We start from the raw sequence: 72,089 nt of genomic DNA, 5'->3' as shown, positions 1-72,089 counted from the left end.
GTGTTGAATTAAAAGGAGCTTTTATTGCTGGAATTTGCTTGCAGGATCTGAGTTTATTGTTAATGGCTAGTAGAAAATGGGGGTGTTTGGCCGCAAGCTGATGCCGTCTGGTAATTCACAATGCGGAGACAGGCAGATCTCCAATTTCGCCAACAGGTGTGGTCAAGTGTGATAACGACACATATTTGATTGCTGGCTGAAGTTGTCAGTGCGATAGGGGTGAGGGGCGTGTCAGTGTTGGGCAATACGACTTTGTACTTTTCAAAGGGAGTGAGCTAAGAAACAACCAATTCTACATTTAACGTCACTTACGCAGACCCATCACCAGACCTGAGTCTTAAGGCGGGTGTCAAATGAAATATGTGGGGGGCCCAAGTATTACTGTGGTAATACCGGAAAGGTCATATTTTGCTTTCCTCCATATTTTTTATGATACAATATAATACAATGTATTGTGATTTATGATCCTATATGGTACACTGCCGCCTGCAGTCATTAGTCTTACTGTGTGTGTGCACTGTATTTACATCATACGGTGAGGGCCCAACTGCAGCCGACGACAAATTCTGAATACAGAATTTAATATGGCCTGCACAAGACGTTTGAGTCTGATGCACTTTACATTTCCAACACCAAATGGCGACAGGCAAAACCAATACAGATTCTGAAGCATTACGACTTCTCCACTAAAAAGGAGAAACATGTGTCCGTGGTTACATCTTTGGTGAAAGAGTTCAACCAGCATTTCCAGAAAATTTCTGTCACAGAAAAACAAATCAAGCTGTTCTCGACACCTTCACAGTGGACGCAAAAGAAGTGGAAGCGAATCTGCACTTCGAACTGATTGAAATGCAATGTGATGATTCTCTGAAGAGTAAACGTCGGCTTATCCCCCTCCCTGACTTGCACGAGTGTTTGGATAATGCTAAGTTACCTCTGATGAGATGTCACGCAAAAACAATGATGAGCCTTCTCGACTCAACTCAGCTCCACCGACACATGTGAACAAACATTTTTTTGATTAAGTCAGTACAAAAAAAGACAGATCCATCTCCGTGAGGTCCTTTGTGTCTCAACCACCAAACTTTCTCCTGAAATCTCAGCCAACTTTCAATTAAAAGGAGAGCATCACTGCTCCGACTGATTTCAATGTCACATTATAGCGAGATAGAAATACACAGTAAGAGCATGAGACAGAACAGTCCCCTCCAAACAGATTGTGCAACAAGACAAAAGAAAAGGTGTGTAAAGTTTGCTGTAATTCTTGATCCTTGTGGTGTTTTGATCACAGAATGTCAACGAGCCTGCACTTGTTGGCCAGTTCATCATTCACCTTTTAAATTAAAGTGAGGTTGCACCACTCAAGATTTCACCCGACGATATTTATTTATTGTCAAGGCATGGATAATTTGAAGAAAAGGATGTTAAAACAAGTGGTGTCGATCAATTTAATTTTAATTTTATGCAAATATTCTGTCTTCCTCATTGCAAAAACAAACAAACAAAAAACTTTGTTATCACAGCAACATCGTTTTGGTAGAACTGAGACCAGTTCAGAATGTATTCTGCCTCTCAGCCACAGACAACTGAGTTTCAGCAGCCCGCGACCCTTGTGAGGAGAAGGGGCTCAGAGTAGGAATGAATGAATGAATTCCTCATGGTGGAATTGGGTCATGGGTTGACAGTAAAACTACTGGCATGGAATTGAGTTAAAAGGGAGGCAATGCGAACAGAACATCGAAGTGATGGTCAGTTAGGCACTGAAATTGGATCCATCTATTATGTGGGAGCTGTGTTTGCATGATGATAATCCAGTGTTAGAGCTAAAAATGCGGCTTAGTTTGGAAAAAATCCTGTCTTGATTGCTGCAGGCAAGGGAAATAAAAAGGCCTTGAAGATTATTACTGTATGCTGTACATATCTGCGTGTGAATGCATATTGTATGTACATGCACATTTACTATGGTGTCCATAGTTACTTTAAAAAAAAAGAAAGAAGGGCAGATGTGGTGGTTAATGCATGACTTGCTGTCCCCTTAGCCCTGAATCTTGGCAGCCCATCAGAGACGTACGGATACAAACCTCATGTTTGGTGAGCTGGCAGTGGGCTTTACATTGACAGATGCTCGGGCCCCGCAGGAGGAGTGGACAGTGCCCTCCCCATCTCCTGTCTTTCCCCATTTCCTTTGGCAGGATCCCATTTACACAAGAGCGGCATCTAATTTGTATGAATAATGCATCATTCTCTGGTCCTATAACTGCGGCTCTTCTCTCGATCGCTTATTAAAATACTCGACCAGAAAAGAAGTGAGGCTAAGGTCAGTGGAGTGAAGTCCCCGTTGAGGCAAACATATGAAAATGGATTACTGTGGGTCTCTCGGCCATCAAAAAAAGAGATTCCAATGATTTTATTTTTCACTAATTTGTTGTGGACTTGAGCCAACTGGCCTAAACGTGGGGATTAATTAGTCGGTGAAAGACATACTTCAAGCATCTTCTCTATCCCACACACAGGCCTTCCCTGAAGGGAAGCAGAGTTTAACGACACAAATGTGGACAAGAAAAGATCAAGATTGAACAAGATTCATCCTCCCCAACATTTGAAAAATCTTTGGGATTGCTCTCGTGACATAATTCTTGACGTGGATGTCATGGCATTACTTCTGAATAGCATACTCCAGTGCAAGGGCCCCCTTTTGTTGAGAAGGGTGTGTTCCTACAGTAGTCACCAAACGATTTTGAAACTAAGAGTTCTTTCTTGACTACCGATTAATGTGGAGGGCTACCTGTTTGATAGTTTGCACTTTTGAAATAAATGTGCTCAAACTCCCTTCATGTTATAATTAATGATAAATGATAATCATTTCCGAGAAGACGCTGATCACATTAGCGATTTTTCACAAACATTATCCATCCATCCATCCATGCATTTTCTGATCCGCTTTATCCTCACAAGAGTCGTGGCGGGTGCTGGAGCCAATCCCAGCTGTCATTGTGCAGTCGGTGGCGAATAGCCTGAACTGGTTTCCAGCTAATCGCAGGGCACACATAGACAAAAAAAAACATTCACGCTCACACTCATACCGAGGGACAATTTAGAGTGTTCAGTCAGCCTGCCATGCATGTTTTTGGAACCCTGCACCTCTGCACTGTGAGACTGATGCGCTAACCAGTCGACCACTGGGCTGCCCACAATCATTAAAGAACAGATAAATATCAATTGACCACACTTTATTGTAAATCTAGTGTTCACATTTTGAAATGATCGCTTCTACAATATTCCTGGAGAGTCACAGTGTCTCATCAGTGGTGATCTATTTTTGGAATAGGCCCGCGGGCAACTCATGTAGTCCTCGAGGGCTCCTTGGTGCCCACAGGCACCATGTTGGTGACCCCTGATATAAAAGGATCAAACTGCTCAGCTCCTTAGGAAAGTCTATTTATTCACAAATGGTGAACATGATTTAGCGTTCTATTGTGCATAACAATGTTGTCAGCTAAATTGTGTTTTTAATAAGCTTCAGCTTTATGAATGTTGAACAATTATAATGATAATTAATGCAGGTAATGCACAATGGAACTGTTCAGCTCATCTTTAAGCATCATAAGCTTCAAAATACACCACATATTGTCAATAGTCTAACTCATTTTAGAGACATGTTGGAGAGAAATGACTTGAAATGGAATGTTTACTGGGAGAAAAAAATCGAAGGTAGCCTCTATTAAATCATTCTCTATTAAAATCAGGTAACTCGTTTTAGGCAGTGTTAAATGTATTCCTTGTCCTAGCCAGCTGTTTTTGCTTCCTCTGTGGTTCTTCATTAGTGCCCAATTAGTATTCGAGATTAATTGGCATCTTGTTAAATGCAATCTCTAAATATTATTATAAACCAGCTGAGTCATTAAAAATTCTGCCTTTAGAGGTCATAAACTCTCCAACAGAAAAGCTAAACTGTAATCTTTCCAAAGTGGTGAGGAAAATTTTATCTTTAGGAGATCATGTCTCTGTCTCTATAATGTATGTTTGCTTTGATTAAAATTTAGAGTTGACTATTTTCAGGCTTGCATGTGTTAACGGCGTTGCTGCAAACTCATTACAAAAATGTGGTTCCGATATAGAGGTCATAGCAGGAATGATGTATTTCATTAATTGTACCGGTACATGAAATGTTGAAGATCCATGAGATTTTACTTCCATTCTTGGAGTACAGTAGAATTGCACCTCACTGCTTTTGGCACTTTTCATTCCCTCCCAAATCGACAAGATCATAAAAGGGTATACAGTACAGTGATTAAGCAACTGGATCATGATTAAATCCCATCAGACATGACAACGCTGGAACATGCATCACCATAAACTAGTTTGCATTCGCACAAGTGCTCCAACTGACAGGTATCTCACTATGGCTCTCACTGCATGCCAGTTTTTCTAAATCTCCAAATCCAAACCCTGAAGGTCAGATTTACGAGGCAGCCAGTGAGTAAATCAGGTCAATGGTCTTAATCCAATATAATCCACTCTAATCACAGAGAAACCATAGCAGGAGATTGCATTTGTGATTAAATGTAATTGCAATGCTAAAATCCTGATTTGCTGGCAATTCCTGGGACACTTCTGTTGGATTAGGTAATAACGATCTACATTTATTTTTTTTCCACTCCCCTCCATTTAACAACTACTTTAAACACAGCCCTAATAGTCTAAACCACCACGTTTAATTAGGGTGCTGGTTTGTTGCACTTTCATATGTTTGGTGATATCTTTGTAGAATATCCAATTTAAAAGGATAAAATAAAATAAAACTGAAGTAACGTGTTCATTCTTAAGAGAAAACATACCTAATTACTAATCTTGAACAAACAGAAATCTTGATATTCTCCACACAACCTTTTTTTTCCTTACTAAAACATAAACACTTCATGTACAATTTATTCACACCGTAGTGTCTCAAGACGTTTGCTTTCCAGTGGCAACGAGAAAATGTAATGCTCAACCAACCAATTCAGTGCTTTTGCAAATCTGCACAATCTGATTTTAGAATATACTGTCGTCATTCTTCGAAAAAGATAAAGATGAATGATTTAAGGTCTGTTACGCAGGAGTGATTTTACGCTCCCTTTCATAAAATGTAACCTACTGGTAAATTATACCCAGTACTCCAAATTCTTTGTAAACAAGATAAGACGATGACTTCTGAAATCAGTTACCCATCGCTTATGATGAAGTGGTTAGTGTGTGAAACCCGATCCTAACGACTCGCCACACCTCAGTGGTTTCACCGTATTTGTACTGTTCCCATGAGTACTGAATGTAGGTGCCATACCAAATGGAGCCCTAATTGGGGAATGATCGCTGACAGAAGCTTGAGCCACTAAGTCACTTGATGATTTAGGTGGCACCTGGATCAGAGGGAGTTCCCATCACTGGCCATGAAAGGCATTTAGAGAAGATGACAGCACCACAAGCCTTGTTGTGGGACTGAGGGGTTACAGGCACTTTACTGTTCTGAAGCACGAGCGAGAGATAAAAAGGGAGGGAGGGTGAGTAGAGTCACAAAGAGGCTCCCGCGTTGTTTATGGTGGAAAACACTTTCGCTGTTTTTGAAGTGACATCGAGGCAGGGACATATTTCAAGTGCTAACAACATTCTTTTTTTTGATGCTTGACAGATTTACTTTAAAATAAACTCTGGCTCAGATCTTGTGAACTTGTACTGTGTTTCATTTTCATGAAAATAGGCAAGCTGGAGACCCCAAAGGAAAATAATTTAGAACATGTATGATGTGTCACAGTTTCTGTCAATATCAACAAATGAAATGCTTTCATCTAATTGGCACACTCAGCTATGCAATAAACAATGTTTATATGAAAAAATGTGAACGTACGCCTACCAAGGCTCTATAATTATCTGGAAGACAGGAATGCAAACCACTCCATCTTCTTGGAATCTGTAGTTGGACTCAAGGCAGCCACGTCTAACCATATAAGCTAATTATTGTTGGCGACGACTAAGTAAAATCTTGACACATGTCCTAGTCATCAGAACATTGAGTACAATACAAATGACCAAAGATTGGCCTGTCCTCCTGTCCAGAAGGCCAGGCTAAAATGAATGTTCCTGAGACAGTTCAGTCATTTGTCTTCTGAATCTGACAATGTGACACTCGAATGGTGTGAGTGAATGGTTCCCCTTGGCCACATGGTTTTTGAATGATGATGAGTAATGCTCTGATGGCACATTTTCAGGAGCCAAAGTCATTTGTGTCTGAAAGGAATGTCAGAAGATAAAAAATAAATAAATAACAAGGGGAGGACATATTTTCAAGATCTTGTAACTGACTGGTAGCTAAATAAAAGATGGTTCGCTGCAGAATATCAAATACAGAATACTAAGATGGAGTTGTAGTTGTTTGCAAATGTCAGCCTGGGATCCATAAGCCCCATGTCCTGCTCTCTGTGTAGCATGGATTGCCATCACATGTAATGTTGACAGCTGTCTACCTTTCATCAGTCCATTATTGAACAACTTAACCTCTGCAAAGCACATATATTTGAATTACAAACCCTGTCGCAATGAAGTTGTGACATTGTGTTAAACACAAATAACAACACAAAACATGGATTTGCAAATAATGTTCAACCTATATTTCATGTTCAAACAGATAAACTTTCTTGTTTTTCGCAAATAATTCATGAACTTCGAATTTAGTGTTCCATAAAAGCTGGGACAGGGTCTTGTTACCACTATATTCCATCACCTTTTCTTTGAACAACATTCAATAAACATTTGGGAATTGAGGATACATTCCGTTGTTGCATTTTACAATTCATAATACGTCACACATTTTCAGTGAGAGACCGGTCGGGACTGCAGGCAGGCCAGTCTAGTACACACACTCTTTTACTACAAAGCGGTTTGGCATTGTTTTGTTAAAATAAGCAGGGACATCCATGAAAAAGATGTTGCTTGGATGGCAGCGTATGTTTCTCCAAATCATGTATGTACATTTCAGCATTACTGGTGCCTCACAGATGTGTAAGTTACTCATGCCATTGGTTCTAACACAGCCCTCCTAGATGCTGGCCTTTTAACTTTGCTTCAATAACAAATGGTTCTTTTCTTCTTTCGCCCGGAGGACACGACAGCCACAATTTCCAAAAACAATTTGAAATGTGGACTTGTCAGATCACAGAACACTATTCTACCTTGCATCAGTCCATCTTGATGAGTTTCAGAGAAGCCAGAGGCATTTCTGGGTGTTGTTGATAAATGCCTTTTGCTTTACATAGTTTTACGCAGTTTTAAGTTGCACGTACTGATGTAGCGTCAAACTACATTTACTGACATTGGTTTTCTGAAGTTGTCCTGAAGTGTTGCCAGAGGATTGAAGGTCACGGGCACTCAATATTGGTTTTTGGCCTTGTCGCTTACATGCATTGATTTCTCCAGAGTCGCTGAACCTTTTGATTATATTGTAATCCCTACATTTCTTGCAATTGAACGTTAAACAGTTTGACTATTTTCTCATGCAGTTGTTTACAAAGAGGTTTCGTCCTCGGTTCTTATCTCTGTGTAGTAGAGTTCTTGGTTTCTGTTTTCATATCTTGTTTTGTAAAGCAAACACACTCACACTCTTTTCACCATCTCACTTTCGATGGTGTGACATATAAAAAAGTGACTGCTCCAGGAAGAAACCCAGGCAGAAGAGGGGACATTATAAAGGATGTTTGGACATGAAAAAGTGCATTTACTCTTCTCCAGTTCTTTGTCATGGGACGTTGATTGAATGTTTTTTTTGGGTTTTTTTTGTTTTTTTTCCCGGTGCATCAGTCCATGTTACGTTCTCTTGGGGGTCTGGACAACTAGTCTGATGAGGCTGAGGAGGCTGAGGAGGCTCATCAGACTTTGAAAAGATTCACAGTGACAGAGCATCAGAGCTTGCCCCTTCACCAACATCCTCACTCATTACTGCACTGTCACTTTCTAAATGTACACGCAGGCACACTAGCAAACACAAACAAGAACTTGCGACATGCATAGTTAGTGAATGAGCTTGAAAATGGCCTGTCTTGGGATTGATGTGTTGAAAGATTTATTTCCTCACTGGGCTACTTCGGGTTTAACGGCAGCCTGCCTCAGGGAGCAGAACAGCTCATCACGGACTATAAGGCGCACCTAAACACATTCAATTTTCTCAAAAGCCGCCAGTACCCCTTATAATCAGATACACCTTATATATGGATTGATATTCAGATTTCTTGAACGTAGTATATTCAATGTTTTGTAAAGCTCTTTGTTACAGCTGCTGCGGTTGTGAAAGCTCTATCTTAATACAACTGTATTGTATTGAATTGCATTGTATTCCCTTTAGCGTAGCTCCATCTAGTAGTTGCATAACGCAACCGGAGCTTCTATTCTATGGGCCTTATAATGCAGTGCGCCCTACATGTAAAAACAGTTTTAAAATAGGCCGTTCAATGAAGGTGCACGTTGTACTCCAAAGCGCCTTATAGTGCGGAAAACATGGCACCGGTACTTAAATTACCCATGGTTGTGAGTGTGAAAGGATAACCATATGAGATCCCTGTGATTGACCCGTTCAAGCTCGACAAGTCTCCTGCTCACCATAAGCGGGAGAAAATGGACAGCCAGCTATCAAAATCAAAATTTTATCATACAATTATCATTGTTTATTTGTGGAACTTGTCAGTACATGGATATTTTTTCAGTTTGTTTGGCAGTCAGAGCCCACGTTGCACTGCACACTCGTACCAAGTATTACGACATTTGAGTGGAACATTACTGGAGATAATTCACAATTAATTGAAGGCCGTGTATACACTGAATCACATTTCACATTATGCTTGCAGGAAGTAATCTACCACTATCTGGCAGAACTATCTGACATTGTTGGAAGTCTGCTCTTTCCTGAGAGCATTTTTTTACCGGTTTGTTTTAGCAGAGATTCATGTCTAATAACACTCCATTGATTTCCTCAGAGATCCTCCTGTTCTGTGTCATCAATACCTTTCCAATTCAGACCATATCCTGAAAACAACAGCAATATATTCGATTTTATAACGAACAACATAAATCTTTGATGGCTTTGCCCTAATTAACGGGCAAAGCCAGTCATTTTGTGCCACGGTATACTCTGGAATGCAGTGCGATACAATAACCCAAGCGCCATATTATATTACTTCATTGCGATTGTATACTGTGGTTCTTATTTATAAAATCTGTATTCACATAATGTATTTATTTTCCCCCCTACTTAATAATAATAATAAGAAGAAGACAAAGATATCAAGCACAAAAGAGACAAGTTGTACAAAAAGAGAACCGTAAAATACATTGCCACTTTGGTGTGCAATGTACTAGATGGAGATCATGGGATTTGTATGGCACATTTTAAATTTTGCCTGACAGGTGCAATTAATCCCAATTTTAGAGGAGAGCAGAAGGAAATGCTTTTAGATAAAGCGCAGATGAAAGAAGCCTTTGGAAATATATCATCCATGGCCTATATTCCTCTCTCAACAAAAACAGCAGAGAGCATTCTCAGAAAAGAAATATTGATCCTGTCCCTGTCCTCTCAGGACCAACACTACAAAAAAAGGAATATAGCCATTTACACTAACAGAGATTTGAATACCTCACTGGCTTTTCATACTTGTTTACAGTGATGGAAAAGGTATCAGTAATTCAAAACAACTGGTTTTGGAGGTCTACTGTACAACAATGATAATATGTACAGTATATAATGCAAGAGACAACTTGCAGAGTACAATAAGAAACAAAACTGCAGCAGAATAGAATTAGAGCAACACCGTAGTTCATAGCAGAATGACTGTCCTTCAATTGGAAGGTCTAAAAATAATCCAAATGAAAGCAAACATTCAACGGCCTGGAGTGTCCTTGACAAAACACCGAATCCCAGCAGGAGGGTAGTGAAGCAGAATTATTCCTTTGGGGATTGTAGGGGGTATGACAGGGCTTAAATTAAATACTGTCGAGCACTGAGGCGGTTTGATAGGGAAAAGAGAACAATAAACATCTGGACATAGATTAAGTTGGATGTTGATTAGGAAAGGTCTGCAGGTTAAATCACCCTCCCTCAATGACATGGATTCTAGCTACTAGTATAGTATATAAATCCTTGCAAGTACCGGTAATCATTTTGTTAAAGTATGAATTATGAAAAATGCATATTTTCATGGTATATCTGGTGTTGGTTAGGACTGAATATGAAAGATGTGGGAAATCCAAACAAAATAAATTAATTCCAGCTCTTCATGTGGTAACATGCCAGAAAAGGGTTTACTGAACTAACTCACACTGAATACTCAACACTTCAGAGAGAAAAATACATGTTTTAAAATGATGTCAAAGTTGCATGCACATCAGCATGCAACAATCACGCTTTAATATTTGAAATCAAATGACAAAATGGTAAATGTCACAGTTTTTCTGTGGGGTCCAATTTAAGGCTTGAGGGGAAGATTTTGGTTGAAAGACCGCTGACTTTTTCAGAGGCAACAGCTTACATTTGTTGTTTCTGGAAGTATATTATTTGTCTATTCAATGTTATTACTCCATGGGGAAAATAGCTGAAATAAGCTTTGGGACACTTTGTGTTCAACATTTACTCACCAGCAGTGGCTTATTTTTTGGTTCCAGGCCTGTAACCTTGGGCTCTGATGGATTTGTAGGGTCTATTAAATACCTGTGTCCCTAAGGTTTGGCCTCATAAATTACAGTGGGTCAGAGAAGCAACCTCCTAAGCAAGCATAGGCTATGGACAAGAAGATATAAAAATGAGTAAATGCTCCGTGCAAGGAACAGCTATAGTATGAGTAGTGAGTAGATCGTCCTCAGCCCATCAAAGAATGGGAGGCTATATTCTATTTGGTGTGAGTTTCCTTCGATCAAACTGTCATGCTGCCACAGAAAAACAAACCTTTAAAAACCTTGTTTTGAGATTTGACTTGGTCCGCTGATATTACTTCTGTGATAACTGTGGTTGTACTTACAAAGAGTGGATCCCTTAAATTTATCAAGCACAAATGTCCATGAATGTAATTTGTTGAGTCTTCATCAGATGACTAAAGTACCAAAGAAATTATTTGCCCTCTTGTCAAATTCTTATTTTTTTGCATTGTTTCCCCATTTTAATGTTTCGGAGTGTCAAGCACATCTTAATGTCAGACAAAGGCAACCCAAGTCAGCATTAAAAGCAGTTAGTTTTTAACTGGTGATTTTATTTATAAATGGAAAATTTATAAATACATTTGTATTCCAGGTGCCAAGGGTTTTTATAAAGGTAAACCGTGGCTGCAGAGCGCAGTTCAAGGCGTGGTTCAACATGGAGTGGACCCTTGACTCTGCCCACATGGATTCTTGACCTCTCCCGGCCACGTCACCAGCCTTTGCCCAGTGCCAACACTCCCGAGAGGTTCGTCTTCTTCCACCAAATCGAATCTTACTGGAAGATTCGCGGCTTACCGTCGTTGCTATATATATATACGCTTAGGAAATTTATCACAGAGCAGTCCTCTATATGGACAAGCACACTGACAAACACACACAACCCAGATTACTATCTCGGTTTGTATAACCGGCCAAATCCATTATTTCACCTCCCCGAAAATCCAATTACCAGCCATATGGAGTTTTGCTGATTATGTTTTGCATGGTATAGTTGACAAATGGCAGTTATCAGTGCTCCTGATTGCTTTTCCATTTTGTTTGATAGAATGATTAAATTGTGGCGGAGAGTAATAGTATTAATTAAACTACATTTCCTTGCATCAATGCTCAGATGCAGTGGTCTAACACCTAAACAGTTAATCCCCTGTTTCTTGGCTATTTCTTTCTCAATCCATACATACACCACGTATCTGCACAAATGCTCTGAATATAATATGCCATACCGGCATACAGTATATACATTCATTTCAGGGCCTGTTTATAACCCCAGTCTCTGCCTACTTGTGTGTCCGCACGTAGAGTATTGCACATCATTGGCACTGGCCTCAAACATGAAAAATATTACAAATATTTAATAGGTTTTTTTTGCATTATTTTCCCTTCAAATATGAGAAGGTTTGACTGCAATTTTTCATCTAAAATTCATACAAACGGTACACTGAGGCCAACTCCTTGTAAAGGTACTTTTGCTCCAAAATCTGATAAATGACCCTCAGGTCACTGACAAGTCGGGTGGGTCACACACTGACCACAGCCCCAGGTATGATGGTTTTAAAAATTCAGAATATATTTCACACTCAGTTCCATCTGAATAGATTATTTTTGCAGATGTCTTAAACACCTGTGTGGATTATTGAAGTGAGTAAAAAGAACTGTGAAAATGAGAAGAAAGGGGGTTGCCATTGTTTATGCAGTATATTTAGCATCAGACCATAATCCAAAATGATTTTTTTCAAGAACAATGTGGATAGACTAGCACTGAGCGCCATGTAAGCATCAAATGGCATTCATTGTTCAGAAAAAACAAAATTAATGGTTTCTTTCATGGGTCATGCAACACTATTCTACCAGGAATTGACTCAAATCATTTGGCATAACCCTTCGGTGAAAGAAAGAGCACTAAATACATAACACTTTTGCTGAATGTAAAAATACTACTGCTTAATATTATTCATTCTAACCAGACGAATGCTCTCACACGCATAAAATCAGCTTCATTAAACTGTGCAAAAGACTTTCAATCCCATCACTAATTATCAGTAATATTATGGACTGATATGTTGATTTCTTTTTCTTCACAGTAAGATCAGCTGTCGCAGACAGGGGGTGTGTACTGAGCCCTTGTATTAAATCAGCCCTGGAGCTAAATCATTCAAGACTCCTCTGAGTGATTGACAATGAGGGCAAAGAAATGGCAAACTGAATGCACCATTCTTTTTGCTCTGCACCAGTTTTCTGTTGCACGAAATATTTGTTTCCATAATGTCAACATTGTAATAGTGATTTGTTATTTTTTTTCTGTCAATCATTGGTATGTCAAATCAATTAGTGTTACAATACAATACATGCTGATTTATATCGCGCTTTCACAACAGCGGCAGCTGTAACAAAGCGCTTAACAAAACAGTTAACATAAAGTAAAATAATAAACACAACACATAACATAAAACACGAACAGTCGTGCAGTCCTAACCACTATTCCGTACTTCAGCAGCCATCCATCCAGCCGCACCAATGCCGACTGTCCAACAGCGCCGACATCTCCACTGAACAAAACGGGGTTGTGAAAAATGCTGCCCATTACAGGCGCAAAAAACACAAGCGCCCCAGGTCTGTCACCGACTGTGCACCGACAGTCAATGGCGCCGACATTCCTCCCAATCAAAATCTGTGCTGGTACAGGCGTGCTGCCAAGATAAATGTCGTGGCCAAAAAACGCTGAAAACAGTCCATATCAGGTCCACACGATGAAACAACAAACAACATGTGACAAAACAAAAAGACAAAAACAACAAAAAAGAACAAAAAAGCAAGGCTCTTAAAGAGCACTTGCCAAAGGCTGCCTACTCGGTTTTTTAGTGTTCCACAAATTTCCCTCACCCGAAGTACATGGAGGATAGTTTCATTTGAATCAACAAACGTTTCGGAAATGTCCCCTCCAAATTAGATTATTCCTGATAAACCTTGAAAAAAGTAGATTGATAACCCACAATTCTTTGTGGCGGCAATATTTAAAGAAATAGGACACAGATTTTCCGAAGTTGCGCGAGTTTCATGCTCAAGACCTATATTTAACAAAACACTACTTTAAAAAAATAGTTTCAACGTTTTTCTTTTTGTCACAACCAGATAGTCAATGACGCCCAGAAACGTATGTTCAAATGTTCCCCGTAAACAGAAAATAATTGTAAACACGATAATTTAGTTGAGAATGGGCAATTCCAAAATCAATGCCTAAATATCCTCAGCGATCCTTCACGAATACAATTAGTGTCTGTGTCTTTTACATTTCATTATCAAGCTAATATTTTGCAGGTAAAGGCCACAAAGGAGAGACTTACATCGGCAATGCTCATCGTTGCGCTACGACTTCAGTTAGAATAAGTGGAGCCCAGTTTATTTGAAACAGTGCTCTCCTTTCCTAGGTTGGAAAGAAAGCACCTTTTCATCTCTCCTTGACCAGAGGATATGATCCAACAAAGGTGAAGGAAACGTGGCATAAAAGTTCGGAGATTTGATTTTTCCGCCCCATTTGTGTCTGTGTGCAGGATTGGCGCTCGCTGTCTGCCTTTCTCATTATTTAATTATACAATAACATAATATTAATAAACTGAGCTACAACCTGTCTCAGTCTCATAATTATTGCACACACACACACACACACAAAATGATTAGGTAGTTTTTGTTGATCATGGTTGGATGGAATTCTGAATTTAAATTAAATGCGGACACCCGCAGTGGCTCCTCTTGTTTTATGTTGAGAGGGAAAAAATTTCATCTGTGCTGTATGGTACACATACAGTACATTTGACAATAAAGTTTATCCAATCCAATCCAATCCAAATTGGCGAAGAATCTATGGCACTCACGGTTCAACATTTTATTGTCAACTTTGGGACTCGTATGTTTCTCATTTCCGCTGCTTTGTCTGTCTTTGTCAGGATCTGAGCTTTTCCCTGAACGAAAGTCAAACCCTTCACACTTGTCTGATTGAGTGGATCTAAATCGGTCGAAATTTGGCTTTTTGTGATTTACATCACAACCTGGATCCTTTCATTATCAACTCTCTTTCCCAATATTCTTCTGACATCCCCGGGATTGTCTTGGCATCACACGGAATATCAAATGCCTCTGCTGTAGTGACTGGAGGCATTCCATGCAATGAAGCGGGATTCTTGGATTTGCAAGTGGATTGGATAGTGTCAACATATATTAGAGTGAGGGTAATTGGGATTGAGTGCTAATAGACTCTTGGACAAATTGGAAACACACTCCAGCTGTTGAGGCATCAAGAAGTCCTTCACAGATTAGAACCGAAGACAATGAGAAACCGACCAATGGTTTCGTTCACCCGGAATTCAAATAATGTATCCATTCATTCATTCATTTTCTAAACCACTCATCCTCGCGAGGGTCACGGGCGTGCTGGAGCCTATCCCAGCTGTCTTTGGGCAGTCGGCGGGCTCCATCCTGAAATGGTCGCCAGCCAATTGCAGTCATTGAACCCTCAATCAATTAATTAAGTCAGATCTGACCTTCAGTCTCTGACTTTTGTGATGCTTAGTCTTATCAAGCTCATTAAATGATACAAGCAACCTGACAGGCCTAATGGAACAAATACTCTTTTTTCCCCCATGTAATCTCCGGTCTCTTTTTACTGCCACGATAGTCTAACCAATGTATGCTGCATTTGCATCTTAGTTTTTTATTATATTATATTTTCTTTTTCTTTCAGAGGTTCCTTACATGTTCCTTTTGGCTATTTAACTTGAGGAAAAAGGAATCTTGAAACACAGAGAACATTTCCCATCATCAATCATTACGGGCACTTTCATGTTCGTACAGGTCACAACAGGCTCCAACCCAGCCAAGCCCGGTGGTAAAGGAAGTCCTGAATATGGCACAGGAGGCTCGGTGCACCAATGTACAGCAAGGAGGGTGGAGAAGGAAAGCAGCCGGAGAAAAGGTTACACGGCAAGGCAGAGATTGAATGAAAGCTTGGTTCTAATGCATTTAGTTGGCTGTAATGACACAACGAGGCACAGATGAATGGACCGAACCAAACAAGGGTCGACGACAAACAAATTAAACTAAAGATGAACCTGCGATGCACATGGCAGAACAGTAAATTTGCAACTATACAGAAAATAATAAAACAAATTGAGCGTTTTAAATTGTAGCGCCCTGCTGGGATAACAGATATTTTTAGTTCATACAATGTGTATGCATCAATTACAATGGCACTCTGTGAACAGCAAACAAAGATGGGGGTCTGGTCTACTCTGAAGACAACTTTATTTTTTAAATGCACATGAATGTTTTGTTATCTTATATTGTTATTGTTATTACCCACACATGCAGTTGGAGGACAACAAACACATGCAATCCGTATGAAAATGCTTTTGTTATATCAAAGAAAGCAAGCAAAGCAATTTGAAAGCTGGGAAAAAAAAGTTATTAAGATTATTTTGCCTACCGTATTACATTTAAAGTTGGAATTTGTAATATAAGTCCTACACGGATAATTGCTTGTTTAAAATCATGAATGAATTGATTCATTAATCATTAATAAATGATTTTATTAATACAGCTTTGGTTGCTTTATTTGTTGATTTCCTTGTAAACTTCATTCCTCATTGAATGATCAAAGGGAAGCTTATTTAGTACAGCCCACTTTCGAGTGATGGTTATTGTTTGCACACATTCATGCATAATGTATTACCACCACATTTGAATAAACAGTCATGGAAGTCTAAATTTGTTTGGTGTTTACTCAGGTGGATTTATTTTTCAAAACAAACTTCCCGTTAATGGTTTTTACGAAATGAGAAGATGCGTAACAGTGATATCAAGGGAGTGCTGAAGACATCTGATGTGCAAACCTCCTGGTTTTCAAACGTGAAAACCTCTATGGATGTTTTATTCAGGAGGGTTTGTAATAGCTACGCACTTCAAATATAATAATAATAATATCTAATAATATATCAAACTAAATACTCGCTGAAGGCCTAAGACCCAAACTCATCTCCCACCACTGTTCAAAACAAACATGTTTTAAACTAACCGTAAAGTTATCAAAGTGCAGAGTTTGTTAATTTTTCTGACCAATTTCAACATCTGTCTGCCCTCATGTCCAAATCCGAAATGGCCACAGTTAAAACATTTTTGGCCGGAAGTTTCAAAGACTACATACACACAAAATCACACTCGATCTTAAAATAAATAAATAAATAAATACTTTGGGCAAAATTAAACATTTACATTTGGTAACTTGTTATAAATTTACATTAACATAAAGAAAATGCATTCAACAATAAATACACATTTGAAAGTTCATTTGAAATGAACAAACTCATATTTTAAAACTATTTGAATAAAACGATATATACATAAAAAAAAGACAATTGTTCAGTACTTTTTTCAGTACAAACCAAACTCAAAAACCTAATATTTTGCCCTTGAAAAGTTTAGTTGCTCAAAGACATGAAATGGATTGAAAGGTTCATCGTCGGTTTAATTCATTCAAAAAATGAAAGTGTCAATGCAGAATGCCCAACAGCATCTGTGCACTTTTTTTCCTTAAACCTCTTTCTGCTGCAAACAAGGAGAATGCTTGAGGGAAGGAGTGAGAGACAAAAATCTTTGCATTTTCAGAAGTAATATATTCTCTATCAACTTCTACATAGGCAACAGCGCTGAAAAACACTTTTAAGGTAACCGGGGTAGCTCAAACATATAAAAGATAAGATAAGAAACCCTTTATTAGTCTCGCAATGGAGAAATTCCCAATTCACAGCAGCAAAGTTATGAAAGGAAGAAGTAGAACAACAAAATATAGGAGCTGCTGGAAAGGCAGCCACTCTCGCGGCGCCATTTTGAAGTCAAAATAACAAAAATAACACAACACAACACAACACATAGGACACAGACAGTCATGTAATCTTCACCACTTTTCTGCATACACTTTGTTGTCTGAAGCAGTTCTAGATGAAAGAGGAGAGGATCAAAGTGTCCTTTCACCAGTGGATCAGAGACGTCATGCTGAAAATGTGCACACGTCTGCTACAAGCTAAGTTTTGAAAGCAAACACGAAGCTATGGCGTCCATTGACGAAGAGAGATTAGTTCACTTCTCCTGTCCCACGTAATCCGCTTCAAATTCCAAGCCGCGACTCCCAGTTCCAAATCCGCATCGGCGCTCCGCGCTAACTCTCCTTTCTTCTCATCGTCGGCTCCTCAAGCCTTACATCCATCCAGCCGCAGACCGTTCAACAGCACCGATCTCTCCGCTGAACAAAGCGGGGCTGTGAAAAATGCTGCCCATTACAGGCGCAAGACACAAGCGCCCCGGGACGGTCCAGCAACGACAGTCAAATGGCGCCGACATTCCTCCCAGTCAAAAACAGTGCTGGTATACCCATGCTGCCGAGAAGGCGCAACCACCGAGCACAGAGTCTCCTCCTTGATGAATGTCGTGGCCAAAAAATGCTGAAAAAAGTCCACATCAGGTCCACACGACGTAACAACAAACACAAAGTGACAAAACTAACACAAAAACAACAAAAAAACTAAGGCTCATGAGAGCACTTGCTGACGGCTGCCTACTCGGGCGCCGTCTTGACTTCAAACATGCATTCAAACAAAATAAAACATGCATTGTTTAATAAAACTGATCTAGTTCTGGACAATTATGAAATGTAATTTATTGAAATATCTTCCAACAATGATAACAGCATTAATTCAAGTTCAGGTCACTTAAGAATTAGGATAATCTGTCCTTTACCTCCATGCTCGTGGAGGAGGCAATGCCATTTATAGATTAGACAAGAAAAAAAAATACATGAAACAAGATCACTGTAGGGGCGGCCCGGTGAACCAGTGGTTCGCGCGGTGACCTCACAATGCAGAGGTACCGGGTTCGATTCCAGCTCCGGCCTCCCCCGTGCCTGCATGGGTTTTCTCCCACATGACTGGGCACTTCAAATTATCCCTAGGTGAGAGTGTAGATGGTTGTTCATCTCTGTGTGCCCTGCGATTGGCTGGCAACCGGTTCAGGGTGTCCCCCGCCTACTGCCCGAAGACAGCTGGGATAGGCTCCAGCACCCCCTGCGACCCTTGTGAGGATATAAAAGGATAAGAAAATGGATGGATGGAAGATCAATGTAGCAACTATTATCTTTATCACTCAAGTACAATTATAATAATCCCAAACAAATTCCCAACTCCTGTATTATTTTAAAGATACTCAAACTCAGCTTTGTGTTGTATTGTATTATTTTGTCATTTTATGCTAACTGTTCTTTTGATGGCGGCGCGGACTCCTCTTGTTGTCTGAGACGGAAGAAATTTCATCTGTGCTGTATGTTGCGCATACTGCACATTTGACAATAAAGTTGTACTTGACTTGACGTTTACAAGACTGTACATGTCCGATGCCTGTGACAAACACGCCACTATTAGAATTTCTTTTTTTTGTTTTAATAAATTCACTGGGCTGACTGAGATACCAACGCATACAGTACACGCATGCACGCATGCACGCATGCACACACGCTGGGGTTCTCAGTGTGCTGGAAGTCCTGCATCTGTGTGCTGCTAGCCCATGAAATAAGATGCTCACCCGGTGTTCCACGAAGCGCTTTAATTTAGAGCTCCAGTAGCCAGAACAACATTGTGTGACCTGGTTATCCTAAACTGCACCTCAGATGTGTTTTTAAAATAAAAGAATATCATCTTGTTGATGTATTTATTTCTCACCACAATCTGAATCCGAGTTCACAGAAGTCAACAAAGAATATGCAGAATGAATGCCGCTAGCGAGTGATAATTCTTTGCAAGCAACAAAGCGAAAGTAATTCACCTACTTTGGAAATGTAGGCTCTTTTATATTGCATCTTGTCATTTGTCAAAGTTACCTAACAGTATTTGCTCCACTTCAAAAAAATCATCTGCGCGGATTTGAGCCACAGATCAATTGGAGCTGGAAAATGGTTTTGACAATCTGGAATTTCTCCAGGAACATTAATTAGCTTTGGGCCAAAATGATATTTTGTTGTGATTTGTGCCTCCTTGTGGCTATGGATGGGTTTTGGTTGTTTGCATTTCTTTATTAGGAATATGGTGCTTGGAGAAAATGCATTATTAACCCTAATTTCACAAGTTTCGAGAAATTTTATTTTTTGAGACTACATGAATCCACAATCTTAGGGTGTATTCACACCAGAAAAGTCCTTTGGCCCCCCTTTAGTGAAAAAGCGAGTGTTCTTTTTTTCATTTGGTATGACTCATATTCACACTGTATTTGTTGCAAGTGAACTACAAAGTATATTCTCTTCACACATCCAATGGACAGAAATGATTTGGGCAGCATACGGAGCACCGACAAGGAAATGGGTGAAAACATTGAAGTACATGCGCAAAACTGCACAATTGGCTCAACAGACAGAGATTGTGTCATATATACTGTAGTTATATATAATTTGATATTGCACTTTGCCAGGTGGATTCACCCATATTTATTAGCAGCGTTTCAATTATTTAAAAACACGAGTTCTGCCTATATTCTTTATCTTCAGTGCTATGCTTGAATTGTGGATTGCTTTTTCTCCGTGTTTCTTTTCAATGAACACAACCCTTTCGACAGTGAGAAAAAGAGAGCTCCAACTGATCTGAGCAGGTCGGATGAACTGCAATTTGCATTCATGGGCTGTGGTTGACCTGCTGGTTTTATTCCACAGAGCATTACATCTTGCAAAAGCAGACCGAGTCAGCCTCGAGAATGTTTCTCAATTCCAAGTGCAGTTCTTGAAATATGAGTAGTGGGGACATAGCGGGATGTAACCGAGTAAAAGTAGACCATACACACAACAGTTCATGACGTATTCCCGGTGGAAAGATTCGGAGGCGCACGAGCTTCCGGTTTATATTTATTCCAAGTTACCGTGATGCCATCAGGAGGTAAAATAACCTCATTCTTTAAAATTGTGTGAACATGGGGTTTCATAAAAGTATATTCAATGGCTCGGAGCTGGTGCTTCTCTAGGTGTCATCTGAAGTAGTGATTTTTTAAAATGCAAGACAAAGGAATAGCTCCTCCAGCAAACCCTGTGGTGTGGCAGCTTTTTATTCGAATGTTTCACCAGTGAGCACGGTACGACAAAGGCGATAGAAAGTTTCTACATTTGACGAGGCAGTTTAACTATTGCAACATCAAATCGACAAAGGTAGTCTCTCCGTCTTTCTCTGTGTTTCTCCTTGCTCGGCATCCTGGTGAGTCGTGAAGCTGCGCTCTTTCACGACTATGGCGAGGCGATGAAGTCGGCCGCTCCATCATTGATTTTTCTTTTATGTTTTCATAAACTCGGTGTTGCTGCATCTGCACCACAGAACATAACAGTAAAGGTTTTCTATTCTATTTTGTAGCTGTTTCTGTGATCTTTCAACAAAGTTGAGTGTGTTCATAATTAGCATCTATTCACCCGGACTCATGCGTATTGAGATGCAGTAAATGGCCCATTAAATGAGATTTGATATTTGGGTCGCTTCGCCCACCCTTGGATAACTGGAAGAATTAATAAGGTAACATTTATGCTAACTTGAAGCCATTTCAGCAGACTGCGAGTGTATTTGAAAGATTTTGATGCATACAGCATTAGCCTTGTGACCGAAAGTTAGCACGCCTCTGTACACTCAATGTGGAAATGATGCAAGGAGAGAGTCGATTAGCTCAGCTTCATACCAATACAGTACACGCCCAGTGGCCCGCAATGTTACTACAGTATTTGTTATGGTGTTTTTTTTACCCCCAAGTTCCTAATACAGTCTGTCAATTTTGACTTCAACACGAGTCACTTTGTGGAGGGTCATGCAAGTACCTACATTTTCTTCATTGCTACAATAATGACCTCAATGTGGCAAACAGACAAAGCACTCTGGCAAACAAACACTGTTTGTGCTGCATGCTGAGCAACCATGATAATACATCTCTCAGTTTGTCATTTAAACAAGTTCAGCATATCAATCTATTCATTGGCAAACTAGGACTCTGATAGATAAATTTGAGATGGTGATCTGTGGGATGCCCTTTATCTGCTTTGAAATGAATCAAATCAGTTGTGCACCACATCTTGGCGTTCCCATTTCAAACTCATCTGCTACTAGTAACCAAACTGGAAAACACAGGCCTATTTACACTGGTTCCAAAACAATGGGGGGTGGGGCACTAATCAATTTACAAGTGACCCCTCCACACACACACAACAACAACCAGGGTGTTCCAGGTGTATTATATATTTTTTTGCCTTTGCATATATAAAACAAGGTCAGAGACCTGTTATTAAGTCACTTAAGTACTGTTGTAGATTTGGGGGCTGTGCATAAAATGTCTCATTTCAATGAACAAACATACAAAAAAATGGGTCACGAGTCCTATCACCAAATATGTCATATTTCTATTGCCAATGTCCATCTACAAATGTGGTCTGACGATATAAAACACAGCAGTATTTTTAACAGCCCAACCAACCAAAGGTTATTACACTTTCTGTCACCATAAAGCTCATTTTCTTTGAGGCAGCAAACAAAGTAGTTCACATTTAACAGCCTGTGAACTGCAGTGTTGAAGGGAGATGCCATATGGCTTAGATCAAAACCTCTTCTCAACTGGAAAGAAAAACTCGGCTAATTAAATGCTTCCCAATTAATTCAGCTACTGTAATTAGATGAGAATTTATCCCACATAAATATTTCACTATGTCAGCAGAACATGGTCAGAGCCTGGAGAGAATGGTGAATTGCACTCATTTTTAACATCTCCCACAACTCTGAATACTGCAACGAATAATACACTCTACGCACATCCTGTTCAGCTTGGGAAAAGCTGACCAAGTGTTTAACGCTCCAGAATTTGATCTGTGCCCTCACATCTTGACTGGCATAATAAATATCAACTTGAAGTACCCTAATGTACTTGAGAACACCCTTATCCTCTCTAGAGAAATAACAGAGGTGACAGCCAGAGCATCCCCTCCTCCCCCATGCCGCCCCCCCCCAAAAAAATAAAAACAGCCAGGAAACACTGACAGGGCCAAACACATTTATTTTCCTTTGACTCATTCACGTTTGAGCAGGTGTGTCAACTGTCAGCTTGTCTTGATACAAATTGTGCGAATACAGCCGTTTTTGTGACTTCAGCTTGGCAGATAATCAATCCATTTTATTGGAATTAAAGCAGCATGCTGTGACTGGAAAAGAGCTCTAAATCTGCAATTACGATTCCAGTGATTGATGATGAAAGTCTGTATCAATTTGCATCAATATTTTAGTGGAATTGCCTCGGCAGTATGACTTAAAATAAGTTTTATATAGTCTGTCTTCAGTGAAAAGGCTTCATTTCAAAGGGAGTGGTGCCAGAGCACTTATCCACAAACCATTTAGCACTTCAACAATTCTCCTGCTGAACTATGAAGCATCACTGCCCCCAAGGAAGGCTGGAGTGGTGTGTGACAGCATGCAACAATTAGAAGGAACATGGCAGCTTTTAAGTGGCTGAGACAAAATGGGACCAAATATTGAAGTGGTCTGGGAACAGTAACAGCTCAAATCCTCTTAGCAAGCGTTATGCACTCCACGGTGTGAAAATTATGCTCTGGCCATGTTTCATTTGTCATCCCATAAGCTCGGTTTTAATGTATCCCCTCGTATTTTGCCTGTTGTAAACATCAGATCGCAGTTCAACATTTTCCGGCATAAACGTTCTAATTAAAAGATGGAAAGAGGTCGTGTCGATTCACATTAACTGAGCAAATGGTTAGTCGTGATTGTATCGGCTGCCTTTCCAGCAGCTCCTATATTTTGTTGTTCTACTTCTTCCTTTCATAACTTTGCTGCTGTGAATTGGGAATTTCTCCATTGCGAGACTAATAAAGGTTTTCTTATCTTATCTTATCTTATCCTATGAGGAGTTTTATTACTGCTGAGGCGTTGATGCCTTTCAAGAAGACTCTTATTTTGTCCATCTTATTTGGGATTTTTAAATTTTGAAGTGTGCATATTCCAGAGAATAACTGCCACTTGTACATGACATTTCTATCAAAAGTCACTGCATAGGACGGATGGCTTCAAAGCAAATTGTATGTAATGCATACTGTAGTTTATACAATACAATAAATCTTTATTTATACAGCACTTTCACAACAGCTACAGCTATAACAAGGCACTTTACACAACAGTTACCATAAAAAAAATAATAAAGGGAACCCTTGGAGTTACATTTTGTTGTTTAAGTGTTCCCTTTATTTTCAAATGGCAGCTATTACATTTCTCTGTGAGGAAAGAAAACGAAACGCGTTCTCCGTAAGAACTTGTTAAGCACCAACTAAGCACAGTGCTGGCCCTGGCGCTGAACGAGCAAGTTTTTCTGGGGATAAAAGGGGTAATCGGTCCTTAACTTTGGGGGGAGAATTATGTGAAATCCCCCAAATTATTATTCAGAAATGTGTCATTCTTGACATTAAATATTGAATTGGAATGAAAATAAAGCTTTTTCACACCCTCTTGGAACCGGTAAACATCAACAGAATGTGACATTTTGGAGGGGGGGGGGCTAAACATATACATAATAAAATTGCCAACAATAGAGGTGGCAAGGCATTTATTTGGCGGCAGTGCCAGCCGACACCCCTTGCCACCGTCTAAAACTGCCTATATAGATATGCCAATGAGAAATAACAATGACAAGCTCAGAAATTAAATGAAAAACATTTGACAAAAAACATTGAGTGTGTTTAAAAATGTAAATAATAGACACATAACAGCAGGGATGATGGATGGAATCCCGAAAGATATGAAAAAACTGAAATCATAGCATCAGATGGGGTCAAATAATAAATTTGAGGAAAATGAAGACAAGACAAAAAGTGGATAGTCTCACTGTATTAAGTGAGTTATGGGGGGGGGATCACTTGGTCAATTACTATTGGTTATATAATGTACGAGTTATAATATATTTATGTTTTATGTTGAGAGGGAAGACATTTAATCTGTGCTGTATGTTTCACATACAGTACATTTGACAATAAAGTTTATCCAATCCAATCCAAAATCCAATATTGCACTGCCACTCCGGTTGTGGCCATGTCAAAAATATGCTTCTGTAGTTTGTTATTGCAAGTGTGGACTTTGAGCCAATTTAAAATGCTTCAACTGTGGATGGGCACAGATTGTTTGTTGCCCATGCGGTATGTGAGGGAAAAATGCAGCTGATACAGGTATACCAAGTTCAAGTTTGAGAAAACATGCTGAGGCAGCCAAATGAGTTCAAGGAAATCAGCAATGCAGCAAGCACGGTCATCAAAATCAAAACTATTACAAAGTAAAACAAAGATACCATGATTGTGTGCGAGGAAAATGTACTATATTTTAGTGCTGAGGCAATGACCTTCACAAAAAAAACAACTATTGGGGAGAGAAGTGATGCACAACATCTTATTAAAGACGAGGAACCAAGTACTGTAATGAATAAAGCCTCATCTCAGTTCTCTATCCACCTTATTCCTGCAGGCTCTCATGGAGAAACGATTATGTGCGTGCCTTCCGGTTAGAGACTTCCGGGAAGAATTTTGCCAGTTTGTTTCATGGAGCGGTTTATTTGCATGTTTTTAACGCCCCCCCCCCCCCTTTTTCTAAGTGATCATAAGCCCCCATCACATTGAAAAATGTCGAACACAGCATGAAGACCTGTTGCGCTGTTGGCCGTTGTACTAACAAGGCAGAAGAAGTTGAATCTGTGACTGCAAGAGCAATGTTTTGAAACTGGCACCCCGTGTGAGGAGGAGAAAATGCTGTTGTGATAAACGCTAGTTTCCAAGGCCTTCCTAGGGATGAGGATCACAGAAGCGAGTTTGGGAAGTCATTAAACGTGTGACAGTTGCTTGTCGCTGGCCTCTTTTTTTATGTCAGTCTCCTACCGTGCTACATTAGAAGGAAGCAGGATGGATTGTCTGAAAAGCTGCAAGAACTAGCATTCCCACATTGTTAAAAGTCTGTAACCCTCATAGAAAGTGCACTCGCGCAAACAGTTTCCATGTAAACAAAACGCCGGGCTCGCTACACCAAAATTCGTGCACCTAATTCATGCAAAGGCTCATGTGAATAGCCGTGAAAGGAATGTTAAAGGAAATGGTCAGGGATGTGCTATATTTACTAAACAGGGCTTTCTTTATAGTTTCGGGGCATTTTCTTTTTTTAAATTGAGGGGAAAACAACAGAATTAGAATGCATAGTAGTAAAGATTTTGAGTAATGACATGACTGTTAGAGCCATAAGGAAAATTTGGTTAAATTATAGATGTAGCTTTTTGAATAATTAGAATTTAATAGATGCAAGCAGTTTGGTTTATATTTGATATTTTATTTAGAACAAATTTATTAAGAACATCGAAGTATCTGGGCTCCATTGGTTATCCTGTATTTAGACTTTAAGAGGCTAGATTAATGTAAGCTTCATTAGGAAGACAGTAGGGCATGGAGCAACACCTTTTTTGAACGTACTTCGTGTTTGCTTATTTCGTACTTCATGTGAACTGATTTCGTATTTCGTTTAAGTGTATTGTAGAAGTTTTATTTTTTCATTTTGATAAAGCCTTAATTTGTGTTCAAGAAAATAAAGCGAATCTTTTTTTTTTTGGATCAACGATGGCGGCCTCGTGTTTTCCTTGTCGTCGTCGTGGAAAGGAAAGGCCCGTCGAAAAAAACCACGAGTCAGAAACCTACATGCCCTGCTGACGTAGCGACAAAAGGATACTAAGTTGCCGCTACAATGACTGTAGTCTAATTAACCTACATTTGTATAATTCTTGCTTAAAATTTGAAGTACACAACGGGAATGGCGGGGTAAAAAAGTTTAGTAGCTTAAAGTTCTTTCAAAGATGGATCATAAACGAGAATCGGTCCAACATAACCGTAAAAATTAATTCCAAATTTAAAATTGATGAGGAAAAGTACATCACAAAGTAGGGTGGAAGGTAAATGGGCATAAAACGATTGGCAGTGATCACTATCCACTGTCATACAGCATGTAGGATAGGGGCCACTAAAAACAATGAAATGTCAGATGTGGTACGGTGGATACATTTTAATTCTTAAATGGTAATTAAATCAGAGAAGTTAAAAGAAGAATTTGAAAATCTACACATAAAGAAATAATCCCTCAGGTAATCATTAAAAACAGCGGGGGGACAAGATTAGCTTTGCAATTGTTCAGCACCTTCATTCTAAATTCTAGTGTGCATATTATAGTATTATAAAATAGAGTTGGGGATGAAGGTAAGATATATAGACCAATAGCAATACCATCCCATAAAGGATAAATTAAAAATTAAGGGAAAACAATGACAAAAGAAAGACTCACATTTATTGTGTGTTTTTGTGTACAGTTAACGTTAAAGCGCGAGCAAGAGAGGGAGTTGTACTTTCAAATGCAAAGCAGGTTGATGCCTGTGAAGTGAGCAAAGCAAATGATGTGTTTGACTGCACTAGGTAGCGAGAAGACTACCTCACTGAGTGATTCATTGAATGCAACACTGCAAATGAAGTGGAGTGTTCTGCACGCATGTGATTTCACTCCCCTGCACCGTTGTGAGAGCTTGGTTAATTATCTCTTTTGTTTTGAAATTGTTCTCAAACCAACCTTGAAAGTGCTGTTCAAAGGTGTGAACGGAGAATTTATGCTTGATCATTAAGAGGATTTTAGAAAAGTGGAAGAACGAATTCTCTCTCTCTCTCCCTGTTCTCTCATATTTTCTTTTTTTCTGTTCAATCATCACTGCCGCTTATATTGTGTTCATTCATTTCACTCCATCTCCTCAATTTTTGACTGTTCCTCTATTTACTACAAAAAAATGGTTCTCTGACCTTCAGGTTGAGATTTCTTCCAGAAATGAAATTGAAAATGGGAGTATGGTATACCCCAATATATTTGGTTTCAGCATTCCGAAATTCCCCTATTCAGGCTTTGTTTTTGTTTTTTTGTTTTTTTGGAGGGGTAGGGGGATACCTATCCTCAATTCTAAGCGGGGGGTGGGGGGGGGGGATAGCCTATTCGCATTTTTTCTCAGGTTATCAGGTGGCGTCCGTGTAAATATAAGTATGTTGTGAGTTGAGACATTCATTTGGACTTGAGTAGTGCTTTGTGGCAGCTGGCATCTCTACACACCTTTTTACGATAGGGGATGCAGGGAGGGGTGATTATTCTCTCTGAGAGGTAAGAACTAAAGGAAAGTGCTGAGCCGAAAATACCAACACATGTTTCAAGGTGTTCTAGGAGTATGTTATACTCAACAGTGTCAAAGGCAGTGCAAAGAATGAGTAATAACAGTGTAAATAGGAAAACATTATTAGGTGTAGCAAAGGTCATCTCAATAGAGTGATCAACCCTAAATCTTGACTGAAGAACTTCAAATTGACTGTTGGTGGCCATGTAGTCGTTAAGGAACTCTCCCCTACTGCTAACCTTGAGCAACCAGGGGTCTAGTTAAGCTGTTGCGCTGCAACTTTTTAAGAATTTTTGCAATAAACAGGAGATTTAAAACCGGCCCGTAATTACAGAGACTCTGTAGGTCAAGGTTTTGTCATCTAAGTGGGGGTTGAAGAAAAGCCATCTTAAAAGCTGCTGGAACATTAATAATATTTATGATGGAAGGTCTTAAGATCATAAGTAAATTCATTAACGAGTTTGCCAGGAAGTGGGTCAAGTATTTTTTTTTTGTGGAAGGGTTGTCAGACAATTATGAGCCTTAATGCCCCTATTAACATCAGTAATCGTGGGCCTCGCCAGAGGTTAAGGATTGTTGTTCTTAACCTCATTCCTAATGAGCTGAATCTTCTGAATAAATAATTGCAAGAAATCATGAGCTGAATGAGGGGAGTTATCAAATTGTCTGAAATGCCGCAGGAAGTGGTTCAAATGGGGAATTCATCTGAATATTAAAGTCACGCATAATGAATATATTATCTGCATGAGTCACAAAGTCAGCCACAAATCCAGGAAATGTATCTAAAAAGCCAGAGTATGGTCCAGGGGGACGGCAGATAACGGCAAGATAAAATGCCAATAAGGCTATGGATCATATAAGGACATTTCAAATGTTACTTTTGAAGATGTTGTTTGAAGGGGGGCTACGTTAGAGAGCAGATTCGGAAATAAGGGCAACGCCCAAGCCCTGATTACAAGGACATGCAACATGTGAACTTACAAAGTTTGGAAAAGAGGCTTTATTTAGTTGTTAAAAACTCAATTAGGTTTTAAACAGGTCTTAAGAAGATCGATCACGATAAGATTATGGTCTCTGATAAGGTAATTAACTTGCAAGTCTTTCGAGGAGACTGATCTAATATTTATAAGACAGTTTGTCAATAAAGTTGTCGGATCTCAACTATTCCTCATCACAGGATTTCGAATCGCAATAGTAATAAGATGCATTGCCTGGGTCCCATACTGTACTTCAAGTGGCTCATTCACATTCAGATCATTTCTAATGAAACATTTTCTCTCTACGCTACATGCTTCCATGAACAATGATGGTGGTAAAAGTGGGTCATCAGTGTTGCCTGCAAATGAACTTTATTCACTTCTGCTGTAATGCTGAAGATGGCCTGACTGTCATCTTGAAAATACAGAGCAGGAGTGGAGAGTGATTTCAGTGTTCAGGGATAACAGATGAGACCCCGTTAGATTTGTGTGGAGACAGTCTAGTTTGAAAAGGTCCTGTCTAGAGGAAAGAGGTGAAGTTGTCCCCATAAGGGGTGTAAGACTGCAACAGTGTCCTTTGAGCCAAGTGTGGAGTTGTCTGATGCGGCAAGATTTCTCGTCCCCAAAGCATGGAGGAGCAAACTATGAGACGCTTTTCGAATCCAGTATGGTGTTTAGAAGTGAGATGGAGTCATTTGTAAGTCTTTACGACTGCTGCAATTTGTGGTTGCACGCTCCAACGTGGGCAACCACGGCGCAGAAAGAGGCACGTTCAGACAGCGGCTGGGCAATTACAGTGCATCATTAATATCTTCGATTCTAAGTATCGTTACTCAATATGTTTCGATAAGGTGCATGGTGTTTGTCTCTTACTCGCGACACAACTTTGACCTGCTCTACATGAATGGGAACATTAAAGAAGAGGGATGAATACAAATCTTTGTCAAAGATGATAGCAATACCGTTGCATCCATGTTTCTCCACATAACTGCCACTGCTGACTGTGGGATGAGTCATCTGTTTCAACTTGGTCTCTTATGACAGGGCTTTGCAGCCAACTGAACAAAGGCAGACATCATCAGTGCGACAGTGATAAGTAGGGCACTCACATATATACTGCAACTGTATTTTATGATGCTGAGCTAGAAGAAGACAAAGAATGACCAGCTTGTACCAAATATCTAAAGAGCTCCTCAGTGGCTCCGTGGTGTTATTTATTTCTGAGGATAGTTCATTTATTTTTAATGAACTTCATTCATCTGCATGTCCTCATTTCTTGAATGTTAAAGCCTTGCAGGGTTTGCACTTTAATGTGGCATGATATCTCATATGACAGAAATGACCACTTTACTTTTAAGTTTCTAGTTGATCGTTCACTGCACTGACATGAATCAATGTTCCTTTTTTGGATTTTATACATTAAAGCGATGACAGAATCCTGTTGAATGACAAACGATAGAAACTTTGAAACACTGACGAACTAAGCGCTGACAGAAGTGGTTTTTGGTCCGTCATCTGAATCGTCACTAACCATAGTGGTGGGAAGTCCATCAGTAATGACGGACTGTCACCAATGGACTGCTTCTATTTTAGGTCATCGCAGCCAGTAGAGGAAGCTGGCGGTTTTGTATACCTTTCAGTCCCACAGAACACAATGACATTGCCTCATATTGTTTTTATTTCACCACTCTGTGTCTGTATATTTCTCTGTTTTGTTTTTTTCCCCCAAACTCCTTTGTGTCAGCTTGTGCTGCGCCTCTGTGTGACGTAGTGACCGGGACAGCCTAAAATGATTAATGTAATAAAGCGCGATTTTGGGCAATGTCAGAAAACTACAGACAACTGTTATGAAAATCCACATGCACACCTCTACGTATGCCCACATAAATTTCTGAAAATATCAAAATGATCCCACCAATATTTTGGATTTTATGGACATGAAATGAAGAAAAGGATGAATATACAGTCATCAAAATTCTCCACAGGCACTTATTGCAGTTTAATGTCGCTTGATGAGAAAAAACGCTTGTGTCCATGGACTCCAAAATTTTGAGTCAATGATTTTAATATTTTCTGAGATTTATGCGGGCATGAGTAGAAATGTGTTTGTGAATGTTAGTGATGACTGATAACAGTTTAGAAAAGACTCACAGACATTTCATTTAGACTTCTTTGCTCATCTATTGAAATATAAAAGTACAACGGTAGAATGCTCGTGGTTGCCTGCAGCTGTTTTAATCGTAAAACAACAAAAAGTTTTCATTTAAGTTTAAAATGGCTTACCTGAACCAGAATCCCACTCTGCATTGTGGCCAATGGGTGAAATCCAATTCAAGTCACTTGCTGTCCTACTGCTGTCGTCTCGTCGTCGTCTGTTTCTTCTTCTTCTTCTCCTTGGTTCATTGGTGGATTACATCTCTTTCTTTCAAACTGCCACTTACAGTACAGGAAGCGTAAAGCGTTTCCATCTATACCCTGCTTATAGTCAGCTCGGCCAACAAACACACGAGACAGGAGGGGCGTGTTTCTGTCAGTTACCAGCAAACCGCGAATCCGTCAGTGATGGATTGAGAAGTCCGTCGGTACTTGACCTGGTTGAGGATTACACTGACAGACGATAAAGCCACCTCCATCAGTGCTTCATTCATCAAATTAAGTTTCCCATCAATCTTGAGCAAAATGGGTGTATGTCAGTGACACACTGGCGGACCTTCCGGCAGTACTGACGGAATGCCCACCAGGGAATAATTTTGGACTGGTTAGACCGCATCTGTTGTTGACGAGTCACCATTGCGGTATTTTGATCTTGCTTTCAATCCGTCCACATATTTTGTTGAAGAAGCTGGTTCGGTTCAATCTCAATCCTTTCTTAAGGGGTGCCACTCCTTTTCATCCAAAAGATCATGTGTGAGATTTAACTCTGTACTCTCTGATGTTGTTATGAGTAACACAGAGCCCCCCCTCCATCACTGAGTGAACTCAGTGCACCCTATTTACAAATGACTGTATTAGCTCCCAACCAAATCAGTATGTTGTCAAATTCTCAGATGACACAGCTATTCTTAGTCTGCTCACTCATGACTCTGACATCTGTGCCGGGATTGACACATTTGTTGACTGGTGCAATGAGCAGCACCTGAGCATAAATGTGAAAAAAACCCCGGAGGAAATGGAATATGCCTCTATGTTTTTATGGATTTTGGATGAGCATTGTGTTAGTCTGCACTGTATTTTGTCCACACTGTATTGACCAATGTATGTCGCATCATGAGCTAGTCCTCCAAGACAAGTTTCTCCTGCTGGAGACCAAATAAAGTCAAACTCAAATTCACATGTCATGAAACCTTTTAGAATTTGACTCGCACTCCTCTGTCTGGTCTTTCAAAATACAGCGAAAATTAAGGCCAAAGAGCCATCAGAAGTTCAATTGGAACCTGTCAAAAGAAAGAACGAATACAAACACCTTTAATGTATTCTTTACACTTTTTTAACCCGGAAGAAAGCATTGAGATTGTCTTGGCCAAGACAAATAACGCTAAATAAAGGTGAGCATCTCATCAGTACTCAAATAGCACAAAATGCAATCAGTACTCTAATTTGGAAAAATCCCTCTGACTGAGTCACATTTCTTTCCATTCATTTGTATTTTTTTTAACTGAAATATTTGGTGCCTATTAACTGCAGAGTGAATAGTAACAAAAGACTTCAGTGCTTCAGTGACCCTCGGTGCCACCTGCAGCACATTCTCTCAGTTGTTGTACTTGCTACTAATGAGTGGAAATTGCTCTGGCTGGGAGAGGTCGAGGAACCTGGCCATCAAATGAATATCAAACTCAGCCAAAGTCAAACCACTTCAGTCCAAGTCTCAGAAAAAGAAGTGCAACACCTCTGTATTGCCTGGAGGCAGATGGGATCACCAATCCGCTGCAGTGAGAAACTTGACTTGGAACAGACCAGCTCACCAGCAACGTTCTATATCCCCGTAGCGAGTGTTCTTTAGTAGGAAATGTGACATCAATTGACCCATTTTGAATATATTCTTCAGCGACTGAGATCAAGCGTGGACACTTGAATGAAGGATGATAGCATGAAGAGAGAGGTTGTAAACAAAAATTATACAGAAAATGAATTTTGTTGTTCACATTTAGTACATTGAAATGACATGGCATTTGTCAAGTAAGGGCCAGCTCATTGTATTCATGTGCTATTCCTGCATGAGCATAAAGAAATAGATGACACTTGAATGCTGGGTATATCAGGAGCAAGAATAAGCACAATTATGAACTGTACTTTATCTTCTAAAGTGTACAAGGTAAAAGAAAACCTAATCAGAAGATTTTACATGCCTGCCAATGACCTCAGCTTGGCCTCTTAGCACCTACAACCCCAAAGCAGAGTAAAACAGTCAGTGCCGCCGTGTCATCCTGTTTATGAAGGAAAACGTGATGAAAAAATTGAATTAGTTATTAGCTTACTTGTATCTCATGGTTTGTAGGCAGTTTACAGAAATGGGAAAAGAAGGGCACCAATACAAACAATTGACATTCAAAACATCATTGATTTTGACTTTCGCCTCCTCCCTCCAGGGGGTAGCCACAGCGAATCATTCACGTGATTAGTTTGGACTTTTTTTTATTTTTTATTTTATACCGAATGTCATTCCTGACACAGCCCTCCAGTTTGTCCTACGGCTTTGAGCAGCGCTGGGCTGCTCCATGCAGTGGCTCGGTAACAACAAAATTATATTTGATTGAACATTTTTGCCATGTTGAAGGTGAAGGTTTCCAGTAGCAAAGTGGTGGATGAATAAAAGGGGGTTTGAAGGATGAATCATCTTTTATGTAGAATGTATCAACTTGGAGGAAAATTATAAAGCTGGGATCTGAAATGAAATAGTTAAATACACAACGTATTTGTTAAATTTTATGTAGTTGATTTGTTATTTTCCCACATATTATTTCCTTAAATGGTGGACGCATTGACTTTAATTTGACGTGTTTGGTTAACAACAAAACAGTATTTTCTACTGCAGTCATACCTGGAGGCGACGTGAAAGAGACGTCGATTTTTTACTGCCATCTTGTGTCGTAATATTGCATTACAGCTAATGATTGACCCTGATACTCTGGTCAACCGCATTTAATCAGTAATGGCTTTATGTGTCCCTTCTTTGACGCAAAAAAATATTTTTACAAACATTATATCTGTTCTTGAAAACTTTTCATTTTCGTTTTTAACTTTGCCCTCTAAATGCTCGCACAATATGGGTTTTCACCCTGCGTTTATTTTATAGCGATAACGCGTCATAAAAAAACAAAAAAAAAACACCACCGGTGTTGCTGACCTGAAGCATTAATTCATAAACATGACCAGATATATTACCATATTACAATGATGATGGTGATGATTATACTATTTTGAAAAGCTAATGTGCAGAAGCAAAACATGAGGGCAGATTCAGAATCTGTGAAAAAAATTTGAAAAGTTTATTTGCGTCGCTGATTCTTAAAAAGTGAAAAAAATGTTGACCAATGTGATTAATAACATGTGTTAATGCCTTCAGCATTCTCACAAAAATAAAAATAATACAATAACTACTTGACACAAAGAAGTAGCTTCCCGTGGCCAAGGTTTCTTGACTACTGGTCTTCAGGACAAGCAATTTATCCAAACCCATTGACTCAAAGAAGCTGTGGATTGTATACTGATGGTATTAATACTAACAACGCTTGGCAGTATAAGCAGAGCACAATCATTTTTTTCCTTTTTTTAACGTCAAAATAAATGTTAATTTATTCTTTCGATCATAATCTCATTGGGATAGAGAGAGTACAAGTTGAATACAACAAAACTACACAAAAGAGTGACAAATGAAATATATGGCTCTCATGATATTGTGCTTTCACTTACGCGTGCCACAATGATAACTATGACCACAAACATGCAGTTTGCGCCAATATCAACATTGTTACGCTTCACAGTTTGATGCTAAGACGAGCGCGTTTGGCTCTCACAAGCGCGTCCCCTCCTCTCCATCCACCCTAATGTGCGCACTGCATGTTTGGATTTACGAATGACTTGTAAATATGTAATAAAATACAATACTACTCTCTATGCATTATGTTGAATGCGAAAAACTGTCTTTATGTGGCTAATGTGGCTTTATGTGGCATTTGAGAAAGAGCAACCTATTGAAGTGTAAACCTTCAAACAGTAAGTTGCTTCATCAGTAACCATGAGACAAATAAAGTTTTTTCTGGTATTCAATACTTCCCCCAAATAAAACAGACACTCAGTAAAATGTGTACTGAAACTAAAGTTACCGAAAAATGACACAAACGTGGATTATAACTATTTAACTTTAAATCCTACGTCCTTGATGGGTCTGATGGTACACGCCCATTTTCCTACGTCACCATCAAGGAGCTACAGTACTTCCGCGGACAGTACGTCTACGTCACACTTCCCTCTATGCAAGCTAGCCCGTGGAAGTTCCTCATTGCTCCGTTCTCGCACCTCAGTGTGCGTTAGCTCGAGTAAATGAAGACCTTTCTCTTCAGTCATGAATAGGACGCAGCTGAAGCGGTCCAGTATTTTGAGGATGGCTGGTGTGGAAATGGTGAACCGAGACGGAATCGAGGAGACCTTCCTCCTCCGGGCTGCGAGGATCGCAGCTGTGGTAGCAATGTACTGGTTCATCTCCATAACAATGGTGTTCCTCAATAACCACCTTTTGGACAACCACGACCTGGACGCACCGTTATTTGTGACATTCTACCAGTGCGTTGTGACTGTGATGCTCTGCTGGCTGATGCAGCTGTTGTCTGCCGTGTGCCCGCAACTGATCGATTTCCCGTCGGTCAAATTTGATGTGAAGACGTCCCGCGAAGTTCTGCCCCTGTCGGTGGTCTTTATCGGCATGATAACATTCAACAACCTGTGCCTGAAACATGTCGGAGTGGCCTTCTACACTGTGGGACGTTCCCTCAGCACAGTATTTAATGTGTTGCTGTCGTATGTGGTCCTGAGGCAGACCACTTCCTTCAAAGCCATATTGTGCTGCGGGATCATTCTAGGTACGTCGGTTCGTATTTCACTTAGTCTTTTGAGTAAACACGTTCGGAAATCTGAACTGGTCTTGTGATTGTAAACACACTACCAAAAACAACACACTGAAATGCAACATGCTGCTATTACCACTATCAAACAAATGGCAGTGGAACTGACACTATTTAAAAGTAACCAAATCTTTTTTTTTTTTTTTTTTACTGAGTACCACAACATCAGAAGAACAATACACCATTTCCCAATTTCTGGCCACCACTGTGACCAAAGAAGCAACATCCCTTTGTTAAAAGATATATATTTCAAACATTTACTTTGATAAGACTGGTTAGCACATCCGCCTCACAGTCCAGAGGTCCAGTTTGAATCTGGGCTCCGCCCTTCCTGTGTGGAGTTTGTTTGTTCTCCCGCGTGCCTGTGTGGGTTTTCTCCAGGTAATCTGATGGCTCTTGCCAGTCAACGTGGGGCACGAGTGCCGCGAGCACAGCCGGTGTTAAACGCTGGCAACGGGCACCGCACAATACAGTGTCAGCTTATGAAGTGTTTTTAGCGCCCTTAATTAACGTTTGCACATTATTTTAGGACGCCGGTGTGTCGTTTAAATCAGTACCAACAGTTTGTGACATCAATAAAAACACCTTCAACATAGTCTGGAAGACGAGTCGGGCCAGCCATTATGCTGTGACATGCTGCTGGGAACAACTTCTAAATAAAAGCATTTCAAGGCATTGATGTCCATTTATTATTTGGTGAGGTATTATTTTGAAGTCGGCCTTCTTTGGCGTGTTACTGCCATGGATAGCATGAACAAATGTTGCTGCTTGACTTCTTCCTGACAATGTACATGCAAATAAGCAGGTATGCGAGGCAGAAAAAAATGCCTCGAGGTTTTTTTAACCAAGTTACCAGCGATTACTCAATGAATCGCTTCAGCCCTAATGAAGACACCATCCTGCTTGTGTTGTTTCTCAGGTGGATTCTGGCTTGGCGTGGACCAGGAAGGCATAGCGGGCTCCCTCTCCTGGTCAGGTGTCTTCTTTGGTGTAGTCGCCAGTGCCTGTGTGTCTCTCAATGCCATCTTCACAAAGAAAGTGATGCCTGCAGTGGATGCAAATATATGGAAACTATCCTACTATAACAACATCAATGCATGCATCCTCTTCCTCCCACTCATCCTTGTATTTGGAGAGGTGGGCCGCATTACCAGGTTCAGCCGCCTCACTGATCTGTGGTTTTGGGCCATGATGACACTTGGAGGGGTGTTTGGGTTTGCCATCGGTTATGTCACAGGCTTGCAGATCAAGTATACCAGTCCGCTAACTCACAATGTCTCAGGGACTGCAAAAGCCTGTGCTCAAACTGTTATTGCAGTGTTGTACAACTCCTCCAGTAAAACCGTTCTGTGGTGGACCAGTAACATGTTGGTTCTAGGAGGGTCTTCAGCCTACACGTGGATTAAGAGCCGAGAAATGAAGATGAAACCCTCCGGGCCTCAGGATTTCGCCAAAGAAAAATTGATACTTGGAGAGAAAGCAAACACAGGGGTATAGCCCCCCCCCCCTCAAAAAAAGAAAATAAATCATAAATCTGAAAATTTAATTCAACATTTTGTCTGCTCTTTTTGTATCCATAATGTGAAATGCACTTTTGAAGTCATCTGGGGTTTAATCACACTGGGTTTATACTGTAATTTCAGGTCACTTTGTGTCATGGTGTAAACTGTTTTGTCTTTAAATTTAACATTATTGTGGTTCCTTGACACTTGCAAGCGAAATTCACTTTATACTGAGGTTGTTACTTTATTTATGCTTTAAAATTGGCTCACAGCACAAAGCAACAAAATTGACTGAGCGATGGCATCTATCTAAAAAAAAAACAATTTGAACGTAGGTGTACTGTATGTAAAGGTACCAATGTACAGTACAGTATTTATTTCGGGGGTTATGCTACAATTGCCTTTACAATCACTGACTGATCTAGTCATGTTCATGTTCCCGCCTGGGTGTAAAAACATGGTATTTCGTAAACATGAGTATCATTTTCAAATAACAGTGTTTGTGTTGTTTGTTGAGCACTGACAATGAAATCAACAGTCAGCATATAAATGTCTATTTCAATTGCCCATATTTGTTAGGTTAATATTTGTGCGGTCAAATACCTTTTGCGCCCCCTAGTGTCCACGGTGCCCATAGCGTTTGACTATCTCACCAAATTGGGGAGCAGGACCTGCTGCCATCACACAAAAACGCAAGGGAGCGTTTGTTTGTTTTTGTTTTGGTATATACAGTATATTGTATGAAAGAAATCAAACAAGACGCTGATGGTGTAGTGGTACACTTGCGGGACTTGTGTGTGGCCAGTGTGGGATCGGATCCCAGTCAGTGACAATATGGGTGTGAATGGTCGTTTGTCTCTATATGTGCCCTGCGACTGACTGGCGACCACTTCAGGGTGTAGTTTGTCTTCCGCCCAAAAAGTCAGCTTCAGCAAATCCCCGCGACCCTGTTCAGGATAAACGGTGTGGAAAATGGATGAATGGATGGATAAATCAAATAAAAAGTTGAATCAAATTACTGTGCTTTTGACTGATTGCTGTTTGGAGATTCTTCTATTTAAAAAAAGATCCTCGTAGCAGTGGCCAACAATACAACAATTGCAACAGTGAATCACGTGAGTCATTTTAACCTCGACATGTTTTGACAACGGGCATATGAGCAAATAAAAACAAATGATGAATTAGCTAACACACTCTATGCCACCTTTGCAAAAAGTGCTGAAAATCAGAGAACGCCTGAATTTTAGGCGAGCTCCACCCAGATTGCGTATCTGGCTTGTGTTTTAGTTAAAGGTCAAGAGTTAAGTCAACTTGGCCAAACATCTTTTGACTAATACTTAGAGCTAAAACTATTTCAAGCATAGCTTCGTTATCCATCCATCCATTTCCCGAACCGCTTAATCCTCACTAGGGTCGCGGGGGGTGCTGGAGCCTATCCCAGCCGTCTTCGGGCAGTAGGCGGGGGACACCCCGAACCGGTTGCCAGCCAATCGCAGGGCACACAGAGACAAACAACCAAGCGCGCTCACACTCACACGTAGGGACAATTTAGTGTGTTCAATCAGCCTGCCATGCATGTTTTTGGAATGTGGGAGGAAACCGGAGCACCCGGAGAAAACCCACGCAGGCCCGGGGAGAACATGCAAACTCCACACAGGGAGGCCGGAGCTGGAATTGAATCGCCCTGGCTTCGTTATTATTATTATTATTTTTTTTTAAACATAACCCACCCAGATTGATAGTTAGACCCATTGCAACGCGCTTAACAACGAACATTCTTTTGTTCGGCAACCTCCGGCAAGTGACGTCAATTACAGAAGGCCGAGTACCAGTCAGTCGTTGCAATGCATTGTTGATTCTCCCATTAACTGCTCTCTGCCAATGTTATCGAATTATTCGGCGAAATGCCTCGGCGCTGTGTGGCAATGCGCTGTCCACGTTCAGGCAAACCGTTGTTTGAGTGACCAAAAGAAAAGAATAGGGCACGAAAATGGACCAGAAAATTGGAACGAAAAAGTTTCGTTCTCACAATGCGGATGAATTTCACACTGGTGACGACGAGCATTCTTGTTGCAAACACTTCAAAGTCATCTGTTTTCTCAACCGGATTTGAAAAAAAGGTAGGTGGGGTAATCATTTCGTAACTCTGGCTGTTTATGAAAACATTTGATTCAAAGTATTATACGTGTAAATGGATGTAATCCTGTACAAACATATTTCAAACTATATTAGTGCATGGATGGGATCTTCTGTAATGATTTTGCAACCAACAATGCTGCCGATATAATTTTTGGAGTGGCCAACAATGCAACAGAGCTATTTTAGCAATGACAATGTAAGACACCAACGCACTTAACGTGTGCTCTCAGTGCTAGTGGGAATAGATGGACCAAATAGGTACAGTAATCCCACCGTGCACAATTTACAGCATGGCACAGCATAGAATTGCAAACAATAACTTTAGGCTCATAACTGCTGCCTATATAGTTTACCGTTCTTCTAATCCCGATGGGTGTCATCTCCACTCCACGTCAGGCTGTTCAGACAACATTTTCCGCATCCTGAGCATTTGCGCGTACATGTATGGTCCATCATACAACTTTCCAACTACCTCCTCTTCCTCTAACTCAGGGGTGTCAAACTCATGGGACATTGTGGGCCACATATGGCCTTGGTAGATGTCTAGTGGGCCGGACCAAAATTATACCATACTCTGCTATAAATAACCAAAATAATATATCTTTAATTTGTTTTGGTCTAAAAAAGCACAAGAACAAGAGGAACATTTTGAAATTTAATGAACAGGTCTTTTACAAAACACTTCATGACGCACCTTATATATCCTTAGACAAATGTGCAATTTACTTTGGTCATTCATATATATGCATTGCAACTGTAGGTATTGACATGTCCTTGAAGGCATCTGCTGTGTTGGGTCTGTCTCAGTGACTGACTGAGACTGCTGTCGTCTTCTTCTCTGATCAAAACAGTGTGCCCCTAGCGGATACTCTATGAATTTCACCTTATTAAAAATATTAATTCCGTGTCTTTTTTCACTTTTAAATTATCCTGCGGGCCTGATTGAACCTCCTTGGGGTCCAGTTCCGGTCTGCTGGCCCTATGTTTGACACCCCTGCTCTAACTCTTCAGATAAGTTTAGAATGTCACTTTTTTACGAATCGATTTCCGACTGGCTTTGTACACTTACCATCGTGAACCCCGCTCTTGTTGTTTTAAAGTGACATCACAATACGATTACTTTATCAAATTCATGAAATAGAAAATATTTTTTCATACTTTATTTAATGTATTTTGTTTATTTATTTTACTTGTGACATAAACATATTTCAATTGGGATTTTCTCACATTACTTCCCAGGTGACGTTTAAAAAAAAGAGTAAAATCATGTGTGGTGATACGATGATCGGAAATTTTATTTAAAAATTGTATTGCTAGTCCGATCAGCCGAGATTCAAATCCTAAAACCCAGAACTGTGAGGCAGATGTGCTTACTATGAGTTTATGGCTCAAAAAGCCAGTAGTACTTTTTTTTATAGTGTTTGAAAAATGATTGTTCACTGTCTTTTTACCTGATGGGTAAACAAGAATATTTTAATGAACCTGCAATTGTGTTCTCACTTCTCAGAAAAGAAAATGCAAACGACTGCGTCGCTGCTGTAATTCCACATTTTGACACTTGATAGCAGCAACACTTCACTTCAGTGGATAATACGACTAGAGCTGATTCCTATTGCATTTCATCTTGACTAAACCCTATTTTGCCATGAAAATCACATTTTGCACCCCCCCCCCCAACACATCCAACCAACCACCCAAAATGAACCCCACTAGAGTTCAGTTAAATACAAAGCAAACACAGATGATGAAGTTCAGTTTTTCAATGCATTTCTATTGCTAGAAAAAGCAAAGCTTTTTGTGTTTACCTTTCATTTGCTCTCAGTATTTTTCCAACAACTATTTTTCCCTGGCTCAAGCAGAAATCGCCACTTAGAGTCCCATCTGTCATCTGTCAGGTTGACAAACACAAGGAAACAAATGGATCCCTTTTGCAGTTTTTGCATTGTTGTAGAAAATTATACTTGTCGATAAATTCTGCCTGTATGTGTTTTTGAGCACTGTGTGCCAGAATCCCAATTTTCTTGAAACATGAAACCTTTTTTAAACAAAGCTATCTTGAAATGGCCAGATTGTCATGAATGTCATTCACATCTCTGCCTGTCCACTGTAGCCAAAGTTCATGTCCATGGTTATTAAAGAGGCTGGCTACTGGTTTCTTTTCCACGGCTGCCTGTTCCTTTTGCATTCAAATTGAATCTGCTCAAATGTCTTATTAATAACTCCAACAGGATGTGCAAAGCAATTACGAGCAATTACTATCACACATTCTGTCAAATTCCTACTCCCTTGAACATAATAACTGTGTTGAATGAAGATTGATTTCTTTCTTTTTACTTTTTTTATCTACCTTATTTTCTGTCAAATTATTACTGTATATATGTTTTATGTTCAATAAACAAACAAACAAACAAACAAACAAACAAACAAAAATGTGTGATAGAAATGTGAGTAAGCCTGCAGAGGCTTCATTTAGCCCTCTCAGGGTCACGAAATGGAGAGTAGAAATGGCGAGCACCGACCATGTTTGGCAGAGCTGATTTTTGCTCAGCTTCAGTGGAAAGAATACCATTCAAACTCCAAAACAGACAATGTTGCATTATTATGATTAATTATCTCCATTTGTGTTCTGCTATGCTTGTCTGGCCTTGTTGTTTCAGAGTGTGGGCTTTCTGTTTCTCTCATCATGCATGTGTTTTGTTCTAATGTTTCTGCTCTTACGAGGATGTTTATCTCACCGAAGCTACGCCGTTAATCAAAAAATAATTACAGCATGAATGAAGAACGATAACCTGTTGATGTTACCTAACAGATAGCTCAGCTCCAGTTGACCACCCACCATCAAATGAATTTGAGTTTGATTTCAAATAAAGGGATGATAAATTGGTGGATATGAGATGAGAGTCGGGGCAATATTTGCCCAAGTTAAATTTGATGCTATAAGGGAGAGCTCTAAAATCCAAGCTCTTGAGATACACATTGATATAACTCTTCCAATTTTATTTCCTTTTCTTTTGGGCAAATCATCTACCATTGTCCTACAAACTGTGATGCGTACCTGCACTGCATTATTGGACTATAGTTGGCATTGGACTACTTCAGCTTGAAGCTTATAATTATTTTGTCGCATGTTTGTTTTTTTTTTTTTAAAGTATGGTAATGTAAACCCAAGTACAGAGGTAAAAACAAGTCTTGGCCGCTTGCTGATTTATTTTACAATAACTATATATGACTTACAACATACAACTTTTTTTTTCAAGAAAGAAAGACTCCGATTGTAATTAGAATTAACCCCTGTTGCTTTGCCATTCTGCATTAAATCTGCACAGGTATGAATGTCTACCTTTTGGGCAGTGTCTTAGTTTCTACGGGTAAATACTGCATGTACAATATGAGTGCGTCAAGGCAAATGTGCATGTGAGGTCAGGTGTTCGTGAGTTCCCATGCAGACTGTCCAATGTGCTGTCATTGAGGAACACACTGAGAGGATTTGCTAAACATAGCTCTTACTCCTAAAATGCAGACACCTGCCGCGTCATTTTACAGCTTTGAGCATGACATTAAGCAGAGCAATTTAACAACAACGTGGGCTCGAGCCAAAATGTATGAAAATAGGTGTAAAAGTATGCACACGTTTATTCTTTTGAGACATAACAGGTCTTGCAGCATATGGCTTCAGCACACACCCGCCACTAAACATTACAATCACTATTGCACTGGAGGGATATATTAAAGAAAAATAATACAAATTGATTTCGGATATATATTTTTAATTATATTTGTCATGGTCCTGTACTATTTAAACTCTTCATCTTTCTTGCTCAAACCGGTGGAAACATGAAAAAGCCTTGTGATTTATTGTGAGAGAACAAGCCACCCAGACCGAAGAAGAACTACTGTTCCCACGTTTGAACTCTCCACCCTCTGTCTAAGCATTAGAGTACGCATAGCGCATGTGCTGGTAAAGTGTATACCCATTCGTTGGAGTTTGCAAATGGGGAGGTGCAAGCTTCTCTCTAGCAGACTTTTGCAGAGGAACCTTCTACATGAGAGACAAAATTCCTTGTAAAAAAAATATATATATATCAAATATTAGCCAAACAGCTCAGAAAAGGACAAAGTACATTTGCAGTTATCTTGAGTAGGAACATCTACAAATTTGAAGAGGATAAGACACTCAACAGGTGAGCTCGTTTCATTGGGAGTCATGTTATTGAATACATATTTCTGGACACACACAAGCAGCAAGCCGGTTTCTCCCATGCACACCGTTTTAATCTGGTATTATGCTAGGAGCTTGCATGAATGAAGGGATGGTGTCTGAATGTATCAAATGCAATAGAGTTGCAGTTTTCATGTATTCATGTTCTGTATTAGGTACACTGTATCAACAGCAGCACACTGTCGTCCAGTATTCAATCGTTCCTGTTCCTTTGAACTTTGGGAAAAGGACTTTGAAGGTACTCATGACTGTATTCCACCCCTGAGCGAATGTATAACAGCAGGTTTGTGCTTAACTTTGACACTGAGTCCCCAAAACAATCTGGCTAATACCTCACAAGTGTCACTGATCAATTTAAGAGCTGAGAGGCCAGCAGAGCAAAGATATGGTCATTTTCATTACTTTCTGCATTTGCCAAAAGATAGACGTCATTCGATATTCAAATATCAATGTAATGGACCGGTTATTATCATGAAGTGCTTTTCGTCATATATTTCATCAAAAGTTCAACATGGCAAAGAAAGGTGGAGCAATATCCATATTAGATACACCCTAGAATAACTGGTTTATCCATGAGCAATGTTAGAAATGTGTTATTCAAAATCGATGAGTTTCAAGTAAAACGCACCGTGCAGTACTGTACCACTAGCATGACTTTCTATTTTATCAATTTGAGTTATGATGTACAGCTCTGACATTATATACACTGCACAAACTCATTAGCAAGGAGGAGGGGTGTCAAATTCATTTTTGTCGTGAGCCACTTTGAGTTACGTGTGGGCCGTTATGACAGTGAAACCACAAAAATGTCTAATCAGCCCATCGTATTATTACTGATACAAATTGAAATATTTCTCGTTTTCAAACCAGTTAAGTCAGCTATAATAGTTTGTTCAATTATTGTTTGAGTGGAAAATCTTTTGACATTTCAGTACAGATTTTAGCAACGATAATGCAAATTGACACAATTGATTTGCATTTGCGGACCACATAAAATGACGTGGCAGGCTGCATGTGGCCCCCGGGCCTTGAGTTTGACACCTTTGACGTCGAGTGCAAAACCATAACAGCGATTCAACAAAACGTTTTAATAGATCCATGTTTTTGGACCTTAATGCATGGTTTTATTGACCATGGATGTGACATTGATTCTATTACCGGTACTGTGATTTGACCTCTTTTTTTGGTCTTTTTGGTAACTTGTTGCATTGTTAGTCGTGGTTATTTCATGTCAGAATCCCACTCATCAGCTATCAGCTCAATATACAGTAATTGTTTGTTGTCCAATGTTGTCAGTTAATGTGTGTGAACCTCAGCTCCCGTTTATATTCCTGCCTGCAAAAAAAAAGTATTTTTATTGTTGCCGTTGTTGTTAGTGGAGGTTATGTGTTTCTGCCTTTCCATTGCAGCAATCACGTGATACCCAATGAAATATTAATACTGATATTAAATAATATGCAAATTCTCCTCGTAGGTGCATTGAAAAAAAGATCCTTTGGATTTACTTAATTCGAACACATACATTGGCTGCACATGAAAAAAAAAGTGGTCAGTGTATGTAATTTTCTCATGTTTTCTTCAAAAAGGTATGATATGTATATGAATGATATGTAACACATTTTAATTAAGTGCAACCAAAAAGCAAGTACCGGTACTTGATTTTTTCACTGTGTAAGAAGAATGAAGGAATGAAAGGCAGTGAAACCTTGACATGGGATACTTACTATATGTATGATTATTATTTTTTTCCCCACTTCAGACCGAAGTCAACATGGTATTGGTGGAAATCAAAAGGCTTGCTGGATATTTTGGTTGACAGATACCTTAATTTTAAAATCCACCCGTTCCTGACAAAACTTCACTATGGTAAAATAATGCCTCAACTTTGCATGCGATTATTGGTGTACCTTGAACAGAAAGAGTGGTCGCAATAAATGGCCGCTTTCAACTGCTTATGAAGCCATGTTATAAGCAACTTTCGTCATTGCCACAGTACGCCGCCACGGGTCAGACCTGACACTGCATCAGGTGTCTTCACCTGAAAGATCAACTGACTGTTCACCTTAGTTGAACCTAATGGAAAATGACAGTTCGCAGCTGGCAAGCCCCAAATATGAATGAAATGGAGATCATTGTCCATTAGGAACTGTGACAAAATTCCTTTGGAAATCTGCCAGAAGCAATTGTCATGGAGCACCCAAAGCAGAAGGTCATAACAACAAGATAGTCTTCAACTAACACGAAAAATGTCAGATGCCATAAAGTACAGTATATGGCACGATACTTTCAAAGTGACAGTCCGTGTTAAATTTGGATCAGTCATTTGTTTGTTTTATTGGTTGGTTGTAACTGTAAAATTGAGATAATTCGATTGGTTTATTTGAAAGGGGACAGTGCAATTTCACAAAACGCATGAAAAAAATCATGGTGAAAACAATAATCAATTGGAAAAGAAATCAATTGACAATTGATGCTACATAATTTTGAGCGGATGGTCGCAAGTAAAATAAGTGCGATCACATTTATGTTTTTTGATTCTGCTTGTCTGAGTGTGCAGCACGTGTGCGCTACATGTAATCGCTTTGAGCTCATACTGATTTCTGAATAAACCATTGAAAAATCATCCCGAAGTGTGAATGTGACAGCACAGGTTGTTTGTCTGTATATGCCCCGATTGGCTGTCAGACAGTCCAAGGTGTACTCAGCAACACTATGCATTTTTTACATGAAAGAAATTGTTATTAGAAACACTAAATATACTGTAAAATGTCGTGCAAGCCAGACCCCACAAAAGATGTGTTTGCTCCTGTAATTTGCTTTCTCTGGTCTGAATCAGTTGATAGGTTGTAAACAATGTCAGCGTTCCACCTGGTTTGGTTTGCAATCACAGTAAAAAGTGCCGCGCTTGCTAAAATGTGACACAACAATAAATGCGATTTCATCACAAGAATGTAAACAAGAACACAATTTGCTGGATGGCCTAGCGTTTGCGAAGCGGACAAAGTAGCACGAATCAACACCATACAGAGTGAAACTGAAGTTTGTTGATGAAGTATCTGGACAATCTTGCGAGATACAAACCAAATTGTGATGCAATACATACATGCCACAAACCACAGTCTCGAAAAGTTAATGCACATTGTATATGGGGATTTAGAAGAAAAAGAAAAACTAGCGGCACTCAATTTGTACCATAATTTGACTTTAAAATGTGGTCCTAAAATCATAACGATGGAATTTGAATTACAAGTGTGAGGTGTTTGGGAGTTTTCTTTCATTCAGGGAAGTATGTTGTCAAATACTACACCCGCAGCCCCGTCCTCTAAGTGTGTCTGATCCATCTCTGTGTGTGCTGGATTAGGATGGCTCAGGACGGATTAGTTAATTATAGACACATGCTGTCTAAGCGTGGTGTGTGTTGTCAGGTGTTGCAGCATGAGGTCGGTTTGGTGTTGAGTGCAGAGAGGAAAGGCGGAGTGAGTTGTGAAATTGCGTGGCGAAATGGCTTGCCAGGTGCTCTGAGCGTGTCTGTTTTCTCACTTTCTAATCTCTGACCGCTGGTATGTCATGGCTCGTTCACATATGATTTTGTGAATGCTAAGAGACAAGCATTCATCCTGAGGATATGCTGCTTTAAAAATAAATACATTTATCACATCAGGTACAACATCATGACCACTTAGCTGAATTGGACAGCCGAAAGATATAATCTATCAAGCTGGCTATCTAGCTATCGTGACGCTAAACTATTCAAAATAGTTGTGCTTGAAACTGAGATTTTGCACTGGCAACTTTTTTTTCTCTAGTGCACCAGTGCAAAAGTTTGGTGTACTTTAGTTTACAACTGCATTACACCGTAGTTTTTATGTTTGCCCTTTAATTTCAACAAAATTGCTGCCAGTCTTTTTAGTCAATATTGACTAGTAAATGAACAACTAACAATGTTGTCATCATAAAAGTCTTTATTTGAAGCACAATTCCAGAAGACAGATAACTGACTAGTAAATATTGGTACTTGAAGTCATCTCTGTCAGATTCTTGGTTATAACATTTGAACATAGCAGGCCTTAACATTAAAAAAACTGCGAATCGATCGTATCATCCGCATCTTTTTTCACTCTGATTAATCCTGCTGATATAAATAGTGGATGGATGTGCATGAACGCTTCCAGGTTTTATATATATATTTTGGTATCACTACTTTCTAGAAATGGGAATTTCATCTCCACTTCTTTAGGCTTAGCTCCCTAAAACAAGACGGCAGGCCTCTTGGCTAACGTTTTTATTTGGAGTACAGTTGCCTCTAACTTAAAATTTCAGGGGCATGAGTAGAACATTTCGGGGAGCACACAGTAAATCTACTTGCAGAATAATATCCACATGTCGTCCTATTTCTTCATTGTACTGTATTATTGATAATTTGGAAAAAAACATCCCGAAACAACCTTCATTCGCCATTCCCGTTTACTCACAGAAGAAAAAAATCATTTTCAGGATTTGTCTCCTTTGACATACAAGGTTTAGTGAGGCGAGTTTTACTGTTACTCCTCTTTGCCATAGTCCATATTTACAAGAGGTACATGAAACCTTATAGATTTTGACCTAGCAATACATTTTAAATGATTCACAATGCAACATCAAAAATATTTCCTTTGTAGTTAATATGTAAATCTCAACTATCACTGAACATATCATCTTCCCAGCAAAAGAAGCCAATGTTAATTTTGTGCAACACCGTAGCCGTAATTATAGTGACTGACAGAAAGCTCCACAAATAGCAGAACAATATGAATCGAGTAAGACTTTTAAGACACGATAATTACGGCCACAGCACTGCACAGAATTGCCTGTGAGTTGGTAACTCATGCCAACAATGTAAAGTGATTGACAGGAAATCAATAAATTGGGTTCTTTAAAAAAAAAGGCCTTGAGTACCGTCGGCCTCTGTGCAAGTGAGCCTTTTGGTAAAGGCGAGCCTGTGTACAGTAGTCACAAAGTTTCTTGTCTCTTTGAGTTAGGGTACTTGAGGGCTTTTGAGCATTTTAATTTGAAACCCTAAGGAAAGAAGTTCAACTGACGTCATTTATATATATATATATACCGGTATATATATATATATATATATATATATATATATATATATATATATATATATATATATATATACACACCTGTATATATGTACTGTATATTAGAATTGAAAGTAATTTTCACTCTGTGTACGTCTTGGGGTGGAAACCTCGGTGCGTTGTTCAGGAATTTTCTTGTCATGACATTCGTGGCTTGCATCTCTTCCAGTGGACAGCATATTATGCCCAAGGGGTATCTGCCTGGAATTTATTCTTGCCAGTCGGGTGACTATTCAGGATCTGCCTCACCCTCTCTAAGTATTTGGCCGTGGCTGACCTTTGACTGACTCCTTATGATTGCTATTTGCCTCTGAAAGTCAAAGGTGGTTGTCATTGTCCTGCCTTTAGACAGATGAATCCTTCCGGTGATGATCATCTTCTCGCTTGTTGATCACCCGCCCAAATTTAACCAGCTCGAATTGCATTGCGATGTCATTGCTGTATTACAATATATCCTTGGGAGGTGAATCAGGGAGTCTACATTACGATGGTTCTTGGCATACACCTTAATGTCATCCATGTAGAGGAGGTGGCTGATCGTTGTTCCACTTCTGAACCGCTACCCGAAGCCACACTTCATGATCATCATGCCGAATGGGTTCATGCTTATGCAGATCATCTGAAGGGGATAGATGCCCTTCCAAGCACTGCTCACGTGTCGATCCATATTCCTACTCATTTTGCCAGTTAGGAACTTCCATGTGGTGCTGAGGCAGGTTATAGTCAGTAGTTTGATGGTGTCGTTCCCATTCGGGGGTTCTTCACGATGAGGACATTTTGAGTGTTCAATCAGCCTGCAATGTATGTTTTTGGAATGTGGGAGGAAACCGGAGTACCTGGAGAAAACCCATGCAGGCCCGGGGAGAACATCCAAACTCCACATAGGGAGGCCACAGCTGGAATTGAACCCGGTACCTCTGCACTGTGAGACTGACACGCTAACCACTGGACCACCGGGCCGCCCCAAACCTAAACAAGTCTTCAAAAAGCAGTTTGAAAATATAATACGAATATATATGCAGAGAGAGAGAGAGAGAGAGAGAGGAGAACTTCTTGATGTTTTTTCGGGTTTAGTGAACTTACATGTAGCCCATATATAAAGGTGTTGTCAGGGGTAGAAGGATTATACGACTTGTATTGTCATACATGAGTGCATTTTCTTTTCTAAGTATGCATGTGCGTATAAATATGCATGTGTATGTACTACATCTGTTTAAATGTACATACAGTACTGTATACTGCTGTATTGCACTGTATTGTCTATATACAGCGGCCTCCGTAATTATTGTCAACTCAATTGTTGTCAAATGTTTTCTTTAGATTCTAATAAATTCAGGGGTTTTTTTCAAAATATATGGCCAAAATGTTAAAAGAATAAATAAAAGAGGAAAATCCGATGAATTCAAGTGCATCTATGACGAGCATCCATCCATTTTGCGAGCTGCTTCTCCTCACTAGGGACGCAGGCGTGCTGGAGCCTATCCCAGCTCTCTTCGGGGGACACCATAAACTGGCGCCAGGAACACACAAGTTAAACAACCATTCACACTCATAATCACACCTATGTACAATTTAGAGTGTTTATTTTAACCTACCTTGTGTTACGATCTGGAAGAGTTTGGATAGGGGTGGATCCCACAAACGATAAGATCTTGGTACATATATTAACAAAACACAAGACCGACAAAGTCCAACTCAGGTCTATTGCCCAAATTTAGCTGGGATAGACATCAGCTCAATGAGGGCAAGTAGTATCAAAACTTGATGGATGGATGTAATGGAATTAATTGGATTTTTACAATGAATCTTTTTTCTTGCCATTGTGGTCCTATAGAATACAGTTTGATTCATTATTCATGTATGTAAAAGGATTTCAAAATGATGATTTACTTTTTGGATAATAGGAGCCCGCATCCTGCATAAGCCCATGGTCTTAGCTTGGAAAAAGCGTAGTCATATTTTGTTCAAGGCCCATTTGTGGAAGTAATATTCATAAAGATTCATGGTTTCACATGAAAAAAAAAAACGTAACGATCAACCTTCACGTTACTCATTGCATATTGAGTTGTTAGCCAGACACTTTCCCACCTATTTTTACTACACTGCAATACTTCAAGACATCATCTCATGAAAAATACTTTATCACTAAGGCAAGGTGTTTTGGTTTTATTAATCTATAAATCCGTTTGGAGAAATTCGAAAGAAATAAAGGGGACAGAAAGAGGTGAAATAATAACAGCAGCAAGGACTGTGTTGTATCACTAATCTTGGCAGGTTGACTCCACCCTTTTTGTCTGGTTGTGTTCTGTCAGATGTCCAGGAAAGCCATTTCACCTTTCTGCAAATCTCTGCAGCTGCATACGCAAGCATCTGAGAACCCGGATATATATTTTGCATGCTGAAAATAAGTTTTATGCAACTTTTTCAAGGCTGAATAACCTATTGTGAAGAGATTTTAAAAAATTGTTTTGGGGACTCTAATTGGATTTAATTACAAACAAGCCATGACGTTAATGTTCACCTGACGGATAACAGCGCAGTCACTCTCAGATACAATTGACATTTTCAACGGCTCGCAAATCAACAGGTAGGTGCATTTTGAATCCATGTGCTGCATACATCGATGGAGTCCAGAAACTCGTGTGATGAGATACACAAACATTGTAAATGTGAATCTTTTGTTAAACTATTGTTGAACACTTTAATTTCATTCATGATTTATGTGTTAGGCTGGTGGACCTTTGTTTGCTTTGGCAATGCATTTCAAATGGTTTGTACCTTTCCGGTTATTGAGCTATTCATGCATTGGAAGATGAAATAAACGACAATGTGTTTGTGATTACTTTGAACACTTTTTGCAAGTGTCATTTTTAGGTAATGTATTGATTAATGCTCTGTGTATAGCAAACGCAATCGAACCTGCAAAGGAAAACATTTCTCTCATCTTTTTTTTTTCTTTTTAAAACAACATAATTATCATTTGTTTTAGCATTCTTATTTTCGGAGCAGTACAAGTCCTATAGAAACCGATCCACAAAATGTCAAATTGGTAATCTCCTGCATTACATTCACGGCACACGTTGGTGGCACCTTGACTTTCCCCCGGGAAGCCCCTCTTCAATTACGTAACACAATTAGTTGCGTGCTGGAGGTGCTAATTTCATCCTCTTGAAAAGATTTAAGTCTCATTAACGCTGTAGCGCTGCGTATCAGACAGACGTGATTGCCTTGTCACTTCTCTCTTTAACATAAATGTTCCTTCAAATCATGTTGTACAGAAAATTCTTCAATCTCAAGATTTGATATTTAAGTAAACCTTAACTAGCCAGTACAGTGTTTACGAAGTCCTTATTATGCCTTCCTTTCCAACTTTTGTTTTCCTACTTACGAGAAGCAAATATTTTGTGAGGTGAAATGTTGCCTTCCATTTGACGTTTTTAGATCCAAATAAATAGTGTCCATATTGTCGTCAGAAGTAATAATCCAGGTGTTAAAGTCAAGAAAGTCAAGCATCTCAGTGACACGAGCTTTGTTACATAATCATGAACGTCTGTACTCTACAGTAGATTTAAAGGCCTCACAGGGAAGAGCTGATCTTTAAGTCCAAGAGGCTTTACGAGAAACCATAACAAAGCAACATGTTGCATCAGTGGTGTGATGTAGCGGCATGATGAAAAGCTTGGGTGAGCAGCAATCGGTGAGATTTGGAAGCAACAGAATGACCATAAACAGACACGTGAGAATTTAAAGTGGGCAGAAATAAGAAAACTGTACTTCTCGATGTCTATGAAATAAAGTTTTTATTCCCTCCAGCAGGTTGTTTTTATTCCTTAGTTGGATCGTGGAAACACTGATGAATCCATTTTTACAAAGCTTTTGGGCGAGACTGGTTATGGGTCAAGGAGAGAATAAACCATTGTGATAGAATACAGTCAAAGCAACGTTTTGTTAGAGATAACTTTAACAAACATTCCTTGAAAATACTGTACTACACATTGTATTCAAAATCAATGTAATGTAATGTAACGGGCTGTTGCTTTTACTCGATAAGAAAAAAAAGGTAATTACCGGTAATATATGTGTTGTCTGCCCGAAGATAGCTGGGATTGACTCCAGCATGCCCACGACCGTCATAAGGAGACGGCTCAGATAATAGATGGATGAACACTGCTTCAAGATTTTGATTTTCAGTGAATCACATACTATTTTGCGTAACTGTAGTATCATCGTTCCTAAGAATTGTCGTGAAGTATGGGGTCAACTTAGAATTGTGTTTCGAGCCCAGGATGATTGGATTGCATTCCACAGCTCTTCAACATTTTTGGAAGAGCATGTGAAGCCAAGCTATCGGCAACAAGCTGTCTCAAAGTACACTTAAAAAGAAAACAAGATGCGCTGAAGTGGTTACATTTTGCAACACATTGGCTTGCATTCAGAGAAGGAGCGCAACATTTTGTGCACTGATGAAAGGCAGACTGTTCTTCTGGGGACAGTTAGTCAGACAAATTCAAACACCCAAACCGTGAATTTAAGCCAGAATACACTGTAAACACTGAAGTATGGTGCACACGCACCATGGTATGGGAATGTTTCTGAAACAACAGTATTGGGCTCATTTATCACATACGAATCGTGGATCAGTTAGATTGCACCGCAGTACTTTAAGAAGTCATGTAGCCTTGTACCCAAGACAGCCCACTATAAAATGGGTCTTTCCACAGAACAAAAACCGAAACAAAACAGTGAATTGGCAACATCTCGGTTCCAGACATACAAAATTCACATTATGAAGGAAACTGCCAAATCCCCAGACTTTAATGCAATAGAGAACTTTGAGGAGTGATGTAAAAATGCTATTTCTGAAGCTAAACTAGAAATGCAGAGAAACTGTGGAATGGTTTAGAACCATGCTGGGCTCTAAGTCCAGTTCACAGGTTCCGGGAAATTGGTCAACTACACGGTGCAAGCTTTTAGTTTGAAAAATCAAGACAATGTTATTTTGTTTGCATTGGTGTCTGTGGAAATTCAAGCTATTATAATGATTTTGGAATTTTATCTCTCTAGCAAGCTAGCGGGCGAGATAGATAGCTGGATATCTAACTAACGAGATAGATAGATAGATAGATAGATAGATAGATAGATAGATAGATAGATAGATAGATAGATAGATAGATAGATAGATAGATAGATGGATAGAACTTTAGGTGAAGCTCTGGATGACCGTTCAGATATAGAATCTATTCATGTCTGTTTATATTTAGGAATGACAGCTTTTAAATTAGTATGCAGGTGGTGTTTGGGGAAAAGTGTGTTCATATGTTTTTCATTGATGTTAAATGTGTTTTGCATTTGATGATTTTAGTACAATCAAAAGAGGAATTCAAGGATCTACAGGAAACACCATGTTCTTTTTGCACATCTATTTATAAGAGGAAACTTCTCCTTTTGGCTTGTCCTTTTTCAGGGGCTGCCACAGCGAGTCATTCATTTCCATCTTTCCCTGTTCTCTGCATCCTCAACTCGGACTCCAGCTACCTGCATGTCTTCCCTCACTGCATCCATGAATCTCCTCTTTGGCAGTTATAAGAGGAAACGATTGGCAAAATTATTGTTAACCTTAAATTTCAGCATATGGTGAAACTTAAAATGCTTTCAGTCACGAGTGCATGAACTTCTTTCGCCTCCAAAAAGACAAACAATTTAACTGTAGACCTTGGCGCTCATGAATCGATATTGCTCTTATCCGAGTGCTAACGTCACTGACTGAAAACAATTGTGCATCAGGCGTAGAACCTTAGGAGTGCCAAAGGTAGATAGTCGCCTCTGCAATTTTCTCACTTTTGGACAAGGCCACGAAAAAGGGATTCATTTTTTTTGTGCTAATTCTATTTACATGTATTGAAATATGTTGACTTAATACGCCAAATTTGAAAGTAAATGTCAAACCGTTGATATCTGCTTTCACCATGCTGTGAGAATTTTTTTCCCTTGTTTTCTTCTGTCACAGTGCCAACAAGATGCAGAAGCAAGTGGAGGTCAGGATAGACGAGGGCCACTTGGAGCCCACAGTGGACGCAACTGAGAGTACATGTAGCACTGTATGTGATAAAGTCATGAAGAACATGGTTCTAACGCTGACAATTCTTGGTGAGTTTAAGGTCATATTATCATTGATTGTCTCCTAGCTGAGAAACAAAACCCAGAAGAAGATTGTTTTAATGGCACTTGCAGTGCCCAGTGGTGACCTTGGCAGTAGCTGTATGACTCCTCAATGTGATGGAAGTGAGGCAACAGAGACCCGATTCTGACCTGTAATTGTCATAGTCACTTCTTTTCCTATGTCATCGATTCAGGTGTGTTTTTGGGTTCCATTGCTGGAATGCTGCTGCGGCACATATCGCCTCTCCCTCCTGATGTGATTATGATCATAAGCTTCCCGGGGGAGATCCTAATGAGGATGTTGAAGATGCTTATTTTGCCTCTTGTTGTTTCAAGTCTGGTCACAGGTGGGTAAAAGAAAGTGGCGGTTGCAAATGCGCTGCCTAATTTGTGTGTTCTTGACTGTAGTCTGCACCCTAGAGTCCGGAACCTGGAGGTGAAACAGAGAACACCAGGATAAAGAGCTTGAGTTGATAAAAAAGTCTTTTAAATGCTTGAATATGGCAAACAATGAAATAATGAATTAGGGCTTTGAGAATATTGCCAGCTCACAATGCAAATTAAAATCCTATTTGTATAATTGCACTTTGGTTAAAAAAAAAAAAAAAAAAGAATAAAATGCACAAATCTGTTTGTGCATTTGTCTAATGGAAAAATTAACATTTTATGAACTCATATGTTCACTGAAATATACAATAGATCAACCAAGTATAAGGGCTATAAAGGGCTTTAAGAACAAAAAAATGTTTCCGTTTTGCTAATAGGGATATTGACATAAAATGTTATCATTTAAAAAATGCGCGTATGTATGTGTGCCCCCATCTGAACAAGAAATGTGCTTTGTTATTAGACTTATGTTCTTGTCGCAGATTATCTATAATGAACATCATGTTCAAACACATATATGTGCGCACATGCACTTAGCACCAGGCCACCCTAGGCAACAGTTTTGAGGATCGACTTTGCGGTGTCATCACACTTGCAGTTACATGACTTGAAAACTAGGTTGAAATGAGGGGCGTAGCTGTCAACCCATCCCCACCTCGTGATGTATGGTCTCCGATAGTGGTGGGAGACTCAAACGTATTGTGAGGGTCTGCTGGGAACATCTGGCAGAGTCCACTGTCTTGCAAAACTTGTGCCCCGTCCTGGGGGCTGCATTGGACATTGATTCAGATTCAGAGCGGACCATGTTCTATCGGGGCTGCAGTCCTCTGAAACCATTAGTGGACACCGGCAGTGAAGGATGTGGTCAGGATGAAGGGGTCCTATCTGGTCTTTTGAGCATGTGGCACTCTGGAGACAGCCGAAGGGCTTGGCAGACCAAGTGAAATACAGCTTTGGAGGTAGCTGAAGCAAAAACTCGGATGTCTGAGGCGTTCAGAAAGCTCTGGAGAATGAATTCACGACAGTTTTATCTCAAATTCTGCTCCACCAGCCGACGACTCAGGAGGGGGAAAGTAGTGCACCATCAACACTGTGAACAGTGAGGACAGGGTGCTGCTGACCCTGACAAGGGACGTTGTGAGTTGGTAGGGAGAATACTTAAAGATGAAATGACTCGGTGGAGGAAAGGCTGTTTTTTTTGCGGAGATTAGTAAGCCTGTGACCCGACCCCAGCTACGTGGAAGGAAACAAATGGATGAATAATCATTGGAAAGCTCTATTATAATTACATTCACGTCATACCATCAGTATATTAAAATGAGACATAAGTAGCTGAAAAGTGACTGCTTCACACTTAATATTCTTTGCTATCACAGGACTGGCTGGATTAGACGCAAAATCTAGCGGGCGTTTAGGCACCAGAGCCATGGTGTACTACATGACAACAACAGTCATCGCAGCAGTCTTGGGGGTGATCTTAGTGCTGCTCATCCATCCTGGGAACCCCAAGCTAAGAGCTAATCTTGGACAGGGGAAGAAGAATGATGACGTTTCCAGTGTGGATGCTTTCTTTGACCTCATTCGAAATCTGTTCCCAGAAAACTTGGTGCAAGCCTGCTTCCAACAGGTACATTTCCTCCCCTGAATGTTTTCTTTGCCGTCAAGGGCCCTGGAGTTTAGATATACAATGCATAACTCATCTCTTCATCGTTCCAACGGCTGTTCTGTATTTCTGGCGCAGATACAAACAGTGACTACAAAAGTACAGGTGCCCACTAACAGAACCAAAGCACCCCCGCAGTTCACCATCAAGAGGTCACTTCAGTTCAAAAGTGGAATGAATGTCCTTGGTAGGCTATTGATCCTATTCCAGACAAACATAGTATTAAGGCTGCTTTGATTCCATTGTGGGTGTGTGACTTGAGTTTTCAATTGCACTTATGCTTTGACTCCAAGGTTTAATTGGATTCTTTGTCGCTTTTGGAGTCATCATGGGGAAAATGGGGGAAAAGGCCAAGCTTATGCTTGAGTTCTTTAACGTCTTGAATGAGATCATCATGAGGATTGTTAGTGCAATTATGTGGTAAGTGTACTGCTCAAAAAAAGCCAGAAACAGGCTTGTTTCTGTTCACAATATGCATGTGGATGCACCTCCATTCAAAAATTTCTTCTTCTTTGGTTTCAGGTACTCGCCAATTGGAATTGCTTGCCTGATCTGTGGTAAAATCATCTCCATTGCTGACTTAGAGGTGGTTGCTCGACAGCTTGGAATGTACATGATCACTGTGATAGTGGGCCTCATCATCCACGGCGGCATCTTCCTTCCTCTCATATATTTTGTGATTGTCAAACAAAATCCTTTCAAGTTCTTCATGGGAATGTTCCAGGCTTGGGTCACGGCACTTGGAACGGCATCCAGGTAGTATAACAATTGTGTTTTTCAAAAAAGCTTCAAGCGGCCTGACACTGGCTAGCAAACGGGTTCGTCTGTTATTCAGGATTTTGAATACGAAAACTGTTTTCCGAAGGACCTTGTTTCCAAGGCTACATAGCAAATAACAACAGGAACTTTGATTTGAAGCCGTAACTGAAATATTCATGCCAGCAGCAACTTCCAACTTTGTTTCCATGCGGGATAGTTTTCATTTACTCTGTGTTTTATTAATGACATGCGATGCCCTCATTCCCCTCCTGAGGTGAACTCGCTCCTTTTAAGTTCCTGCCAGCTCTCTGCTCCACCATCTACAAGAAGTACTAATTGTCAGACAAAACAAACATTGCAGCTGTTGAGTCACAGCTGGTATTTTTTTCTCTTCATGCACCCTTTCTCGAATGATTTTAGTCTCATTAAAGTCATCGTCTGTACTACCTTTCATATCACACACACAAAAAAATAATAATAAATGAGAATACTCTCGAATAATATTTGTTTGTGAGAAGAGAGGAACACGGCGAATCTGATTGAAAACCTCACAACAATTATGACCCAATTGCATTCGTTACACAACCCAAAAAATGAAATATTGAGTATGCAGCAAAGTTAAATATACAGTATGTATTTTTTTATCCCCGCCCCCCAACTCTCCACAGTGCTGGAACCTTGCCTGTCACGTTCCGATGCTTAGAGGAGAACTTGAAAATTGACAAGAGAGTAACACGTTTCGTCCTCCCTGTCGGGGCCACCATCAACATGGATGGCACGGCGCTCTATGAGGCCGTGGCTGCCATCTTCATCGCTCAGATGAACGGAATTGTTCTCGACTGGGGCCAAATTGTCACGGTCAGGTGAGGTTACTCCACTACGCGTGAAGTCAGTAACATTTAGTACCAGTAATTCCCAGCATCAAAACCACATAACTTCAAAAACAAAGTGGTTCCTTTGCCCATCATTTGTCCTCTTCTAACAGTATGACAGCGACCCTGGCTAGTGTTGGAGCAGCCAGTATCCCCAGCGCTGGTCTCGTAACCATGCTGCTCATCCTAACAGCAGTGGGGCTGCCCACTCAGGACATCAGTCTCCTTGTGGCTGTCGACTGGCTCCTGTGAGTAAAACGCCTGAAATCATATGATACAGGTGTCATCGTCATTTTTTTTTTTTTTTTTGCTTAACGAGCCCAGTCAAGAAGTCGTCTTTCGCACCACACTTGCTGTTTATCGAATAGTCAGTCTGTTTATTTTTGCAGTTTACTGCTGATGCACTGAATGTAGAAGTTTCAAACTACACTAAAGTTGTCAGTTCCCAAAAGACATCATTAAAATCTATGTCATCGTCCTCAAAAAAGGTGTAACGGAAAAGGTTTTATACTTCAGTATACTTCATGATTATGGCTTCAGGAACGCGCAATTGATTTTTCAGATTGATTCATGACATATTTTTGGGTCAAGGTTCATTTCTATTTTCATGGAATGAACATGTTTGGAATGAATCATACGCGTTTGTCATGTTAAAGCTCGACCTTTGGAACAAGGGGCAATATGTCATTTTCACAGTTTCCAAGCAATTACTGTATCTTTATCTCTAAAAAGACACAGATACAGCACTTGTCAACGGAAGTAATTGAAATGCTTTGAAATCATTCAAAAGTATCTTAGCCATCGAGGCCTCGTTCATGTTTGTACTGTTTTCAGTTATCTTTTTACCACATCAACAATAAGTTCCAGTATTATTCACGTAGTGTTTCTGCTGCATCTATTCGCAAACTTGTCCTTTCGGTCCCAAATGCGTGTAACATAGTGCTACTGTAGAAGTTGCACCAGTCTGTTGATCTCATGGTCCATACAGCCCTCACTCATGAGCCAGACCAAGAGACACAGCCACTGTCTCTGATTTAGAGTGCTTATTCTCATCACATTCTGCTGTCATCTGCCCCTGTAAACTTTAAAGGTCACCGCTCAATAAAGCATCAGCACCATATAATCTGTAAAAAGAGGTGGTGAGATCCTCAGGCCACCCAACTGGACTCGCTGCACACATCTCGGTTGCAACGAGAAATGCTGTCCATGGGAAAAAAACAAAACGGAAAACAAAAAAAAGGCAGCTTTGGTGCAATCTGCTTCTACTGTAAACCGTGTGCACAGACAGAATGATATGGAGTTGTGTGCCTTTACTCCCGGTGTACTCTTTACGGATCACCGTGAGGGATACGGTCAAATGCCTTTTGCAAAGCCCCTGTGGAAATTGTTGTAGAAACCTCCATGCAACATCGCAGTCAGGGTAGAGAGCTGGTGCAGTGCTCCACAACGGGAATGAAAACCACTGCACACTTGTTGTTATTAGAAGCTTCGCTATGAGCCTTCCTGTTCTCTCCAGTGGTATTATAGTTCTGGATTTTTATAAACCTCAAGAATTTCACGATTATTTGTTGGAAATCAAATGAAAAATAAACTTTAGTATGTGTTGCCTGTGTCATTTGTTTTCTCTTTCCTCTTTCTCTCTCTGACTGGGTTGTCTTCCCTCCTTTTGACGTGCAGGGATCGCTTCCGTACCTCCGTCAATGTGGTTGGCGACTCGTACGGAGCCGGTATTGTATACCATCTCTCCAAAGATGAGCTTGACTCCTTCGATGCCCAACAATCCCGGATGGAGGATTTTGAGATGACTAAAACCAAGTCCTTCTTTGAAAATAACACCAACCAGAATGTGTATGCTCACCACAATTCAATCCTGATAGACGACTGCAAGGTACATTTCACGTTAACGGATATCGAGACTTGTATGTAGAGGATTCGCCCCTGCTCTCTCTTTATTTTAGTCATGTCTATGTGATGGACTTCCTTTATTGGTGTATGTGTAAATGTCTTGTCTAGTGAGGAAAATGTTGTTGAAGCTAAAAAAAAGATGTTCCCGGATTGACACATTCATCATTTCATCATAGGAAAAAGCAGTTTTTGTGGTACCAGCTTAACCAAAGGTGAAGTTTATTCATCATGAAATGACATTTTTCCAACTTTTTTTGAAACAGTGAAAAGAGTTGTGTATCATATCCAGATAGATGGATGTCTGTTGCATTTCTTATGCATCATGTTGTACACTGAGAATGAAATTTGTTTTTGTTATTATATTAATTGGACATGTATTTATGTATTCAAGGCAGCCCCAACCAAACTAGGCTCTAAATTCTCTTCATATTTTCAAGTACAAATGTTTGCCAGTGGTATGACATAAAGACTGCTCTTTCACTCTGATCCATAGAAAAATAATGCAGGGGATCATGAAATGCGCCCTTCAATGACTACCATCATCCTTTTTAACTAGCAGCAACAAAACAATTGCTGTTCATTTACCTTGTGGTGATGTTGCATTTTATATGATGCTGAAGTTGCATTCTTATCATTCGGCGTATTAAAATTCGGTTGGGCAGAGAATCCATCAAATACATGGCCAACTCTCCAAAAAACAAACAAACAAACAAACATGTTTTGATGTGTTTCTGTTACCATAAAACTAGTACTACTACTACACGTATATCGTAGCAAGAGTGTTCCAAGACATACGTTACACGTGTTGGGAAATCCCATATTAACATCCACCCTGAGGACAATGGCCTGAATGTCAAGAACTTTTGGCTTCTCTGCTCCAACCACCAGTGGTTTGTTATAATGGTGCCTTGGGCCCTTAGTTAGAAACTGTTGATAATTGCTTTCAGGTCACCATGGGCAAAAATGGCAAGACTGCAGGGTTCTGTCTTGCTGAAGAGGAACCTTGGAAATGCGAGTAAAGCAGGCCCAGGAGCTGCTGCGCCTTACCCTGAGTAAAACTTTTACCTTCTGATGACAAATCGATTAAAATGACACTTAGACAACGTGAACCGCAGAGACTGTACGGGAGAATCATCTTCAAGTTGCCCTTTTAAATTCTTTTTTCCAGTTATCCATCTAGGTAGCTTCACATCACCTCAGATCGATTGTGTGTGTATTTGCAAAGAACAAACACGAGTTCCAACAACATGTGGTTGAAAAGCCTCAGGGCCTTACTTGGTGCTGCTGCAAACGTCATGTTTCGGCTGTTACGGACTTCTTCACCTTTTTCTAACATCTCATTTCACTTTTGTATTTAATATCTTTGTGTTGCATCGAGAGCCGATGATATAAATCAAGCGAGAGCAGAGCATTGGGCTGATGCAAATCTTAGGGTCAGTGCTTTAGAATTCTTTTAACCGGTGAATGTTGCTTATTCTCAATAATGGGTGGCTGTTCCAATCAAGGCTTTTTAATTTAGATTTGGATTTAACCCTTTCAGGGACAGTGGTAACTACAGCGGACAGTTTATCATGTTATCAGGTTACAGGTTATCATTATTGCTGCATGAACGGGTTAATTTGACTGTCACTTAAAATACAAATATGCATGGTCAATGAGCACATAAGGCACAAAAAAAAAGCGGCTCTCTGGGCAATATTGTGATTCAAATACAGGCGGGTGCAATACCTTTTACTTTTTGACTAATGGGCTTACACCCTGATGTCGCACACACAGTCAAGCCTAAGCCGAAAGCTTATGTCTTAGACCATAAAGCGGAAAAGGTGCGGCCTCTAATTCTGGCAACAGCCAGTGCGTGATGTCTTGTTGTAAAACAAGCACATGAGGGTGCCCTCCAAGTTATTGTCTTTGTGTTTTTGTGAATCTTTTTGTAACGTTTGAACACTGAATTCTTTGGGGAGTAGTTACAGAATAAGACTGGAATATATTTGGTCATACAGTATGCGCTGTTTCTGAGTGCAAACGGGAAAGATAAGCATGGCAAATAAAATGGGAGTCAGTGAAGATGAAAAAAGGAGAAATGGCTCTTACACTATTCAAGCCAGTGCATTGTTTTATGTTTCGCATTTCTTTTCCACATTCTTTTTTGGTTGTGTGTTCAATATTTTACTTGCCTTGAAGAAATCAGCTGCATAGTGCAGTAAGAATGTTGTTTCAATACAAGTTAATCTGGGATTCCCATGAATTCAGGGAATTATTGGGATCCATCTTGATGGCAGAATGAGGAGGGTCGGGCCCTCCTCATCTGCACAACTTTAATTTAGAGGCATTTGGTTTTCGTCCCGCGACTACATATCTTATTTGGTTTGTCTGTTTATTGCATGCACAAATGATTTGGTCTCCCACATTTAATTGTATCAAGAAAACAATAGCTCATGTAAAAAGATTATTGCTTAAAGTGCCTCCTTGCACTTTGTGTCGAGTCTATGTCCTCTCTTTATAGATAGATGCATGCGTAAAACTTGTTTAGAGTTTTTGTCAGTATTTTGCATGGCTTTTGCTATGCTTTGTATAATTACTTAACCGTAGATGCATGTTTAATAAACTTCACGGTGGGCTTTTCGGGGGGCGCGGGGGGATAGTTTGTGACCTTTTATTTTTATTAAAATAATTTCACTTTGTATTTCTAAATAACTACTGAACTCCAAATCATGATCAAGGAGACGGACCCTGATTATTACATGAATTGTGTACTTTTTTGATTGTATATTTGGTTGTTTCAAGGCTACGAGTAAGGTGAAAAAAAAACTTTTGTAAGTTGGACAACGTTGGTGGTAGCAAAGTGTCTGCATGTAGTGAGATGAAAGTAAGCTGTTCGTCATGCAGTACAGACTCATACTGCTTGATGAGAAGGGCTACATTTGTCCTTTGAGTGTGCAATTTGTTGTCATTTCTGTAAATGTGGCGGGTACCAGAAAACCTCAACTGCATGCACCACAGCTCTTTGCCACCTTTTGCGGCTATCGACTGCACCGTACGTAGGTACACAGCATTATGCTGTTGGTGGATAGACAACAGGAATGGGAAGAACACAATACCCCTGTGTGTGTGTGTGTGTGTGTGCGTGTGTGTGCGTGTGCGTGTTGTATTAAATGTCTGTTGAGTCCACCACTCAGTAAAAACATTGAACAGATCAGGGTTTTCTGTTCTAACACAAAGTGTGGCATGCCGAACTGAAATGTACTGCTTTCAGGAAAGTATGGCTATGATTACAATACACTTTAGGAAAATGGGGGAAATCTGTCTTAATTATGACCGATGGGATACCTGTACATTAGCTCAGAATCTAAAACTTTGATATACGTATATCCTCATATCTTTTCCTGATCTGACCAAAAAATGTTCTTGGTCAACTGATTTAATTTCTTTCTTTTCTTCTTTTTAATGAAAATGTTAAATCTTTAGTGAAGTCAGCATATATTTTGTATTTCTTCTTCTTTTTTTGGGGGGGCTAACATCGATTGTAATATAGTTTGACCGAGACTCTCCAAATCCACATGCATGATCAAAAAACTGCAGGGCAGACTCTTTGTCAGGCAAAATATATATACCTGTATATATGGACCAAAAGTGTGTATAATGTTTTAATATGTGTATGAAAATATCAAATGATACAAATAAATTATTGATGAGGTGTTGGTGGGCTTATTTCACAAAGCATGTTTCATATGATACAGAATAGCAACATCCAAAAAGCTATTAAAACAAAAAAAGTATATTCAGTTCTTTCATAACTGATTATTGGGGGAGGTCAACAGAACAGGATCTCATAAATTACTCATATATTTACAATAATTACAAAAATGTACAAATATAATGTCATAAAAACCTAATTACAAAGTACACTCTGATCAAATATTGGCTTTTTCAAAAAATCCTATACAAAGGCATAGGAGGTGGCACGGCGACACCCTCTTGAAATAAAATGGTTGTCTCAGTCTGAATATTTCTCTGGAAGCTCATCCAACGGTATAACCGTGTACTCCACCATCTTTCCGTTTTCCCTGGGTGTATCTTTTTGCAGGAACGATTCGTTCTCTGCCTTCTGCTGCTGTGAGGAGTCAACTCCGGTTTGTGGACTCGATGCTTGCCTGGGACCGTTCCACCTAAAAAGAAGGAACGGTTCATATTATACTCGCTCCAAGTTTAAGATTTGAAAATTAACTCTCAACGATGTGGAAGAAGCTCACTTGTCTCTGGTAGCGATAGCGGCACAAAGCATCACGAGTGCTGCCACACCAACAACGAAACCCAAGATGATGACCCAATCTGATGATGGGAGAGAGCTGGACTTAATGAAATGTATTTTTCTAAAAATTATGGTAGAATATGGAGGAATTTTGATTTGTTGGACAGTTTACCTGGTGTCACATGCCCTTTGTGTTGCTCTGTTTTCGCAGAATCATCATTCTCTGGTACATGGTAAAATTCACCACCTGAGAAATTAAAAAAAAAAAAACGTCACCCGTTTGTCAAGTTAGTGTTACCGTATTATGGATCTATGAAGGATGTTTACCTTGCACAGATGGAAATTCAAACATTCTGGGTTTTCCTTTATCCTTTGGCATTCCAAATCCTGATCCAGACTCCAAATCTTCATCTTCTGGATCCTGCCGTCCGATGGTACTGAAACTTCCAGTATAGGTCTGACTGGCTTTTGTCGTGGCATAGTGGTCGAGAAGCTCGCCATTCCCGGACCCTGAATAAAAACTCTCAGGATCATCAGTTTGAGAGGGCACAGTGGGCTCTGTGATGTGACTTGACTGGGTTGCGTTTGACTCTGATGAGGACGGCCAGTCAGAGGTAGGACTTAAGGTGGTCGATGAGTTGGAACTTGACAAGTTTCTTTCACTTGTGGTTGAATAATCTTCATCCCTGGACTGGAAGAGCGTGTCACCTGATGCGCTGCCTTCTTCCATGATCTCCATCAACAGAGATTGATTACGACTTTCTTCTCTGCCAGAGGATGTTTGGTTGGACTGTTGAGTGGAGGAGTTTTTCTGAAGCGGTTCGGATTTGAGTGACGGAGGTAAAAATTGTTCAACAAGGAAGCCATCCGTCATAGCCTCTCGGAGAACGTCTTCCTCAGATTTGATGGGAATTTGGGTCGCAGCTGGGAGAAAGAGATGGAAAAATACAAGGATCACCACAAATATTTACCGACCAGACTTGACATGGAAAGTTTTTTTTTCCTTTGAAGTTATCTCTGACCTCAAGGGTTTTGCATGCGGAGCCTGAAATGCTTGTATTAACTTGTGTTGTCTCACTTTGTTAAGGTGTGACAGTAATGATTAACCTGAGTGATTACTCATATGTGAGTGGGGTGAGAGAACGTTTCAGTGGAGCTTCAGTCTATCACTCGTTTGGCACACCCAAGGGAACGTAACTCAAGTCGCGAAGGGGATGAAAAAAACACAACCTGGGATTAATGAACCGTGTCATTTTATAATGAACTATAGATCAATTTTATGGGAAACTTGTAATCTTAAATCTCTATCCCTGTTTATTCCCTTATTCATTTCTGCCGTCTCCTATGAGGTTACAAGGAGCAAAAACGTGTCCATTACCTGTTTGCTCTCTTCAATTTCACCTTTTCGAGACCAATAATGACTTGATGTTATTTTGCAAAGGCCTTGGTGGGCCGCCAGAGCTACGAGTGAAACCTGCACTGCGAGACTGAAACATGACGCTTGAGCTTTTGGAAAAAGATTAAAGAGCACGCTGGGTGGTAGGAATGTATGTGCTGACTCATTGGGGAAGAAAAAACACACCGTGGGAATGACAAGGATGTAATCACTTAATCGACTCCCTATGTGCCGAAAACGATATCTGAAGATGAATGTGACATCTATCAAATATTGATCATGTGCGCATGATGTATACAATAGCAACAGTATGTTACAGCATGAAAATTAATCTATTTTGAAGTAATTCATTCTACTCATACTTCCAGTTAAAAAAAAAGTTATACTTAAAACAACTCAAATAATAATAGCCTATTTAAGAACAGAACTGCACTTACAATTCACCGGGGTGGAATAGACCATGGCCCAAAATCCAAGAAAAATCCCCAAAAGAAGAGGAGTCGACATCCTTTTATCAAAGAGTCCCAATCGAGTTTATGTTCAATGCCGCTGAAACTGTGTGCACCCTGTGAGACGAGGCTTTCAATCTGATGATTCACAGCTTGGCCTTTTTATATGGTCGGGTTTGTGTTGCATGAATACATCATTGAGTAACAACACAAAGACACAAGGGCCTGAACACCTGTGAACACACCCTCTTCCTCAGAAATCGTCCGTGCTCATTTCCTCCTTGTAACGCAGAGCACTCTGAAACTTTGTGGCTATGATTTGCTGTGGTGTAGAATTGCCCCTTATCATACAAATAGGTGTTTCAAATGTTTGTTTTCTCATGAGGGACAAATATTATTTAAAAAGTGTGATTCTAAATGCGGTATTATTACATGAAGAATGATGGACTTTTTATTTACTAAAATCTCTTCCAAGGATTTCATGTCCCAACAGTGGTGGTTTTGGACACTGAATCTGGACCGCCGTCCTGACCCCCTTCCATACAAAGATTATACAGTAGTGCCATTATTATAATTGTGAAATAGCTCTGACGCAAAAGGTGAGACTAATGTGGATGACTCAACATTCTAGCAGTTGAATCCATCTTACTTTGTATGCAGGGCTCAACAGACAGCAAAGCATATTTCACAATGCAAGTTTTTGTGAACAACTCATGGAAGAACCCCCCCCCCCCCCCCGCCCCCCCACAAAAAACACTCATCAACACTCTGACACTATTGGTGTGACACATTCTGTATAAATAAAAACTTCATTAAAATAAGGCAGTTACACTTCATGATTATTTAATGAGTTGTACCATTAAAAATCAAAATCAAATCAAGTTTTGTTGAAACAAAACACTCGCTTGAAGTTACCAAGCATCCAACAAGAGGCAGCCAGGACTAGTGAGGAACAATATTGGATAAACTTTTGGTCAAGACATTTTGTTGGCCAACTTTGAGAATTGTAACAGCTGCCTGCCAACACAAGGGTGAATGTTGGCTTGATATTTAATCATACCGCAACGCTAAATCAAGCAAGTCCACAACAGTAACCCATTATCCATCCATCCATTTTCTAATCCACTTGTCCTCACGAGCCTATCCCGGCTGTCTTCGGGGAGTAGGCGGGGTACACCCCAAATTGGTTGCCAGCCAATCGCAGGGCACACAGAGACAATGTGAACAATCACAATGACACCTAGGGACAACTTAGAGTGTTCCATTAACCTGCCATTCATGTATTTCGAATGTGGGAAGAAACCAGAGAACCCGGAGAAAACCCACGCTGGTAAGGGGAAAACATGCAAACTACACACGGGAATGCCAGAGCCGGAACCAAACTCTGCACCTTTACACTGTGAACTGGATGTACTAACAAGTCGATCATCATGCCGCCCATAATTCATTTTAATAAAAGCTGTATATTTTTATAATGGGCTCCTGAAATGTATAGTCCTCTCCTTTGTAGTAACATTGCAGGATGGTCCAGTGTTTGTGGGTGCTCATATGTTACTGTATTTTCTGTTTATCTCACTCTGCCTGTACCTTCAACTGTCTCTCAATCGTGCTCTGTGTTCTTCCTGAAAACCAATGTCACTCAAGTCTTCTGTTTCTGCGGTGCTCTCAGCATGCTTCTCTTAAGGTCTTTCAACACCATTTTCTTCCTCTGTGTCAATGTCTCCCTCATTGTTATTAGTCTTTACGATACAGAAATCGGACGTTATGTGCTGTTTTATATTTTTGTGCTATAGACAATGGAGAGTAATACCCAACATTTCAGGAGCCCAGTTCATAGCCGCCTAATCTAGCGCAGTGGTTCTTAACCTTTTTAGAGGTACTGAACCCAACCAGTTAATATGCACATTCACCAAACCCTTCATGAGTGAGAAATAAATAAATAAATAAATATAGTTTACAAATTCAAGATACTGTATTAAAAAAAAACATTTATTAAAAATAGAAAAAAGGAAATTAAATTTCAAGAGATAAGTATACTTTTTAAAAAAATTGTACGACGTACTACGACAGTCACACGTTGACTACAAAGCGAACTAAATTTCCCACAGCACTGATTGGACAAGCAATGTCATGTGATCATCTACAGCCAATGATGGCCAAGCGGGCGTGTAATAACAAATTAACATGTTGAGTCACATGTGTCTTACCCTCCATGGCAGAGGCTCCGTCGAACCGCTGAGACTGACTCACCGAACCCCTGGGGTTGAATCGAAAACAGGTTGAGAACCACTGGTCGAGCGTCATGATAAGGTTAACTAACGGGAATGAGAATTGGGTTGAATGTGCCCCTGTGACAAAACCAGTGGGGCCAGCCTGAGACACAACAACCCACGTCATCACTGTAGGTTAACAAATATAGCAGTAATATTTATGTTTGTATACATTTGTATTATAATTGCAATTTGAATCGTGAAACCGGAGAGAAAAACATGTTAGGCTATCTCATTAAACAGTACATGGGGGGAGGAAACACATTATTAATACAAAACAATAGGTGGCCAAATGAAGAGGGCTCCAGTTAAATTCCGACACGCAACACTTCATGAAACAACAAATCATTTTTCATCAGTTATTTCCCTATTGTTACCATCGTTCGGGGGATTTTATTTATTTATTTTTTTGGCCAGAGAGGAAGTTCCCCACATGATTTTAAAGACTGGTGTGATTTTGTTCCACAGGCACTTTGTATTAGGTGAATAGCAGTAAGATAGTGTGGTTTAATGGTGACTGATGCACATTATAGGTGGGCACCCTTGGGCTATTAGGCGTAATCAACAACTGGCAACGTTTGTTTGAATTGCTCAACATGTGTGGGCGAGCACTTGTCCAGTCTTGCAATGCAACCAGGTTTCACTGAGTAACTTTGAATGGTGAAACATAATATATCAACTAGAACATTCTCATTAAAACATATACATGAAAAGTCACACGTATTGAACAAAGATGTTGTCAAAGACTGTATAAAAAATTACATCATCCGTTCATCCAGTCAGCCAGCCAAGCCAGCTAGCTACAATACCCACAATTTAAATGCTACCCATGACACAAGAAACTTGGAAAAAAAAAATGTTAAGAAAGCTTTACCATGTAAATTACACAAAAAAAGAGAACCCTATCGAGAGCATAGTGTGATCATGGCATTACTTGACTTGATAAATTAATTTAGTTGGGGTTATTTAGTTATAACTGATCACCTTGTAAAGGCCATTACTTGTTGCCTTAACAGTAAGGGCGACCACTAAAATGGTATTGCCTGTGCAAAACAACAACGGCATACAGTTTTGAGAATTCCAAACTGCCAGTTTTAGTGCAAAACAGTACAATCATGTTGAGTATGCACGTCCATCTCTTTCGCCTCATAACTTCACTTCTGCTTCCAGTTCTGCTTTGTGTTGCTCCACTGTGAGTCCAAATACCCACAAAGTACCCACTGTCCAAAATATTTCCTCTGGTATGTCATAAAAGGTTACAAGGGCAGTCATAAATGTTTGCGATGAAATCCTTCTGCCGTCAGACTTTGACGATTGTAGGTTTAGCCATAGCACAGTCTAAAACACAAAAGGAGAGCCGTTAAGATGCCATATTTTGCCATCGAGTAGAAAACTGTTGGCAACTCTCTACTGATGAAAGAAAAACCTACAATGATCATTAAAGTAACTTGAAATTGAACAAAAGTAATAACAAATTAAGAATTGCTTAAATATATGTCATGATAATCAGACATTACTTTTTTTTCTTGGTGGTCCAACAAAATTGTCATAAAAAGGAAACAATCACTGATGGCTTGGACTAAAATGTTGGTACCCTTATTTTAACATTTTATTACACAACCTTTTGTGGAATCACTGAAGTCAAATGATATCTGTAAGTCTCAATGAAACTTTTAGCATGTCTCGACAGGAATGTCTGCCCACTATTTATGAGCAAAGTGCTCTGAGCAAAGTGCTCCAACCTTCTCAGGTTTGAAGTGTTCCTTCTCTAGACAACTTCTTTCATTGATGTCTAACATTATTTATATCAGGACTACAGCTTGATGTTTAGTTCTTTGACATTCTTATTTTTCAACCTGTGTGTTTGTGTAATTCTGTTGAATAAATCCATGAACTGCAAGTGTGACCATGCTGGATGGCCTGATAGTCTTTCAGTTGTGTTTGCATACAACACAGGTTCAAGACACTCTGTGCCAGATTTAGCAGAGAAGCCGCAGAACACAACTAAGGCTGCTCTCTGTATCACAGCAACAGTTACATTTTCTTGAGACACACGCCACAGGCAAAATTATGGTTACGCTTTTGTCCAAAAATGAAAACCCACTATCGTCACAGAAGTAACTGATGAGTTGCTCAAATGCATGTATTGACAAGCCAGCATGCTTTTTGTGTGAGTGTTTTCTTTTTTCAACAAAATTTTACCACCTATTTTATATGGAAGTTTGCCGGTGGGAATGGACTTATATGATTTTGCTTGTGCCATTAGTACAAAGAAAAGAATACTGCAACTCTGGAAATTGTTCAGTGGGGCAGCCAAGGTGACATAACACCTCAGCGAAGGGTGGACAGGGAAGGTATCGTAGCATCCACAGTCAGGGTTTCATGAAATTCACACATATCCAGAACAATGCCCATCACAATCATAACCAAAGCAGGAACAAATTCGAATTAAAAAGCAACATTTTACAAATCTTTATTTTCTAGATACTGCCATTTTCTTTCTTCTTTCTTTCACTTGTCTCTGCTTATGTTTACTATCCCTTGATCGACTTCAATCGCAAGCTATCAGCCAATCACAGTGATTAATTGTCACAGACGAGCGACGGCATTTTGCATATGGTACGAGCTATGGCTCATCCTTTCAAATAATATTTAAAAAGCACAATAACACAAAAGACTCTTAATTCTTCACAGTTGTAAATGATGCTTTTGACATTTGTTGTTGCTCGTATTGTGAGTGTATGCAACATTGGTATATGAACGCATTTTATTTAATGCATCTGTGACTGTGGATGGTATGATTAACAACTATTTTTCAGCCATGTTGTTTTCTTGTAATAGAATGAAAGTAATGCTTTTGATTGATGTTGACTGTAAAACTTGAATGTCATTTACTTAAAACATTATTTTAGAGATTT

At 39.8% G+C, this 72,089-nt stretch overlaps 3 protein-coding genes across 4 annotated transcripts; 2 read left to right on the top strand and 1 right to left on the bottom strand.

Moving 5' to 3' along the window:
- Positions 1-35,413: 35,413 nt before the first annotated feature.
- On the top strand, positions 35,414-37,619 carry slc35c1 (solute carrier family 35 member C1). The gene is made up of 2 exons (XM_086108156.1): positions 35,414-36,031; positions 36,993-37,619. Exons 1-2 carry the CDS (start codon positions 35,518-35,520, stop codon positions 37,568-37,570), a joined length of 1,092 nt encoding a protein of 363 aa, XP_085964282.1. The 5' UTR covers positions 35,414-35,517; the 3' UTR covers positions 37,571-37,619.
- A 6,144-nt stretch (positions 37,620-43,763) lies between these two features.
- LOC147207407 (excitatory amino acid transporter 2-like) lies at positions 43,764-64,501 on the top strand. Of its 2 annotated transcripts, none has more exons than XM_086106867.1 (11): positions 43,764-43,895; positions 55,070-55,209; positions 55,416-55,568; positions 56,985-57,235; positions 57,350-57,458; positions 57,565-57,691; positions 57,794-58,027; positions 58,699-58,893; positions 59,016-59,150; positions 60,580-60,790; positions 61,755-64,501. In XM_086106867.1, the coding sequence occupies exons 2-11, from the start codon at positions 55,080-55,082 to the stop codon at positions 61,824-61,826; spliced, it is 1,617 nt and encodes a 538-aa protein (XP_085962993.1). In that variant the 5' UTR covers positions 43,764-43,895; positions 55,070-55,079; the 3' UTR covers positions 61,827-64,501. The 2 variants fall into 2 exon arrangements, with proteins under 2 accessions (XP_085962993.1, XP_085962991.1); XM_086106865.1 differs by lacking the exon at positions 43,764-43,895 and adding an exon at positions 51,422-51,649.
- Positions 64,439-67,029, bottom strand: LOC147207406 (uncharacterized). The gene is made up of 5 exons (XM_086106868.1): positions 66,890-67,029; positions 65,384-65,980; positions 65,229-65,303; positions 65,058-65,136; positions 64,439-64,973 (listed from the first exon to the last, which is right to left on the bottom strand). The coding sequence occupies exons 1-5, from the start codon at positions 66,957-66,959 to the stop codon at positions 64,802-64,804; spliced, it is 993 nt and encodes a 330-aa protein (XP_085962994.1). The 5' UTR covers positions 66,960-67,029; the 3' UTR covers positions 64,439-64,801.
- Positions 67,030-72,089: the final 5,060 nt, after the last annotated feature.

This window comes from Hippocampus guttulatus, chromosome 3 (assembly GCF_054856545.1).
Source record: "Hippocampus guttulatus isolate MCC_2025c chromosome 3, RoL_Hgut_1.0, whole genome shotgun sequence".
NCBI lineage: Eukaryota > Metazoa > Chordata > Actinopteri > Syngnathiformes > Syngnathidae > Hippocampus > Hippocampus guttulatus.
The sequence above is the reverse complement of the archived record's forward strand: the minus strand, read 5'-3'. Positions and strand labels throughout refer to the sequence as shown.

Bases quoted from the DNA above. Each gene is read 5' to 3' on its own strand.
- LOC147207406 (XM_086106868.1), bottom strand. From the start codon at position 66,959: ATGTCGACTCCTCTTCTTTTGGGGATTTTTCTTGGATTTTGGGCCATG. The intron at 65,981-66,889 runs GTAAGTGCAGTT...TCTTTCTCCCAG, and splicing joins CTATTCCACCCCGGTGAATT to CTGCGACCCAAATTCCCATC. The intron at 65,304-65,383 runs GTAAACATCCTT...TTAATTTCTCAG, and splicing joins TGAATTTCCATCTGTGCAAG to GTGGTGAATTTTACCATGTA.
- LOC147207407 (XM_086106867.1), top strand. From the start codon at position 55,080: ATGCAGAAGCAAGTGGAGGTCAGGATAGACGAGGGCCACTTGGAGCCC. The intron at 57,459-57,564 runs GTAGGCTATTGA...TTTGACTCCAAG, and splicing joins AAGTGGAATGAATGTCCTTG to GTTTAATTGGATTCTTTGTC. The intron at 57,692-57,793 runs GTAAGTGTACTG...CTTTGGTTTCAG, and splicing joins ATTGTTAGTGCAATTATGTG to GTACTCGCCAATTGGAATTG.
- slc35c1 (XM_086108156.1), top strand. From the start codon at position 35,518: ATGAATAGGACGCAGCTGAAGCGGTCCAGTATTTTGAGGATGGCTGGT. The intron at 36,032-36,992 runs GTACGTCGGTTC...GTTGTTTCTCAG, and splicing joins GTGCTGCGGGATCATTCTAG to GTGGATTCTGGCTTGGCGTG.